Source organism: Mytilus californianus, unplaced genomic scaffold (assembly GCF_021869535.1).
Source record: "Mytilus californianus isolate M0D057914Y unplaced genomic scaffold, xbMytCali1.0.p SCAF_5, whole genome shotgun sequence".
In the NCBI taxonomy this organism is placed as follows: Eukaryota; Metazoa; Mollusca; class Bivalvia; order Mytilida; family Mytilidae; genus Mytilus; species Mytilus californianus.
Window position 1 is genome coordinate 106734459 of NW_026262701.1, and position 72089 is coordinate 106806547.

The 72089-nt window shown below is 33.0% G+C and overlaps 1 protein-coding gene across 1 annotated transcript; it reads right to left on the reverse strand.

Moving 5' to 3' along the window:
* Positions 1-3083: 3083 nt before the first annotated feature.
* LOC127702855 (integumentary mucin C.1-like) lies at positions 3084-48342 on the reverse strand. The gene is made up of 2 exons (XM_052207159.1): positions 48288-48342; positions 3084-3927 (listed from the first exon to the last, which is right to left on the reverse strand). Exons 1-2 carry the CDS (start codon positions 48340-48342, stop codon positions 3137-3139), a joined length of 846 nt encoding a protein of 281 aa, XP_052063119.1. The 3' UTR covers positions 3084-3136.
* Positions 48343-72089: the final 23747 nt, after the last annotated feature.

The window sequence follows — 72089 nt, forward strand, 5'->3', positions numbered from 1 at the left end:
CCTGACTTCAACTTCGTTACATGGATAAGTTTTCAAAGTTAGTGGAAAAGAAAATAAATGATATAGTGTATCAATTCATGACACAAAATCACTACAAGCACATGAAACCAAACAGAGAAAAAGGAACCGGTTAGTGCGTTCATTGCTGTTCTTCATTGGTCCAAGTTAAGTTTTCTTGATTAGTATAAAAAAGAAGATGTGGTATGATTGCCAATGAGACAACTCTCCACAAGAGACCAAATGACACAGAAATTAACAGCTATAGGTCACCGTACGGCCTTCATCAATGAGCAAAGCCCATACCGCATAGTCAGCTATAAAAGGTCCCGAAATCACAAATGTAAAACAATTCAAACGAGAAAACTATTAATGTACAAAAAAAAATGAACGAAAATCATACTAAGACAGTTCAAGGGAAAAACAAATAAATAACAAAACTTGATTAAACTTCAGTATGGCTCGAAACATAGTAAGTAAGTAAGTAAATTTTATTTAAAGTCGGCATATATGTACACAATAACATAGAAAACATGAGCTCTAGTGAGCTCTTTATCCGACTATAAGCTATACTGAGCTTTTGGCCATCAAAAAAGAATATGTGTATAAACAAATGGATTTGGAGAACATCATAGCTTTTCACTAGCTAAATTTGTGTTATAAATCATAACATGTATTACAGTGTATATATACTATATTTAAATATCTATTGCTGAAAACTATAAGTTGACCTATAGATTTTCTTTGCTTTTTACTTTCATTTTGGTTGCTGTCTTTACATACATCCCTAATCTTATTTATATATACATGTGGTACTGAGTAATTGCCTTGGTTTTCTACACATTCTGTCTTACCAGGACCTTCTATAGCTTACTACACGGTTTTGGGTTTTCTCATCGTTAAAGGTACCAGGGCCTTCTATAGCTTACTTCACGGTTTTGGGTTTTCTCATCGTTAAAGGTACCAGGGCCTTCTATAGCTTACTACACGGTTTGGGGTTTTCTCATCGTTAAAGGTACCAGTGCCTTCTATAGCTTACTACACGGTTATGGGTTTTCTCATCGTTAAAGGTAAGCGATGTACAGTTGACGTTTAATTGTATTTGTCCTTCTGGCTTTATGGATGATTGTCTCATTGGCAACTAAACCACATCTCATTTTTTTTTATATGTATTTAAGGTTATTTCTAATACAATGTTAGACTCTAGACTTAAAAAAATGATCCGGAAACATTTAACTATGACCTTGACCTTAAACATAGTATAGGACTCTTCATCTCATAATTTATATGTGACCCATTCCCGGAAAGGTTGTAATCTGATATAAAGTATTTGATTTAGCCGGATTCCAAGATGACTGACGTTCAATAATCATAAAAGTAATATATAAAGATACAAAAAATAATAATAATATGTAGGTTTATTGCATGAATATTGGTGAATATTGTCCGGAATAGATTTTGTTTTATATTCGGCACGAGTTTACGAGTGCAATATTATATTAGAAGGGATACTATTCACCAATATTCAAGCAATTTCCCTTTAATTGTATAGCAAAGCTTGAAAATATGTTTAAAACATATTTTTGTCACTGACGACGGCTATCATTTGAAGCCATATCTGCACCAAGTGCAGTAACATAAATTATTATATGACTATACAATTTCTCTTTTCTCATTGGCTAAAAGCATAGGGAATCTTCTTTGAAAAAACATCATATTCACCGCTGGAAAAATCATGAGAGGTTAATATAATTTGGAACATCTATGTGTACTAAATAGTTATTTTCCTAGGCAATGTCAATGAAGTAGGTTTATGACGTCATACAAATTCTCGTTTTACTTCTCCTTTTTGGTGCTAAAAAAATTTGTAAATTTTATTGTAAACTATTATTTTAACTTAATTTAAAGTTAGCACTGCCAAAGCAGATAATATATAGTTAGTATCAAAACATGGAGAAGTTAGATATCTTTCGTCAAGAGCAAATACTAAGAGCAGATGGATAAAAAGTCATATAATAAAACAATTGTTGACTTTTGATGTCAGTTGATACAATGATATCAACCCCAGAGATATGTCATTTACCCTCGGCGGCCGTTGGCCCTAGTGGATATCATATCTCTGGTGTTTATATATCATTGTATCAACCTCATCAAAAGTCAATAATTGTAAAATATTGCGCAACAACTTTTCGTTACGCTCTGTGGGATATTTTACGTTGCTATACAATAATAGAATAATTATGATGAATTACAGAAACAAATAGTTATATCGTGGAATTTCTATATTTATGATATAATACATCAATGGTTTTAATGATAGACAAACCCTAAAATTCTCAAAATATTTTTGTATAATGATAACAAAGAACCCGCAAAAAAAACAAAAATAAAAAATGTGAAATGTATTGCCAAAATGTATCAACCAAATAATGATAAACAAATTCCTAATTACTGATTACCTTGCTATAGACAGCGTTTTGGTGGTTCTGGAGAAGAGGAACCTTAAGGGATCCTGTACTGGAAATCAACTATAAGTAACTATAAGTTAGTTAGTAACCTGCAGTACTGGTCATGTTATGTCTAATTAAATGTCAAAACGAAGACAAGCTCATATGGCCCGAGAACAGTTATTTCGTAGTGCTTTTTTTAGACAATGAATTCAAATTAAAAAAAATCGCACCTGCTCTATCTCAAAAAGATTTTTACAGTGTATTGTACTACTTTTGGGACAAATAATATTAAAGTTATAGAAAAGTCTACCAGCTCTAACTCAAAATATGGACAATTCTATGTTAACGGGGTCTATAATTCAGTTTGACAGCTTCAGACATACTATTTTTTTACCTTTTTTAACTGGACCGAATCACTACTTTAGATAAAAATTCAGCACCCAATTTTTTTTAACGTGTAATTTCATCCCTTACTTAATAGTTCATGCATAAAATATAAAGAAATACATTTGGAAAGTGTATGAAAAAAAATTGCAAGTTATACACTGTCCACACAAGGGACTATATTTGTAAAATCAAAGGACAATAATTGCGTCCTCGGACTATATACGATCCTAGGTTCTAAAAATTGTCGCCTTAGAAATTATCATCATATATTTATATGTACAATTATATTAGCGCTGTATTAATTAATTTTCTTCAATGCTTTTATTTTTCTTCCTTTTTGCAATTAATTGTTCTATGCTTCTAAAAATTACGTTTGAATCCATAATAATTATAAAACCAGCAATTACAACTAAAATAACAATACCTAAAGACCCTACCGCTTTAGCCGATGGTCTACTATCAACCGCACTTATTAACTTTCGCTTTGCCAATGACGTTGCTTTTGGATCTATTTTTATTTCTGAAATAATTTTTTCTATTTTCTCTTTGAGTTCTGCATCTGTCAGAACAAGATATCCCCCACTGTTACACGGACAATAACATGTATTGTTTGAATTAGAGGGTGAACTGGTAGACTCTGAAATAGAGTTTCCTGATGTTGACCCTAATTTTGTGGTTGTTGTAGCACTGTCTATAGTTGTTGGAACAGCTGTTGTGATTGTTTCCGTGGTTGTTGGAACAGCTGTTGTGATTGTTTCCGTGGTTGTTGGAACAGCTGTTGTAATTGTTTCCGTGGTTGTTGGAACAGCTGTTGTAATTGTTTCCGTGGTTGTTGGAACAGCTGTTGTAATTGTTTCCGTGGTTGTTGGAACAGCTGTTGTAATTGTTTCCGTGGTTGTTGGAACAGCTGTTGTAATTGTTTCCGTGGTTGTTGGAACAGTTGTAGTCATGGTTTCGGTGGTAGTGACAATTTCCGTTGTTGTTTCTTGTGTTGGATCAATACATTGTGTTCTGGGAATTGCTGCTGTGTGGTCCAAATCATGGCATGTCCAGTCTTGTGGAGGATCTGGACAATTTCCATTTGTTATGTCCGCTGTTTAAGTAATGTAAATAGTATTATTAATAATAAAAAAAATTAAAATAATTATTAAATCGATATCAATCCTCTGTTTTATGAGACTCCACAGACGGTGTCAGTCTTGGTGATTTTAATCTGCAAACAAATTATTTTATTCGACTGGTCAATAAATAATATTTTTAGGAGAGTCAGATATCAGCTTGGTTTATTTAATTTCAATACAGAAGTATACAAAAACGAACCTTTATCATTATTAAAGAATTGAATAATGAGAGTTGATATCAATCGATATTCAATTCTCGTGGTAGGTATAGTGTCCGGCTTGGATCGTGTTTTTTCGAGTATAAAATTGATGGGTTTTTTTTAGTGAATTTGATGCAATATATATACGGAAAGATGTGAAACCAAAACTTAATATATTTTCAATTTAGACTTGTTTATATTTTTTCGTTTGGGCTTGTATTATATTTGCCTTCGGGTTTATATGATCCGTTCATCCTATTTTGACTCTTTCAAAATTCAAGAGTCTATCCTAAATTGAGGTAAATTATATGGCCTTCCAAATACCTTTTCGATTCCTAACATCACTGAAGAGACATTAATTGTCGAAATCCGGATATGGTGTACAAAAACCTTTGCACCTTTTGTTTGCGGTATACCATCTTTTCCGCAAGTTTATTGTTTTCTGTTTAGTACTAAATTTATAATTGAGATCCATTTATTACATCGGTGATCCGTTTATTTGGCAATCGCCAATGGCAGTCAGCAGGGTTTAAGGACATCAGTTGTTCGACCTGCTAGTCAAATGCGTTTTGTTAAAATATACCTTTTCACTCATTTGATCTTTTGGAAAATGTTGTTTGTGCTTTATTTAGACCCCTCTACCAAGAAATTTGTTTTGCATGCACACGTATAAAAATTGCGGTTTTTATCCAACGCAATCATAGGATAGAACGTTGTTTTCAATTTAGACTTGTTTATATTTTTTCGTTTGGGCTTGTAATATATTTGCCTTCGGGTTTATATGATCCGTTCATCCTATTTTGACTCTTTCAAAATTCAAGAGTCTATCCTAAATTGAGGTAAATTATATGGCCTTCCAAATACCTTTTCGATTCCTAACATCACTGAAGAGACATTAATTGTCGAAATCCGGATATGGTGTACAAAAACCTTTGCACCTTTTGTTTGCGGTATACCATCTTTTCCGCAAGTTTATTGTTTTCTGTTTAGTACTAAATTTATAATTGAGATCCATTTATTACATCGGTGATCCGTTTATTTGGCAATCGCCAATGGCAGTCAGCAGGGTTTAAGGACATCAGTTGTTCGACCTGCTAGTCAAATGCGTTTTGTTAAAATAGACTTTTTCACTCATTTGATCTTTTGGAAAATGTTGTTTGTGCTTTATTTAGACCCCTCTACCAAGAAATTTGTTTTGCATGCACACGTATAAAAATTGCGGTTTTTATCCAACGCAATCATAGGATAGAACGTTGTTTTCAATTTAGACTTGTTTATATTTTTTCGTTTGGGCTTGTATTATATTTGCCTTCGGGTTTATATGATCCGTTCATCCTATTTTGACTCTTTCAAAATTCAAGAGTCTATCCTAAATTGAGGTAAATTATATGGCCTTCCAAATACCTTTTCGATTCCTAACATCACTGAAGAGACATTAATTGTCGAAATCCGGATATGGTGTACAAAAACCTTTGCACCTTTTGTTTGCGGTATACCATCTTTTCCGCAAGTTTATTGTTTTCTGTTTAGTACTAAATTTATAATTGAGATCCATTTATTACATCGGTGATCCGTTTATTTGGCAATCGCCAATGGCAGTCAGCAGGGTTTAAGGACATCAGTTGGTCGACCTGCTAGTCAAATGCGTTTTGTTAAAATATACTTTTTCACTCATTTGATCTTTTGGAAAATGTTGTTTGTGCTTTATTTAGACCCCTCTACCAAGAAATTTGTTTTGCATGCACACGTATAAAAATTGCGGTTTTTATCCAACGCAATCATAGGATAGAACGTTGTTTTCAATTTAGACTTGTTTATATTTTTTCGTTTGGGCTTGTATTATATTTGCCTTCGGGTTTATATGATCCGTTCATCCTATTTTGACTCTTTCAAAATTCAAGAGTCTATCCTAAATTGAGGTAAATTATATGGCCTTCCAAATACCTTTTCGATTCCTAACATCACTGAAGAGACATTAATTGTCGAAATCCGGATATGGTGTACAAAAACCTTTGCACCTTTTGTTTGCGGTATACCATCTTTTCCGCAAGTTTATTGTTTTCTGTTTAGTACTAAATTTATAATTGAGATCCATTTATTACATCGGTGATCCGTTTATTTGGCAATCGCCAATGGCAGTCAGCAGGGTTTAAGGACATCAGTTGTTCGACCTGCTAGTCAAATGCGTTTTGTTAAAATATACCTTTTCACTCATTTGATCTTTTGGAAAATGTTGTTTGTGCTTTATTTAGACCCCTCTACCAAGAAATTTGTTTTGCATGCACACGTATAAAAATTGCGGTTTTTATCCAACGCAATCATAGGATAGAACGTTGTTTTCAATTTAGACTTGTTTATATTTTTTCGTTTGGGCTTGTATTATATTTGCCTTCGGGTTTATATGATCCGTTCATCCTATTTTGACTCTTTCAAAATTCAAGAGTCTATCCTAAATTGAGGTAAATTATATGGCCTTCCAAATACCTTTTCGATTCCTAACATCACTGAAGAGACATTAATTGTCGAAATCCGGATATGGTGTACAAAAACCTTTGCACCTTTTGTTTGCGGTATACCATCTTTTCCGCAAGTTTATTGTTTTCTGTTTAGTACTAAATTTATAATTGAGATCCATTTATTACATCGGTGATCCGTTTATTTGGCAATCGCCAATGGCAGTCAGCAGGGTTTAAGGACATCAGTTGTTCGACCTGCTAGTCAAATGCGGTTTGTTAAAATATACTTTTTCACTCATTTGATCTTTTGGAAAATGTTGTTTGTGCTTTATTTAGACCCCTCTACCAAGAAATTTGTTTTGCATGCACACGTATAAAAATTGCGGTTTTTATCCAACGCAATCATAGGATAGAACGTTGTTTTCAATTTAGACTTGTTTATATTTTTTCGTTTGGGCTTGTATTATATTTGCCTTCGGGCTTATATGATCCGTTCATCCTATTTTGACTCTTTCAAAATTCAAGAGTCTATCCTAAATTGAGGTACATTATATGGCCTTCCAAATACCTTTTCGATTCCTAACATCACTGAAGAGACATTAATTGTCGAAATCCGGATATGGTGTACAAAAACCTTTGCACCTTTTGTTTGCGGTATACCATCTTTTCCGCAAGTTTATTGTTTTCTGTTTAGTACTAAATTTATAATTGAGATCCATTTATTACATCGGTGATCCGTTTATTTGGCAATCGCCAATGGCAGTCAGCAGGGTTTAAGGACATCAGTTGGTCGACCTGCTAGTCAAATGCGTTTTGTTAAAATATACTTTTTCACTCATTTGATCTTTTGGAAAATGTTGTTTGTGCTTTATTTAGACCCCTCTACCAAGAAATTTGTTTTGCATGCACACGTATAAAAATTGCGGTTTTTATCCAACGCAATCATAGGATAGAACGTTGTTTTCAATTTAGACTTGTTTATATTTTTTCGTTTGGACTTGTATTATATTTGCCTTCGGATTTATATGATCCGTTCATCCTATTTTGACTCTTTCAAAATTCAAGAGTCTATCCTAAATTGAGGTAAATTATATGGCCTTCCAAATACCTTTTCGATTCCTAACATCACTGAAGAGACATTAATTGTCGAAATCCGGATATGGTGTACAAAAACCTTTGCACCTTTTGTTTGCGGTATACCATCTTTTCCGCAAGTTTATTGTTTTCTGTTTAGTACTAAATTTATAATTGAGATCCATTTATTACATCGGTGATCCGTCTATTTGGCAATCGCCAATGGCAGTCAGCAGGGATTAAGGACATCAGTTGTTCGACCTGCTAGTCAAATGCGTTTTGTTAAAATAGACTTTTTCACTCATTTGATCTTTTGGAAAATGTTGTTTGTGCTTTATTTAGACCCCTCTACCAAGAAATTTGTTTTGCATGCACACGTATAAAAATTGCGGTTTTTATCCAACGCAATCATAGGATAGAACGTTGTTTTCAATTTAGACTTGTTTATATTTTTTCGTTTGGGCTTGTAATATATTTGCCTTCGGTTTTATATGATCCGTTCATCCTATTTTGACTCTTTCAAAATTCAAGAGTCTATCCTAAATTGAGGTAAATTATATGGCCTTCCAAATACCTTTTCGATTCCTAACATCACTGAAGAGACATTAATTGTCGAAATCCGGATATGGTGTACAAAAACCTTTGCACCTTTTGTTTGCGGTATACCATCTTTTCCGCAAGTTTATTGTTTTCTGTTTAGTACTAAATTTATAATTGAGATCCATTTATTACATCGGTGATCCGTTTATTTGGCAATCGCCAATGGCAGTCAGCAGGGTTTAAGGACATCAGTTGTTCGACCTGCTAGTCAAATGCGTTTTGTTAAAATAGACTTTTTCACTCATTTGATCTTTTGGAAAATGTTGTTTGTGCTTTATTTAGACCCCTCTACCAAGAAATTTTTTTGCATGCACACGTATTAAAATTGCGGTTTTTATCCAACGCAATCATAGGATAGAACGTTGTTTTCAATTTAGACTTGTTTATATTTTTTCGTTTGGGCTTGTATTATATTTGCCTTCGGGTTTATATGATCCGTTCATCCTATTTTGACTCTTTCAAAATTCAAGAGTCTATCCTAAATTGAGGTAAATTATATGGCCTTCCAAATACCTTTTCGATTCCTAACATCACTGAAGAGACATTAATTGTCGAAATCCGGATATGGTGTACAAAAACCTTTGCACCTTTTGTTTGCGGTATACCATCTTTTCCGCAAGTTTATTGTTTTCTGTTTAGTACTAAATTTATAATTGAGATCCATTTATTACATCGGTGATCCGTTTATTTGGCAATCGTTGTTCGACCTGCTAGTCAAATGCGTTTTGTTAAAATATACTTTTTCACTCATTTGATCTTTTGGAAAATGTTGTTTGTGCTTTATTTAGACCCCTCTACCAAGAAATTTGTTTTGCATGCACACGTATAAAAATTGCGGTTTTTAACCAACGCAATCATAGGATAGAACGTTGTTTTCAATTTAGACTTGTTTATATTTTTTAGTTTGGGCTTGTATTATATTTGCCTTCGGGTTTATATGATCCGTTCATCCTATTTTGACTCTTTCAAAATTCAAGAGTCTATCCTAAATTGAGGTAAATTATATGGCCTTCCAAATACCTTTTCGATTCCTAACATCACTGAAGAGACATTAATTGTCGAAATCCGGATATGGTGTACAAAAACCTTTGCACCTTTTGTTTGCGGTATACCATCTTTTCCGCAAGTTTATTGTTTTCTGTTTAGTACTAAATTTATAATTGAGATCCATTTATTACATCGGTGATCCGTTTATTTGGCAACCGCCAATGGCAGTCAGCAGGGTTTAAGGACATCAGTTGTTCGACCTGCTAGTCAAATGCGTTTTGTTAAAATATACTTTTTCACTCATTTGATCTTTTGGAAAATGTTGTTTGTGCTTTATTTAGACCCCTCTACCAAGAAATTTGTTTTGCATGCACACGTATAAAAATTGCGGTTTTTATCCAACGCAATCATAGGATAGAACGTTGTTTTCAATTTAGACTTGTTTATATTTTTTCGTTTAGGCTTGTATTATACTTGCCTTTGGGTTTATATGATCCGTTCATCCTATTTTGACTCTTTCAAAATTCAAGAGTCTATCCTAAATTGAGGTAAATTATATGGCCTTCCAAATACCTTTTCGATTCCTAACATCACTGAAGAGACATTAATTGTCGAAATCCGGATATGGTGTACAAAAACCTTTGCACCTTTTGTTTGCGGTATACCATCTTTTCCGCAAGTTTATTGTTTTCTGTTTAGTACTAAATTTATAATTGAGATCCATTTATTACATCGGTGATCCGTTTATTTGGCAATCGTTGTTCGACCTGCAAGTCAAATGCGTTTTGTTAAAATATACTTTTTCACTCATTTGATCTTTTGGAAAATGTTGTTTGTGCTTTATTTAGACCCCTCTACCAAGAAATTTGTTTTGCATGCACACGTATAAAAATTGCGGTTTTTATCCAACGCAATCATAGGATAGAACGTTGTTTTCAATTTAGACTTGTTTATATTTTTTAGTTTGGGCTTGTATTATATTTGCCTTCGGGTTTATATGATCCGTTCATCCTATTTTGACTCTTTCAAAATTCAAGAGTCTATCCTAAATTGAGGTAAATTATATGGCCTTCCAAATACCTTTTCGATTCCTAACATCACTGAAGAGACATTAATTGTCGAAATCCGGATATGGTGTACAAAAACCTTTGCACCTTTTGTTTGCGGTATACCATCTTTTCCGCAAGTTTATTGTTTTCTGTTTAGTACTAAATTTATAATTGAGATCCATTTATTACATCGGTGATCCGTTTATTTGGCAACCGCCAATGGCAGTCAGCAGGGTTTAAGGACATCAGTTGTTCGACCTGCTAGTCAAATGCGTTTTGTTAAAATATACTTTTTCACTCATTTGATCTTTTGGAAAATGTTGTTTGTGCTTTATTTAGACCCCTCTACCAAGAAATTTGTTTTGCATGCACACGTATAAAAATTGCGGTTTTTATCCAACGCAATCATAGGATAGAACGTTGTTTTCAATTTAGACTTGTTTATATTTTTTCGTTTAGGCTTGTATTATACTTGCCTTTGGGTTTATATGATCCGTTCATCCTATTTTGACTCTTTCAAAATTCAAGAGTCTATCCTAAATTGAGGTAAATTATATGGCCTTCCAAATACCTTTTCGATTCCTAACATCACTGAAGAGACATTAATTGTCGAAATCCGGATATGGTGTACAAAAACCTTTGCACCTTTTGTTTGCGGTATACCATCTTTTCCGCAAGTTTATTGTTTTCTGTTTAGTACTAAATTTATAATTGAGATCCATTTGTTACATCGGTGATCCGTTTATTTGGCAATCGCCAATGGCAGTCAGCAGGGTTTAAGGACATCAGTTGTTCGACCTGCTAGTCAAATGCGTTTTGTTAAAATATACGTTTTCACTCATTTGATCTTTTGGAAAATGTTGTTTGTGCTTTATTTAGACCCCTCTACCAAGAAATTTGTTTTGCATGCACACGTATAAAAATTGCGGTTTTTATCCAACGCAATCATAGGATAGAACGTTGTTTTCAATTTAGACTTGTTTATATTTTTTCGTTTGGGCTTGTATTATATTTGCCTTCGGGTTTATATGATCCGTTCATCCTATTTTGACTCTTTCAAAATTCAAGAGTCTATCCTAAATTGAGGTAAATTATATGGCCTTCCAAATACCTTTTCGATTCCTAACATCACTGAAGAGACATTAATTGTCGAAATCCGGATATGGTGTACAAAAACCTTTGCACCTTTTGTTTGCGGTATACCATCTTTTCCGCAAGTTTATTGTTTTCTGTTTAGTACTAAATTTATAATTGAGATCCATTTATTACATCGGTGATCCGTTTATTTGGCAATCGCCAATGGCAGTCAGCAGGGTTTAAGGACATCAGTTGTTCGACCTGCTAGTCAAATGCGTTTTGTTAAAATATACTTTGTCACTCATTTGATCTTTTGGAAAATGTTGTTTGTGCTTTATTTAGACCCCTCTACCAAGAAATTTGTTTTGCATGCACACGTATAAAAATTGCGGTTTTTATCCAACGCAATCATAGGATTGAACGTTGTTTTCAATTTAGACTTGTTTATATTTTTTCGTTTGGGCTTGTATTATATTTGCCTTCGGGTTTATATGATCCGTTCATCCTATTTTGACTCTTTCAAAATTCAAGAGTCTATCCTAAATTGAGGTAAATTATATGGCCTTCCAAATACCTTTTCGATTCCTAACATCACTGAAGAGACATTAATTGTCGAAATCCGGATATGGTGTACAAAAACCTTTGCACCTTTTGTTTGCGGTATACCATCTTTTCCGCAAGTTTATTGTTTTCTGTTTAGTACTAAATTTATAATTGAGATCCATTTATTACATCGGTGATCCGTTTATTTGGCAATCGCCAATGGCAGTCAGCAGGGTTTAAGGACATCAGTTGTTCGACCTGCTAGTCAAATGCGTTTTGTTAAAATATACTTTTTCACTCATTTGATCTTTTGGAAAATGTTGTTTGTGCTTTATTTAGACCCCTCTACCAAGAAATTTTTTTGCATGCACACGTATTAAAATTGCGGTTTTTATCCAACGCAATCATAGGATAGAACGTTGTTTTCAATTTAGACTTGTTTATATTTTTTCGTTTGGGCTTGTATTATATTTGCCTTCGGGTTTATATGATCCGTTCATCCTATTTTGACTCTTTCAAAATTCAAGAGTCTATCCTAAATTGAGGTAAATTATATGGCCTTCCAAATACCTTTTCGATTCCTAACATCACTGAAGAGACATTAATTGTCGAAATCCGGATATGGTGTACAAAAACCTTTGCACCTTTTGTTTGCGGTATACCATCTTTTCCGCAAGTTTATTGTTTTCTGTTTAGTACTAAATTTATAATTGAGATCCATTTATTACATCGGTGATCCGTTTATTTGGCAATAGTTGTTCGACCTGCTAGTCAAATGCGTTTTGTTAAAATATACTTTTTCACTCATTTGATCTTTTGGAAAATGTTGTTTGTGCTTTATTTAGACCCCTCTACCAAGAAATTTGTTTTGCATGCACACGTATAAAAATTGCGGTTTTTAACCAACGCAATCATAGGATAGAACGTTGTTTTCAATTTAGACTTGTTTATATTTTTTTAGTTTGGGCTTGTATTATATTTGCCTTCGGGTTTATATGATCCGTTCATCCTATTTTGACTCTTTCAAAATTCAAGAGTCTATCCTAAATTGAGGTAAATTATATGGCCTTCCAAATACCTTTTCGATTCCTAACATCACTGAAGAGACATTAATTGTCGAAATCCGGATATGGTGTACAAAAACCTTTGCACCTTTTGTTTGCGGTATACCATCTTTTCCGCAAGTTTATTGTTTTCTGTTTAGTACTAAATTTATAATTGAGATCCATTTATTACATCGGTGATCCGTTTATTTGGCAACCGCCAATGGCAGTCAGCAGGGTTTAAGGACATCAGTTGTTCGACCTGCTAGTCAAATGCGTTTTGTTAAAATAGACTTTTTCACTCATTTGATCTTTTGGAAAATGTTGTTTGTGCTTTATTTAGACCCCTCTACCAAGAAATTTGTTTTGCATGCACACGTATAAAAATTGCGGTTTTTATCCAACGCAATCATAGGATAGAACGTTGTTTTCAATTTAGACTTGTTTATATTTTTTCGTTTAGGCTTGTATTATACTTGCCTTTGGGTTTATATGATCCGTTCATCCTATTTTGACTCTTTCAAAATTCAAGAGTCTATCCTAAATTGAGGTAAATTATATGGCCTTCCAAATACCTTTTCGATTCCTAACATCACTGAAGAGACATTAATTGTCGAAATCCGGATATGGTGTACAAAAACCTTTGCACCTTTTGTTTGCGGTATACCATCTTTTCCGCAAGTTTATTGTTTTCTGTTTAGTACTAAATTTATAATTGAGATCCATTTGTTACATCGGTGATCCGTTTATTTGGCAATCGCCAATGGCAGTCAGCAGGGTTTAAGGACATCAGTTGTTCGACCTGCTAGTCAAATGCGTTTTGTTAAAATATACGTTTTCACTCATTTGATCTTTTGGAAAATGTTGTTTGTGCTTTATTTAGACCTCTCTACCAAGAAATTTGTTTTGCATGCACACGTATAAAAATTGCGGTTTTTATCCAACGCAATCATAGGATAGAACGTTGTTTTCAATTTAGACTTGTTTATATTTTTTCGTTTGGGCTTGTATTATATTTGCCTTCGGGTTTATATGATCCGTTCATCCTATTTTGACTCTTTCAAAATTCAAGAGTCTATCCTAAATTGAGGTAAATTATATGGCCTTCCAAATACCTTTTCGATTCCTAACATCACTGAAGAGACATTAATTGTCGAAATCCGGATATGGTGTACAAAAACCTTTGCACCTTTTGTTTGCGGTATACCATCTTTTCCGCAAGTTTATTGTTTTCTGTTTAGTACTAAATTTATAATTGAGATCCATTTATTACATCGGTGATCCGTTTATTTGGCAATCGCCAATGGCAGTCAGCAGGGTTTAAGGACATCAGTTGTTCGACCTGCTAGTCAAATGCGTTTTGTTAAAATATACTTTTTCACTCATTTGATCTTTTGGAAAATGTTGTTTGTGCTTTATTTAGACCCCTCTACCAAGAAATTTGTTTTGCATGCACACGTATAAAAATTGCGGTTTTTATCCAACGCAATCATAGGATAGAACGTTGTTTTCAATTTAGACTTGTTTATATTTTTTCGTTTGGGCTTGTATTATATTTGCCTTCGGGTTTATATGATCCGTTCATCCTATTTTGACTCTTTCAAAATTCAAGAGTCTATCCTAAATTGAGGTAAATTATATGGCCTTCCAAATACCTTTTCGATTCCTAACATCACTGAAGAGACATTAATTGTCGAAATCCGGATATGGTGTACAAAAACCTTTGCACCTTTTGTTTGCGGTATACCATCTTTTCCGCAAGTTTATTGTTTTCTGTTTAGTACTAAATTTATAATTGAGATCCATTTATTACATCGGTGATCCGTTTATTTGGCAATCGCTAATGGCAGTCAGCAGGGTTTAAGGACATCAGTTGTTCGACCTGCTAGTCAAATGCGTTTTGTTAAAATATACTTTTTCACTCATTTGATCTTTTGGAAAATGTTGTTTGTGCTTTATTTAGACCCCTCTACCAAGAAATTTGTTTTGCATGCACACGTATAAAAATTGCGGTTTTTATCCAACGCAATCATAGGATAGAACGTTGTTTTCAATTTAGACTTGTTTATATTTTTTCGTTTGGGCTTGTATTATATTTGCCTTCGGGTTTATATGATCCGTTCATCCTATTTTGACTCTTTCAAAATTCAAGAGTCTATCCTAAATTAAGGTAAATTATATGGCCTTCCAAATACCTTTTCGATTCCTAACATCACTGAAGAGACATTAATTGTCGAAATCCGGATATGGTGTACAAAAACCTTTGCACCTTTTGTTTGCGGTATACCATCTTTTCCGCAAGTTTATTGTTTTCTGTTTAGTACTAAATTTATAATTGAGATCCATTTATTACATCGGTGATCCGTTTATTTGGCAATCGCCAATGGCAGTCAGCAGGGTTTAAGGACATCAGTTGTTCGACCTGCTAGTCAAATGCGTTTTGTTAAAATATACTTTTTCACTCATTTGATCTTTTGGAAAATGTTGTTTGTGCTTTATTTAGACCCCTCTACCAAGAAATTTTTTTGCATGCACACGTATAAAAATTGCGGTTTTTATCCAACGCAATCATAGGATAGAACGTTGTTTTCAATTTAGACTTGTTTATATTTTTTCGTTTGGGCTTGTATTATATTTGCCTTCGGGTTTATATGATCCGTTCATCCTATTTTGACTCTTTCAAAATTCAAGAGTCTATCCTATATTGAGGTAAATTATATGGCCTTCCAAATACCTTTTCGATTCCTAACATCACTGAAGAGACATTAATTGTCGAAATCCGGATATGGTGTACAAAAACCTTTGCACCTTTTGTTTGCGGTATACCATCTTTTCCGCAAGTTTATTGTTTTCTGTTTAGTACTAAATTTATAATTGAGATCCATTTATTACATCTGTGATCCGTTTATTTGGCAATCGCCAATGGCAGTCAGCAGGGTTTAAGGACATCAGTTGTTCGACCTGCTAGTCAAATGCGTTTTGTTAAAATATACTTTTTCACTCATTTGATCTTTTGGAAAATGTTGTTTGTGCTTTATTTAGACCCCTCTACCAAGAAATTTTTTTGCATGCACACGTATTAAAATTGCGGTTTTTATCCAACGCAATCATAGGATAGAACGTTGTTTTCAATTTAGACTTGTTTATATTTTTTCGTTTGGGCTTGTATTACATTTGCCTTCGGGTTTATATGATCCGTTCATCCTATTTTGACTCTTTTAAAATTCAAGAGTCTATCCTAAATTGAGGTAAATTATATGGCCTTCCAAATACCTTTTCGATTCCTAACATCACTGAAGAGACATTAATTGTCGAAATCCGGATATGGTGTACAAAAACCTTTGCACCTTTTGTTTGCGGTATACCATCTTTTCCGCAAGTTTATTGTTTTCTGTTTAGTACTAAATTTATAATTGAGATCCATTTATTACATCGGTGATCCGTTTATTTGGCAATCGTTGTTCGACCTGCTAGTCAAATGCGTTTTGTTAAAATATACTTTTTCACTCATTTGATCTTTTGGAAAATGTTGTTTGTGCTTTATTTAGACCCCTCTACCAAGAAATTTGTTTTGCATGCACACGTATAAAAATTGCGGTTTTTATCCAACGCAATCATAGGATAGAACGTTGTTTTCAATTTAGACTTGTTTATATTTTTTCGTTTGGGCTTGTATTATATTTGCCTTCGGGTTTATATGATCCGTTCATCCTATTTTGACTCTTTCAAAATTCAAGAGTCTATCCTAAATTGAGGTAAATTATATGGCCTTCCAAATACCTTTTCGATTCCTAACATCACTGAAGAGACATTAATTGTCGAAATCCGGATATGGTGTACAAAAACCTTTGCACCTTTTGTTTGCGGTATACCATCTTTTCCGCAAGTTTATTGTTTTCTGTTTAGTACTAAATTTATAATTGAGATCCATTTGTTACATCGGTGATCCGTTTATTTGGCAATCGCCAATGGCAGTCAGCAGGGTTTAAGGACATCAGTTGTTCGACCTGCTAGTCAAATGCGTTTTGTTAAAATATACGTTTTCACTCATTTGATCTTTTGGAAAATGTTGTTTGTGCTTTATTTAGACCCCTCTACCAAGAAATTTGTTTTGCATGCACACGTATAAAAATTGCGGTTTTTATCCAACGCAATCATAGGATAGAACGTTGTTTTCAATTTAGACTTGTTTATATTTTTTCGTTTGGGCTTGTATTATATTTGCCTTCGGGTTTATATGATCCGTTCATCCTATTTTGACTCTTTCAAAATTCAAGAGTCTATCCTAAATTGAGGTAAATTATATGGCCTTCCAAATACCTTTTCGATTCCTAACATCACTGAAGAGACATTAATTGTCGAAATCCGGATATGGTGTACAAAAACCTTTGCACCTTTTGTTTGCGGTATACCATCTTTTCCGCAAGTTTATTGTTTTCTGTTTAGTACTAAATTTATAATTGAGATCCATTTATTACATCGGTGATCCGTTTATTTGGCAATCGCCAATGGCAGTCAGCAGGGTTTAAGGACATCAGTTGTTCGACCTGCTAGTCAAATGCGTTTTGTTAAAATATACTTTTTCACTCATTTGATCTTTTGGAAAATGTTGTTTGTGCTTTATTTAGACCCCTCTACCAAGAAATTTGTTTTGCATGCACACGTATAAAAATTGCGGTTTTTATCCAACGCAATCATAGGATAGAACGTTGTTTTCAATTTAGACTTGTTTATATTTTTTCGTTTGGGCTTGTATTATATTTGCCTTCGGGTTTATATGATCCGTTCATCCTATTTTGACTCTTTCAAAATTCAAGAGTCTATCCTAAATTGAGGTAAATTATATGGCCTTCCAAATACCTTTTCGATTCCTAACATCACTGAAGAGACATTAATTGTCGAAATCCGGATATGGTGTACAAAAACCTTTGCACCTTTTGTTTGCGGTATACCATCTTTTCCGCAAGTTTATTGTTTTCTGTTTAGTACTAAATTTATAATTGAGATCCATTTATTACATCGGTGATCCGTTTATTTGGCAATCGCTAATGGCAGTCAGCAGGGTTTAAGGACATCAGTTGTTCGACCTGCTAGTCAAATGCGTTTTGTTAAAATATACTTTTTCACTCATTTGATCTTTTGGAAAATGTTGTTTGTGCTTTATTTAGACCCCTCTACCAAGAAATTTGTTTTGCATGCACACGTATAAAAATTGCGGTTTTTATCCAACGCAATCATAGGATAGAACGTTGTTTTCAATTTAGACTTGTTTATATTTTTTCGTTTGGGCTTGTATTATATTTGCCTTCGGGTTTATATGATCCGTTCATCCTATTTTGACTCTTTCAAAATTCAAGAGTCTATCCTAAATTAAGGTAAATTATATGGCCTTCCAAATACCTTTTCGATTCCTAACATCACTGAAGAGACATTAATTGTCGAAATCCGGATATGGTGTACAAAAACCTTTGCACCTTTTGTTTGCGGTATACCATCTTTTCCGCAAGTTTATTGTTTTCTGTTTAGTACTAAATTTATAATTGAGATCCATTTATTACATCGGTGATCCGTTTATTTGGCAATCGCCAATGGCAGTCAGCAGGGTTTAAGGACAACAGTTGTTCGACCTGCTAGTCAAATGCGTTTTGTTAAAATATACTTTTTCACTCATTTGATCTTTTGGAAAATGTTGTTTGTGCTTTATTTAGACCCCTCTACCAAGAAATTTTTTTGCATGCACACGTATAAAAATTGCGGTTTTTATCCAACGCAATCATAGGATAGAACGTTGTTTTCAATTTAGACTTGTTTATATTTTTTCGTTTGGGCTTGTATTATATTTGCCTTCGGGTTTATATGATCCGTTCATCCTATTTTGACTCTTTCAAAATTCAAGAGTCTATCCTATATTGAGGTAAATTATATGGCCTTCCAAATACCTTTTCGATTCCTAACATCACTGAAGAGACATTAATTGTCGAAATCCGGATATGGTGTACAAAAACCTTTGCACCTTTTGTTTGCGGTATACCATCTTTTCCGCAAGTTTATTGTTTTCTGTTTAGTACTAAATTTATAATTGAGATCCATTTATTACATCTGTGATCCGTTTATTTGGCAATCGCCAATGGCAGTCAGCAGGGTTTAAGGACATCAGTTGTTCGACCTGCTAGTCAAATGCGTTTTGTTAAAATATACTTTTTCACTCATTTGATCTTTTGGAAAATGTTGTTTGTGCTTTATTTAGACCCCTCTACCAAGAAATTTTTTTGCATGCACACGTATTAAAATTGCGGTTTTTATCCAACGCAATCATAGGATAGAACGTTGTTTTCAATTTAGACTTGTTTATATTTTTTCGTTTGGGCTTGTATTACATTTGCCTTCGGGTTTATATGATCCGTTCATCCTATTTTGACTCTTTTAAAATTCAAGAGTCTATCCTAAATTGAGGTAAATTATATGGCCTTCCAAATACCTTTTCGATTCCTAACATCACTGAAGAGACATTAATTGTCGAAATCCGGATATGGTGTACAAAAACCTTTGCACCTTTTGTTTGCGGTATACCATCTTTTCCGCAAGTTTATTGTTTTCTGTTTAGTACTAAATTTATAATTGAGATCCATTTATTACATCGGTGATCCGTTTATTTGGCAATCGTTGTTCGACCTGCTAGTCAAATGCGTTTTGTTAAAATATACTTTTTCACTCATTTGATCTTTTGGAAAATGTTGTTTGTGCTTTATTTAGACCCCTCTACCAAGAAATTTGTTTTGCATGCACACGTATAAAAATTGCGGTTTTTATCCAACGCAATCATAGGATAGAACGTTGTTTTCAATTTAGACTTGTTTATATTTTTTCGTTTGGGCTTGTATTATATTTGCCTTCGGGTTTATATGATCCGTTCATCCTATTTTGACTCTTTCAAAATTCAAGAGTCTATCCTAAATTGAGGTAAATTATATGGCCTTCCAAATACCTTTTCGATTCCTAACATCACTGAAGAGACATTAATTGTCGAAATCCGGATATGGTGTACAAAAACCTTTGCACCTTTTGTTTGCGGTATACCATCTTTTCCGCAAGTTTATTGTTTTCTGTTTAGTACTAAATTTATAATTGAGATCCATTTGTTACATCGGTGATCCGTTTATTTGGCAATCGCCAATGGCAGTCAGCAGGGTTTAAGGACATCAGTTGTTCGACCTGCTAGTCAAATGCGTTTTGTTAAAATATACGTTTTCACTCATTTGATCTTTTGGAAAATGTTGTTTGTGCTTTATTTAGACCCCTCTACCAAGAAATTTGTTTTGCATGCACACGTATAAAAATTGCGGTTTTTATCCAACGCAATCATAGGATAGAACGTTGTTTTCAATTTAGACTTGTTTATATTTTTTCGTTTGGGCTTGTATTATATTTGCCTTCGGGTTTATATGATCCGTTCATCCTATTTTGACTCTTTCAAAATTCAAGAGTCTATCCTAAATTGAGGTAAATTATATGGCCTTCCAAATACCTTTTCGATTCCTAACATCACTGAAGAGACATTAATTGTCGAAATCCGGATATGGTGTACAAAAACCTTTGCACCTTTTGTTTGCGGTATACCATCTTTTCCGCAAGTTTATTGTTTTCTGTTTAGTACTAAATTTATAATTGAGATCCATTTATTACATCGGTGATCCGTTTATTTGGCAATCGCCAATGGCAGTCAGCAGGGTTTAAGGACATCAGTTGTTCGACCTGCTAGTCAAATGCGTTTTGTTAAAATATACTTTTTCACTCATTTGATCTTTTGGAAAATGTTGTTTGTGCTTTATTTAGACCCCTCTACCAAGAAATTTGTTTTGCATGCACACGTATAAAAATTGCGGTTTTTATCCAACGCAATCATAGGATAGAACGTTGTTTTCAATTTAGACTTGTTTATATTTTTTCGTTTGGGCTTGTATTATATTTGCCTTCGGGTTTATATGATCCGTTCATCCTATTTTGACTCTTTCAAAATTCAAGAGTCTATCCTAAATTGAGGTAAATTATATGGCCTTCCAAATACCTTTTCGATTCCTAACATCACTGAAGAGACATTAATTGTCGAAATCCGGATATGGTGTACAAAAACCTTTGCACCTTTTGTTTGCGGTATACCATCTTTTCCGCAAGTTTATTGTTTTCTGTTTAGTACTAAATTTATAATTGAGATCCATTTATTACATCGGTGATCCGTTTATTTGGCAATCGCCAATGGCAGTCAGCAGGGTTTAAGGACATCAGTTGTTCGACCTGCTAGTCAAATGCGTTTTGTTAAAATATACTTTTTCACTCATTTGATCTTTTGGAAAATGTTGTTTGTGCTTTATTTAGACCCCTCTACCAAGAAATTTGTTTTGCATGCACACGTATAAAAATTGCGGTTTTTATCCAACGCAATCATAGGATAGAACGTTGTTTTCAATTTAGACTTGTTTATATTTTTTCGTTTGGGCTTGTATTATATTTGCCTTCGGGTTTATATGATCCGTTCATCCTATTTTGACTCTTTCAAAATTCAAGAGTCTATCCTAAATTGAGGTAAATTATATGGCCTTCCAAATACCTTTTCGATTCCTAACATCACTGAAGAGACATTAATTGTCGAAATCCGGATATGGTGTACAAAAACCTTTGCACCTTTTGTTTGCGGTATACCATCTTTTCCGCAAGTTTATTGTTTTCTGTTTAGTACTAAATTTATAATTGAGATCCATTTATTACATCGGTGATCCGTTTATTTGGCAATCGCCAATGGCAGTCAGCAGGGTTTAAGGACATCAGTTGTTCGACCTGCTAGTCAAATGCGTTTTGTTAAAATATACTTTTTCACTCATTTGATCTTTTGGAAAATGTTGTTTGTGCTTTATTTAGACCCCTCTACCAAGAAATTTGTTTTGCATGCACACGTATAAAAATTGCGGTTTTTATCCAACGCAATCATAGGATAGAACGTTGTTTTCAATTTAGACTTGTTTATATTTTTTCGTTTGGGCTTGTATTATATTTGCCTTCGGGTTTATATGATCCGTTCATCCTATTTTGACTCTTTCAAAATTCAAGAGTCTATCCTAAATTAAGGTAAATTATATGGCCTTCCAAATACCTTTTCGATTCCTAACATCACTGAAGAGACATTAATTGTCGAAATCCGGATATGGTGTACAAAAACCTTTGCACCTTTTGTTTGCGGTATACCATCTTTTCCGCAAGTTTATTGTTTTCTGTTTAGTACTAAATTTATAATTGAGATCCATTTATTACATCGGTGATCCGTTTATTTGGCAATCGCCAATGGCAGTCAGCAGGGTTTAAGGACATCAGTTGTTCGACCTGCTAGTCAAATGCGTTTTGTTAAAATATACTTTGTCACTCATTTGATCTTTTGGAAAATGTTGTTTGTGCTTTATTTAGACCCCTCTACCAAGAAATTTTTTTGCATGCACACGTATAAAAATTGCGGTTTTTATCCAACGCAATCATAGGATAGAACGTTGTTTTCAATTTAGACTTGTTTATATTTTTTCGTTTGGGCTTGTATTATATTTGCCTTCGGGTTTATATGATCCGTTCATCCTATTTTGACTCTTTCAAAATTCAAGAGTCTATCCTATATTGAGGTAAATTATATGGCCTTCCAAATACCTTTTCGATTCCTAACATCACTGAAGAGACATTAATTGTCGAAATCCGGATATGGTGTACAAAAACCTTTGCACCTTTTGTTTGCGGTATACCATCTTTTCCGCAAGTTTATTGTTTTCTGTTTAGTACTAAATTTATAATTGAGATCCATTTATTACATCGGTGATCCGTTTATTTGGCAATCGCCAATGGCAGTCAGCAGGGTTTAAGGACATCAGTTGTTCGACCTGCTAGTCAAATGCGTTTTGTTAAAATATACTTTTTCACTCATTTGATCTTTTGGAAAATGTTGTTTGTGCTTTATTTAGACCCCTCTACCAAGAAATTTTTTTGCATGCACACGTATTAAAATTGCGGTTTTTATCCAACGCAATCATAGGATAGAACGTTGTTTTCAATTTAGACTTGTTTATATTTTTTCGTTTGGGCTTGTATTACATTTGCCTTCGGGTTTATATGATCCGTTCATCCTATTTTGACTCTTTCAAAATTCAAGAGTCTATCCTAAATTGAGGTAAATTATATGGCCTTCCAAATACCTTTTCGATTCCTAACATCACTGAAGAGACATTAATTGTCGAAATCCGGATATGGTGTACAAAAACCTTTGCACCTTTTGTTTGCGGTATACCATCTTTTCCGCAAGTTTATTGTTTTCTGTTTAGTACTAAATTTATAATTGAGATCCATTTATTACATCGGTGATCCGTTTATTTGGCAATCGCCAATGGCAGTCAGCAGGGTTTAAGGACATCAGTTGTTCGACCTGCTAGTCAAATGCGTTTTGTTAAAATATACTTTTTCACTCATTTGATCTTTTGGAAAATGTTGTTTGTGCTTTATTTAGACCCCTCTACCAAGAAATTTGTTTTGCATGCACACGTATAAAAATTGCGGTTTTTATCCAACGCAATCATAGGATAGAACGTTGTTTTCAATTTAGACTTGTTTATATTTTTTCGTTTGGGCTTGTATTATATTTGCCTTCGGGTTTATATGATCCGTTCATCCTATTTTGACTCTTTCAAAATTCAAGAGTCTATCCTAAATTGAGGTAAATTATATGGCCTTCCAAATACCTTTTCGATTCCTAACATCACTGAAGAGACATTAATTGTCGAAATCCGGATATGGTGTACAAAAACCTTTGCACCTTTTGTTTGCGGTATACCATCTTTTCCGCAAGTTTATTGTTTTCTGTTTAGTACTAAATTTATAATTGAGATCCATTTATTACATCGGTGATCCGTTTATTTGGCAATCGCTAATGGCAGTCAGCAGGGTTTAAGGACATCAGTTGTTCGACCTGCTAGTCAAATGCGTTTTGTTAAAATATACTTTTTCACTCATTTGATCTTTTGGAAAATGTTGTTTGTGCTTTATTTAGACCCCTCTACCAAGAAATTTGTTTTGCATGCACACGTATAAAAATTGCGGTTTTTATCCAACGCAATCATAGGATAGAACGTTGTTTTCAATTTAGACTTGTTTATATTTTTTCGTTTGGGCTTGTATTATATTTGCCTTCGGGTTTATATGATCCGTTCATCCTATTTTGACTCTTTCAAAATTCAAGAGTCTATCCTAAATTAAGGTAAATTATATGGCCTTCCAAATACCTTTTCGATTCCTAACATCACTGAAGAGACATTAATTGTCGAAATCCGGATATGGTGTACAAAAACCTTTGCACCTTTTGTTTGCGGTATACCATCTTTTCCGCAAGTTTATTGTTTTCTGTTTAGTACTAAATTTATAATTGAGATCCATTTATTACATCGGTGATCCGTTTATTTGGCAATCGCCAATGGCAGTCAGCAGGGTTTAAGGACAACAGTTGTTCGACCTGCTAGTCAAATGCGTTTTGTTAAAATATACTTTTTCACTCATTTGATCTTTTGGAAAATGTTGTTTGTGCTTTATTTAGACCCCTCTACCAAGAAATTTTTTTGCATGCACACGTATAAAAATTGCGGTTTTTATCCAACGCAATCATAGGATAGAACGTTGTTTTCAATTTAGACTTGTTTATATTTTTTCGTTTGGGCTTGTATTATATTTGCCTTCGGGTTTATATGATCCGTTCATCCTATTTTGACTCTTTCAAAATTCAAGAGTCTATCCTATATTGAGGTAAATTATATGGCCTTCCAAATACCTTTTCGATTCCTAACATCACTGAAGAGACATTAATTGTCGAAATCCGGATATGGTGTACAAAAACCTTTGCACCTTTTGTTTGCGGTATACCATCTTTTCCGCAAGTTTATTGTTTTCTGTTTAGTACTAAATTTATAATTGAGATCCATTTATTACATCTGTGATCCGTTTATTTGGCAATCGCCAATGGCAGTCAGCAGGGTTTAAGGACATCAGTTGTTCGACCTGCTAGTCAAATGCGTTTTGTTAAAATATACTTTTTCACTCATTTGATCTTTTGGAAAATGTTGTTTGTGCTTTATTTAGACCCCTCTACCAAGAAATTTTTTTGCATGCACACGTATTAAAATTGCGGTTTTTATCCAACGCAATCATAGGATAGAACGTTGTTTTCAATTTAGACTTGTTTATATTTTTTCGTTTGGGCTTGTATTACATTTGCCTTCGGGTTTATATGATCCGTTCATCCTATTTTGACTCTTTTAAAATTCAAGAGTCTATCCTAAATTGAGGTAAATTATATGGCCTTCCAAATACCTTTTCGATTCCTAACATCACTGAAGAGACATTAATTGTCGAAATCCGGATATGGTGTACAAAAACCTTTGCACCTTTTGTTTGCGGTATACCATCTTTTCCGCAAGTTTATTGTTTTCTGTTTAGTACTAAATTTATAATTGAGATCCATTTATTACATCGGTGATCCGTTTATTTGGCAATCGTTGTTCGACCTGCTAGTCAAATGCGTTTTGTTAAAATATACTTTTTCACTCATTTGATCTTTTGGAAAATGTTGTTTGTGCTTTATTTAGACCCCTCTACCAAGAAATTTGTTTTGCATGCACACGTATAAAAATTGCGGTTTTTATCCAACGCAATCATAGGATAGAACGTTGTTTTCAATTTAGACTTGTTTATATTTTTTCGTTTGGGCTTGTATTATATTTGCCTTCGGGTTTATATGATCCGTTCATCCTATTTTGACTCTTTCAAAATTCAAGAGTCTATCCTAAATTGAGGTAAATTATATGGCCTTCCAAATACCTTTTCGATTCCTAACATCACTGAAGAGACATTAATTGTCGAAATCCGGATATGGTGTACAAAAACCTTTGCACCTTTTGTTTGCGGTATACCATCTTTTCCGCAAGTTTATTGTTTTCTGTTTAGTACTAAATTTATAATTGAGATCCATTTGTTACATCGGTGATCCGTTTATTTGGCAATCGCCAATGGCAGTCAGCAGGGTTTAAGGACATCAGTTGTTCGACCTGCTAGTCAAATGCGTTTTGTTAAAATATACGTTTTCACTCATTTGATCTTTTGGAAAATGTTGTTTGTGCTTTATTTAGACCCCTCTACCAAGAAATTTGTTTTGCATGCACACGTATAAAAATTGCGGTTTTTATCCAACGCAATCATAGGATAGAACGTTGTTTTCAATTTAGACTTGTTTATATTTTTTCGTTTGGGCTTGTATTATATTTGCCTTCGGGTTTATATGATCCGTTCATCCTATTTTGACTCTTTCAAAATTCAAGAGTCTATCCTAAATTGAGGTAAATTATATGGCCTTCCAAATACCTTTTCGATTCCTAACATCACTGAAGAGACATTAATTGTCGAAATCCGGATATGGTGTACAAAAACCTTTGCACCTTTTGTTTGCGGTATACCATCTTTTCCGCAAGTTTATTGTTTTCTGTTTAGTACTAAATTTATAATTGAGATCCATTTATTACATCGGTGATCCGTTTATTTGGCAATCGCCAATGGCAGTCAGCAGGGTTTAAGGACATCAGTTGTTCGACCTGCTAGTCAAATGCGTTTTGTTAAAATATACTTTTTCACTCATTTGATCTTTTGGAAAATGTTGTTTGTGCTTTATTTAGACCCCTCTACCAAGAAATTTGTTTTGCATGCACACGTATAAAAATTGCGGTTTTTATCCAACGCAATCATAGGATAGAACGTTGTTTTCAATTTAGACTTGTTTATATTTTTTCGTTTGGGCTTGTATTATATTTGCCTTCGGGTTTATATGATCCGTTCATCCTATTTTGACTCTTTCAAAATTCAAGAGTCTATCCTAAATTGAGGTAAATTATATGGCCTTCCAAATACCTTTTCGATTCCTAACATCACTGAAGAGACATTAATTGTCGAAATCCGGATATGGTGTACAAAAACCTTTGCACCTTTTGTTTGCGGTATACCATCTTTTCCGCAAGTTTATTGTTTTCTGTTTAGTACTAAATTTATAATTGAGATCCATTTATTACATCGGTGATCCGTTTATTTGGCAATCGCCAATGGCAGTCAGCAGGGTTTAAGGACATCAGTTGTTCGACCTGCTAGTCAAATGCGTTTTGTTAAAATATACTTTTTCACTCATTTGATCTTTTGGAAAATGTTGTTTGTGCTTTATTTAGACCCCTCTACCAAGAAATTTGTTTTGCATGCACACGTATAAAAATTGCGGTTTTTATCCAACGCAATCATAGGATAGAACGTTGTTTTCAATTTAGACTTGTTTATATTTTTTCGTTTGGGCTTGTATTATATTTGCCTTCGGGTTTATATGATCCGTTCATCCTATTTTGACTCTTTCAAAATTCAAGAGTCTATCCTAAATTGAGGTAAATTATATGGCCTTCCAAATACCTTTTCGATTCCTAACATCACTGAAGAGACATTAATTGTCGAAATCCGGATATGGTGTACAAAAACCTTTGCACCTTTTGTTTGCGGTATACCATCTTTTCCGCAAGTTTATTGTTTTCTGTTTAGTACTAAATTTATAATTGAGATCCATTTATTACATCGGTGATCCGTTTATTTGGCAATCGCCAATGGCAGTCAGCAGGGTTTAAGGACATCAGTTGTTCGACCTGCTAGTCAAATGCGTTTTGTTAAAATATACTTTTTCACTCATTTGATCTTTTGGAAAATGTTGTTTGTGCTTTATTTAGACCCCTCTACCAAGAAATTTGTTTTGCATGCACACGTATAAAAATTGCGGTTTTTATCCAACGCAATCATAGGATAGAACGTTGTTTTCAATTTAGACTTGTTTATATTTTTTCGTTTGGGCTTGTATTATATTTGCCTTCGGGTTTATATGATCCGTTCATCCTATTTTGACTCTTTCAAAATTCAAGAGTCTATCCTAAATTAAGGTAAATTATATGGCCTTCCAAATACCTTTTCGATTCCTAACATCACTGAAGAGACATTAATTGTCGAAATCCGGATATGGTGTACAAAAACCTTTGCACCTTTTGTTTGCGGTATACCATCTTTTCCGCAAGTTTATTGTTTTCTGTTTAGTACTAAATTTATAATTGAGATCCATTTATTACATCGGTGATCCGTTTATTTGGCAATCGCCAATGGCAGTCAGCAGGGTTTAAGGACATCAGTTGTTCGACCTGCTAGTCAAATGCGTTTTGTTAAAATATACTTTGTCACTCATTTGATCTTTTGGAAAATGTTGTTTGTGCTTTATTTAGACCCCTCTACCAAGAAATTTTTTTGCATGCACACGTATAAAAATTGCGGTTTTTATCCAACGCAATCATAGGATAGAACGTTGTTTTCAATTTAGACTTGTTTATATTTTTTCGTTTGGGCTTGTATTATATTTGCCTTCGGGTTTATATGATCCGTTCATCCTATTTTGACTCTTTCAAAATTCAAGAGTCTATCCTAAATTAAGGTAAATTATATGGCCTTCCAAATACCTTTTCGATTCCTAACATCACTGAAGAGACATTAATTGTCGAAATCCGGATATGGTGTACAAAAACCTTTGCACCTTTTGTTTGCGGTATACCATCTTTTCCGCAAGTTTATTGTTTTCTGTTTAGTACTAAATTTATAATTGAGATCCATTTATTACATCGGTGATCCGTTTATTTGGCAATCGCCAATGGCAGTCAGCAGGGTTTAAGGACATCAGTTGTTCGACCTGCTAGTCAAATGCGTTTTGTTAAAATATACTTTGTCACTCATTTGATCTTTTGGAAAATGTTGTTTGTGCTTTATTTAGACCCCTCTACCAAGAAATTTTTTTGCATGCACACGTATAAAAATTGCGGTTTTTATCCAACGCAATCATAGGATAGAACGTTGTTTTCAATTTAGACTTGTTTATATTTTTTCGTTTGGGCTTGTATTACATTTGCCTTCGGGTTTATATGATCCGTTCATCCTATTTTGACTCTTTCAAAATTCAAGAGTCTATCCTAAATTGAGGTAAATTATATGGCCTTCCAAATACCTTTTCGATTCCTAACATCACTGAAGAGACATTAATTGTCGAAATCCGGATATGGTGTACAAAAACCTTTGCACCTTTTGTTTGCGGTATACCATCTTTTCCGCAAGTTTATTGTTTTCTGTTTAGTACTAAATTTATAATTGAGATCCATTTATTACATCGGTGATCCGTTTATTTGGCAATCGTTGTTCGACCTGCTAGTCAAATGCGTTTTGTTAAAATATACTTTTTCACTCATTTGATCTTTTGGAAAATGTTGTTTGTGCTTTATTTAGACCCCTCTACCAAGAAATTTGTTTTGCATGCACACGTATAAAAATTGCGGTTTTTATCCAACGCAATCATAGGATAGAACGTTGTTTTCAATTTAGACTTGTTTATATTTTTTCGTTTGGGCTTGTATTATATTTGCCTTCGGGTTTATATGATCCGTTCATCCTATTTTGACTCTTTCAAAATTCAAGAGTCTATCCTAAATTGAGGTAAATTATATGGCCTTCCAAATACCTTTTCGATTCCTAACATCACTGAAGAGACATTAATTGTCGAAATCCGGATATGGTGTACAAAAACCTTTGCACCTTTTGTTTGCGGTATACCATCTTTTCCGCAAGTTTATTGTTTTCTGTTTAGTACTAAATTTATAATTGAGATCCATTTATTACATCGGTGATCCGTTTATTTGGCAATCGCCAATGGCAGTCAGCAGGGTTTAAGGACATCAGTTGTTCGACCTGCTAGTCAAATGCGTTTTGTTAAAATATACTTTTTCACTCATTTGATCTTTTGGAAAATGTTGTTTGTGCTTTATTTAGACCCCTCTACCAAGAAATTTGTTTTGCATGCACACGTATAAAAATTGCGGTTTTTATCCAACGCAATCATAGGATAGAACGTTGTTTTCAATTTAGACTTGTTTATATTTTTTCGTTTAGGCTTGTATTATACTTGCCTTTGGGTTTATATGATCCGTTCATCCTATTTTGACTCTTTCAAAATTCAAGAGTCTATCCTAAATTGAGGTAAATTATATGGCCTTCCAAATACCTTTTCGATTCCTAACATCACTGAAGAGACATTAATTGTCGAAATCCGGATATGGTGTACAAAAACCTTTGCACCTTTTGTTTGCGGTATACCATCTTTTCCGCAAGTTTATTGTTTTCTGTTTAGTACTAAATTTATAATTGAGATCCATTTGTTACATCGGTGATCCGTTTATTTGGCAATCGCCAATGGCAGTCAGCAGGGTTTAAGGACATCAGTTGTTCGACCTGCTAGTCAAATGCGTTTTGTTAAAATATACGTTTTCACTCATTTGATCTTTTGGAAAATGTTGTTTGTGCTTTATTTAGACCCCTCTACCAAGAAATTTGTTTTGCATGCACACGTATAAAAATTGCGGTTTTTATCCAACGCAATCATAGGATAGAACGTTGTTTTCAATTTAGACTTGTTTATATTTTTTCGTTTGGGCTTGTATTATATTTGCCTTCGGGTTTATATGATCCGTTCATCCTATTTTGACTCTTTCAAAATTCAAGAGTCTATCCTAAATTGAGGTAAATTATATGGCCTTCCAAATACCTTTTCGATTCCTAACATCACTGAAGAGACATTAATTGTCGAAATCCGGATATGGTGTACAAAAACCTTTGCACCTTTTGTTTGCGGTATACCATCTTTTCTGCAAGTTTATTGTTTTCTGTTTAGTACTAAATTTATAATTGAGATCCATTTATTACATCAGTGATCCGTTTATTTGGCAATCGCCAATGGCAGTCAGCAGGGTTTAAGGACATCAGTTGTTCGACCTGCTAGTCAAATGCGTTTTGTTAAAATATACTTTTTCACTCATTTGATCTTTTGGAAAATGTTGTTTGTGCTTTATTTAGACCCCTCTACCAAGAAATTTGTTTTGCATGCACACGTATAAAAATAGCGGTTTTTATCCAACGCAATCATAGGATAGAACGTTGTTTTCATTTTAGACTTGTTTATATTTTTTCGTTTGGGCTTGTATTATATTTGCCTTCGGGTTTATATGATCCGTTCATCCTATTTTGACTCTTTCAAAATTCAAGAGTCTATCCTAAATTGAGGTAAATTATATGGCCTTCCAAATACCTTTTCGATTCCTAACATCACTGAAGAGACATTAATTGTCGAAATCCGGATATGGTGTACAAAAACCTTTGCACCTTTTGTTTGCGGTATACCATCTTTTCCGCAAGTTTATTGTTTTCTGTTTAGTACTAAATTTATAATTGAGATCCATTTATTACATCAGTGATCCGTTTATTTGGCAATCGCCGATGGCAGTCAGCAGGGTTTAAGGACATCAGTTGTTCGACCTGCTAGTCAAATGCGTTTTGTTAAAATATACTTTTTCACTCATTTGATCTTTTGGAAAATTCATTTGATATTTTGGAAAATGTTGTTTGTGCTTTATTTAGACCCCTCTACCAAGAAATTTGTTTTGCATGCACACGTATAAAAATTGCGGTTTTTATCCAACGCAATCATAGGATAGAACGTTGTTTTCAATTTAGATTTGTTTATATTTTTTCGTTTGGGCTTGTATTATATTTGCCTACGGGTTTATATGATCCGTTCATCCTATTTTGACTCTTTCAAAATTCAAGAGTCTATCCTAAATTGAGGTAAATTATATGGCCTTCCAAATACCTTTTCGATTCCTAACATCACTGAAGAGACATTAATTGTCGAAATCCGGATATGGTGTACAAAAACCTTTGCACCTTTTGTTTGCGGTATACCATCTTTTCCGCAAGTTTATTGTTTTCTGTTTAGTACTAAATTTATAATTGAGATCCATTTATTACATCGGTGATCCGTTTATTTAGCAATCGCCAATGGCAGTCAGCAGGGTTTAAGGACATCAGTTGTTCGACCTGCTAGTCAAATGCGTTTTGTTAAAATATACTTTTTCACTCATTTGATCTTTTGGAAAATGTTGTTTGTGCTTTATTTAGACCCCTCTACCAAGAAATTTGTTTTGCATGCACACGTATAAAAATTGCGGTTTTTATCCAACGCAATCATAGGATAGAACGTTGTTTTCAATTTAGATTTGTTTATATTTTTTCGTTTGGGTTTGTATTATATTTGCCTTCGGGTTTATATGATCCGTTCATCCTATTTTGACTCTTTCAAAATTCAAGAGTCTATCCTAAATTGAGGTAAATTATATGGCCTTCCAAATACCTTTTCGATTCCTAACATCACTGAAGAGACATTGATTGTCGAAATCCGAATATGGTGTACAAAAACCTTTGCACCTTTTGTTTGCGGTATACCATCTTTTCCGCAAGTTTATTGTTTTCTGTTTAGTACTAAATTTATAATTGAGATCCATTTATTACATCGGTGATCCGTTTATTTGGCAATCGCCAATGGCAGTCAGCAGGGTTTAAGGACATCATTTGTTCGACCTGCTAGTCAAATGCGTTTTGTTAAAATATACTTTTTTACTCATTTGATCTTTTGGAAAATGTTGTTTGTGCTTTATTTAGACCCTTCTACCAAGAAATTTGTTTTGCATGCACACGTATAAAAATTGCGGTTTTTATCCAACGCAATCATAGGATAGAACGTTGTTTTCAATTTAGACTTGTTTATATTTTTTCGTTTGGGCTTGTATTATATTTGCCTTCGGGTTTATATGATCCGTTCATCCTATTTGACTCTTTCAAAATTCAAGAGTCTATCCTAAATTGAGGTAAATTATATGGCCTTCCAAATACCTTTTCGATTCCTAACATCACTGAAGAGACATTAATTGTCGAAATCCGGATATGGTGTACAAAAACCTTTGCACCTTTTGTTTGCGGTATACCATCTTTTCCGCAAGTTTATTGTTTTCTGTTTAGTACTAAATTTATAATTGAGATCCATTTATTACATCGGTGATCCGTTTATTTGGCAATCGCCAATGGCAGTCAGCAGGGTTTAAGGACATCAGTTGTTCGACCTGCTAGTCAAATGCGTTTTGTTAAAATATACTTTTTCACTCATTTGATCTTTTGGAAAATGTTGTTTGTGCTTTATTTAGACCCCTCTACCAAGAAATTTGTTTTGCATGCACACGTATAAAAATTGCGGTTTTTATCCAACGCAATCATAGGATAGAACGTTGTTTTCAATTTAGACTTGTTTATATTTTTTCGTTTGGGCTTGTATTATATTTGCCTTCGGGTTTATATGATCCGTTCATCCTATTTTGACTCTTTCAAAATTCAAGAGTCTATCCTAAATTGAGGTAAATTATATGGCCTTCCAAATACCTTTTCGATTCCTAACATCACTGAAGAGACATTAATTGTCGAAATCCGGATATGGTGTACAAAAACCTTTGCACCTTTTGTTTGCGGTATACCATCTTTTCCGCAAGTTTATTGTTTTCTGTTTAGTACTAAATTTATAATTGAGATCCATTTATTACATCGGTGATCCGTTTATTTGGCAATCGCTAATGGCAGTCAGCAGGGTTTAAGGACATCATTTGTTCGACCTGCTAGTCAAATGCGTTTTGTTAAAATATACTTTTTCACTCATTTGATCTTTTGGAAAATGTTGTTTGTGCTTTATTTAGACCCTTCTACCAAGAAATTTGTTTTGCATGCACACGTATAAAAATTGCGGTTTTTATCCAACGCAATCATAGGATAGAACGTTGTTTTCAATTTAGACTTGTTTATATTTTTTCGTTTGGGCTTGTATTATATTTGCCTTCGGGTTTATATGATCCGTTCATCCTATTTTGACTCTTTCAAAATTCAAGAGTCTATCCTAAATTGAGGTAAATTATATGGCCTTCCAAATACCTTTTCGATTCCTAACATCACTGAAGAGACATTAATTGTCGAAATCCGGATATGGTGTACAAAAACCTTTGCACCTTTTGTTTGCGGTATACCATCTTTTCCGCAAGTTTATTGTTTTCTGTTTAGTACTAAATTTATAATTGAGATCCATTTATTACATCAGTGATCCGTTTATTTGGCAATCGCCAATGGCAGTCAGCAGGGTTTAAGGACATCAGTTGTTCGACCTGCTAGTCAAATGCGTTTTGTTAAAATATACTTTTTCACTCATTTGATCTTTTGGAAAATTCATTTGATATTTTGGAAAATGTTGTTTGTGCTTTATTTAGACCCCTCTACCAAGAAATTTGTTTTGCATGCACACGTATAAAAATTGCGGTTTTTATCCAACGCAATCATAGGATAGAACGTTGTTTTCAATTTAGACTTGTTTATATTTTTTCGTTTGGGCTTGTATTATATTTGCCTTCGGGTTTATATGATCCGTTCATCCTATTTTGACTCTTTCAAAATTCAAGAGTCTATCCTAAATTGAGGTAAATTATATGGCCTTCCAAATACCTTTTCGATTCCTAACATCACTGAAGAGACATTAATTGTCGAAATCCGGATATGGTGTACAAAAACCTTTGCACCTTTTGTTTGCGGTATACCATCTTTTCCGCAAGTTTATTGTTTTCTGTTTAGTACTAAATTTATAATTGAGATCCATTTATTACATCGGTGATCCGTTTATTTGGCAATTGCTAATGGCAGTCAGCAGGGTTTAAGGACATCATTTGTTCGACCTGCTAGTCAAATGCGTTTTGTTAAAATATACTTTTTCACTCATTTGATCTTTTGGAAAATGTTGTTTGTGCTTTATTTAGACCCTTCTACCAAGAAATTTGTTTTGCATGCACACGTATAAAAATTGCGGTTTTTATCCAACGCAATCATAGGATAGAACGTTGTTTTCAATTTAGACTTGTTTATATTTTTTCGTTTGGGCTTGTATTATATTTGCCTTCGGGTTTATATGATCCGTTCATCCTATTTTGACTCTTTCAAAATTCAAGAGTCTATCCTAAATTGAGGTAAATTATATGGCCTTCCAAATACCTTTTCGATTCCTAACATCACTGAAGAGACATTAATTGTCGAAATCCGGATATGGTGTACAAAAACCTTTGCACCTTTTGTTTGCGGTATACCATCTTTTCCGCAAGTTTATTGTTTTCTGTTTAGTACTAAATTTATAATTGAGATCCATTTATTACATCGGTGATCCGTTTATTTGGCAATCGCCAATGGCAGTCAGCAGGGTTTAAGGACATCAGTTGTTCGACCTGCTAGTCAAATGCGTTTTGTTAAAATATACTTTTTCACTCATTTGATCTTTTGGAAAATGTTGTTTGTGCTTTATTTAGACCCCTCTACCAAGAAATTTGTTTTGCATGCACACGTATAAAAATTGCGGTTTTTATCCAACGCAATCATAGGATAGAACGTTGTTTTCAATTTAGACTTGTTTATATTTTTTCGTTTGGGCTTGTATTATATTTGCCTTCGGGTTTATATGATCCGTTCATCCTATTTTGACTCTTTCAAAATTCAAGAGTCTATCCTAAATTGAGGTAAATTATATGGCCTTCCAAATACCTTTTCGATTCCTAACATCACTGAAGAGACATTAATTGTCGAAATCCGGATATGGTGTACAAAAACCTTTGCACCTTTTGTTTGCGGTATACCATCTTTTCCGCAAGTTTATTGTTTTCTGTTTAGTACTAAATTTATAATTGAGATCCATTTATTACATCGGTGATCCGTTTATTTGGCAATCGCCAATGGCAGTCAGCAGGGTTTAAGGACATCAGTTGTTCGACCTGCTAGTCAAATGCGTTTTGTTAAAATATACTTTTTCACTCATTTGATCTTTTGGAAAATGTTGTTTGTGCTTTATTTAGACCCCTCTACCAAGAAATTTGTTTTGCGTGCACACGTATAAAAATTGCGGTTTTTATCCAACGCAATCATAGGATAGAACGTTGTTTTCAATTTAGACTTGTTTATATTTTTTCGTTTAGGCTTGTATTATATTCGCCTTCGGGTTTATATGATCCGTTCATCCTATTTTGACTCTTTCAAAATTCAAGAGTCTATCCTAAATTGAGGTAAATTATATGGCCTTCCAAATACCTTTTCGATTCCTAACATCACTGAAGAGACATTAATTGTCGAAATCCGGATATGGTGTACAAAAACCTTTGCACCTTTTGTTTGCGGTATACCATCTTTTCCGCAAGTTTATTGTTTTCTGTTTAGTACTAAATTTATAATTGAGATCCATTTATTACATCGGTGATCCGTTTATTTGGCAATCGCCAATGGCAGTCAGCAGGGTTTAAGGACATCAGTTGTTCGACCTGCTAGTCAAATGCGTTTTGTTAAAATATACTTTTTCACTCATTTGATCTTTTGGAAAATGTTGTTTGTGCTTTATTTAGACCCCTCTACCAAGAAATTTGTTTTGCATGCACACGTATAAAAATTGCGGTTTTTATCCAACGCAATCATAGGATAGAACGTTGTTTTCAATTTAGACTCGTACATATATATATATATAAACAAGTCTAAATTGAAAACAACGTTCAAACCTATGATTGCGTTGGATAAAAATCGCAATTTTTATACGTATGCAGGCAAAACAAATTTCTTAGTAGAGGGGTCTAAATACAGAACAAACAACATTTTCCAAAAGACCAAAAAAGTGAAAAAGTATATTCTAACAAAACGCATTTGACTAGCAGGTCGAACAACTGATGTTCTTAAACCCTGCTGACTGCCATTGGCGATTGCCAAATAAACGGATCACCAGATGTAACAAAATTGATCTTATAATAATTTATTACCAAACAGAAAACAATAAACTTGCGAAAAAGATGGTATACCGCAAACATGAGGTGCAAAAATTTGTACACCATATCCGGATTTCGACAATTAATGTCTCTTCAGTGTTGTTATGAATTGAAGTGGTATTTGGAAGGCCATATAATTTACCTCAATTTAGGATAGACTCTTGAATTTTGAAAGAGTCGAAATAGGATGAACGGATCATATAAACCCGAAGGCAAATATAATACAAGCCCAAACGAAAAAATATAAACAAGTCTAAATTGAAAACAACGTTCAAACCTATGATTGCGTTGGATAAAAACCGCAATTTTTATACGTATGCATGCAAAACAAATTTCTTGGTAGAGGGGTCTAAATAAAGCAAAACAACATTTTCCAAAAGAACCGAAAAGTGAAAAAGTATATTCTAACAAAACGCATTTGACTAGCAGGTCGAACAACTGATGTTCTTAAACCCTGCTGACTGCCATTGGCGATTGCCAAATAAACGGATCACCAGATGTAACAAAATGGATCTTATAATAATTTATTACCAAACAGAAAACAATAAACTTGCGGAAAAGATAGTATACCGCAAACATGAGGTGCAAAACTTTGTACAACATATCCGGATTTCGACAATTAATGTCTCTTCAGTCATGTTAGGAATCGAAACGGTATTTGGAAGGCCATATAATTTACCTCAATTTATATATATATATATCAAAGGTATTTTATACATTCCTCGGATTTCAAATGTTTGGCTTTGAGCGTTCCTGATGAAGGTAAATCCAGAAAAGCGCTTCGGACGCATGAAATTATTAAACGTGTTGTTTTCAATTTTTTAATATATATGATGCAAATTTATTATTATAACACATTATTTGAAGATATACAGGTTGAATGCATTCTTAGAATTGTTTTATGATACTAAACCAGTAACGGGAGGGATTGTGATAGATTTTCATATGATAATAGTCACAGGTTTAATTGAGGTCTGGAGCTGGCATGTCAGTAACTGCTAGTAGTCCTTTGTTAATTTATGTTGATCCTTGTCATTTTGCTTAGTTTCTTCTGTTACCTATTCTAACATCGGACTTTTAAACTGAGTTTTACTGTACGTATTGTTGTGTGTTTGTTTATTCTACATTGGCTAGAGGTATAGGGAGGGCTGAGATCTCACAAAACATGTTTAACCCCGCCGCATTTTTGCGCCTGTCCCAAGTCAGGAACATCTGGCCTTTGTTAGACTTGTATGTTTTTTTTTTTTAATTTTGGTTCATTTATATGTTTCGGAGTTTAGTGTGACGTCCATTTCCCCTGAACCAGTATATATTTTTGTTAAGGGACCAACCAAAGCCCGCCTCCGGGTGCGGGATTTTCTCGCTGTGTTGAAGACCCATTGTAGCCTTGAGCTGTTTTCTGCTCTTTGGTCGAGTTGCTGTCTCTTTGACACATTCCCCGTTTCCATTCTCAATTTTATTTTATTCCAAAAATGTGAAATATAGCCATTTCATACGGCCATAGAAAATTTACACCCTTACATTTACAGACACTTTACAGAAATGCGTGTCTTTGAATAAATAAGGCAATTTTGTGATTTAATTAATTTTTATATTGTCCGGGTTGTTTCGAGAACAGTACGGATTTTTTTCGATTAAACAATATTTTTAGGTTAAAATATTATCTATTAATGCATTTACGTTACAAAAAATAATGTACCTTGAAAAAAAAAGAAGCACACACACAAAAATTACTCTCATAGCTTTGATACTGCTGTTTATACACACTCCAAAAGTTGTCGTTCATTTATAAACACTGTTTTGTCTATATATAAAGCGTGTATGTTAGTGATTTTTTTATATCATAGAAAATGCATACCAATTGTTTTCATTTAAAAGTTTTCTAGATGTTAAAAATTATTTATTTTACCTATCCATCAACGGAAGAGGAAAACACTGTTTACATATCATTATTGTGTAGGTGAATCAAATCTGGCATATGTAGTACTTGGTCCTGTTGTAACAACACACTATGATAGCTTGATTAAATCATTTATATATTTTTCAAAGTCATATATGACAATAGACGTCAATAGACATCACAAAAACTTCATCTTTTCATATGCTTGGACCAATACTAGCTTAAAGCAATCGAATACATGAAGGTGACTTTCTAGAATTGGATATCCGTGATGTGTCTATGAAAAAAGTAGATGTGAGTAAACGTCAATGAGACAGCAACCCAACGAAAAAATAACTAGAGGCATCTAGAGGACAACAGTCAACTGTCAACAATATCCACGTATTTAAGTCGTCCCAAGTCCATAAAAGTTGAGAATGAATTATGTAGAAGCAATTAAAGATCTTGAATTAACACACCCATGAAATTTTGATATTCAATCACTGCTACACTCATCAATTAATTCAACACGGCGGGTTTTACTAGTGAAGCAGGAATTATCGAACTGCTTACTCTTCTGGAGCACATGAGTTGCATGTACCCCCGGTTTTTTGTAGGGTTCGTAATGCTAAGTCTTTAGTTTACTGCATGTTTTGTTATCATGGTTGTTTGTCGTTTCGACGTTTGTCGTTTTAGCCATGGTGTTGTCTGTAATAGGACTTATTATTTGTACTGCCCCTTGATGTCATTTTCTGTTTTTGCAATTGACAAAGTTTTGATTTATTAATAATTGGTACTATATTCGTTATTTTAATGGATTTCATTGAAGCTCATACGCTATTTGTTTTATTGTGTATTCTATATTTTTAATTACGTTTGTTGCAATCAAACTTGACTTTTGTGATAAATAACATATATGAAACATAAACACTGTAATTACAAGCCAAAACCAAATCAAGCATAACAATATTGATGAGTTTCTTGTCGTTAGTTCTAATGACCGTCATTGTTCCATAATACTGCAAGGTTATGGTAAAATGAACTCACGAACAATGATGGCATTACATTGAAAAAGGGTTGCAATATTGATGAACATTATAAATATATGTTTAGGGGATCTTAATGTAATGAAATAAATACAGTCAGTTTTAAAGGTCCAGAATGCATTATTTCATGATCATATGTTTTATAAAAAAACGAACAAGTTTTGAAAAAACATCGACTGTAGTACGTGAGAAAAGAAACAAGATGATGTAAAAAGCTTGATTTTGAATTAAAAAGAAGACAATTATGCGTAGTTTGTTTTCAAAACTTGAATATCATTTAAATAAGTTGGATAGTAGTGAATGAGTCTACACGGAGACCAAAATAACGTAGAAGGTTAGCAGCTAAAGGTCACCCTGCGGCTTTAAATAATGAACAAACCCCATACCGCATATAGTATGCTATAAAAGGCCCTAAATGACAAATGCAAATCAATTCATACGAGAAAACTGACGACCTGATTTATGTAAAAAAAAAAAAAAGAAAATTAAACACATATGATAAACGGCAACAACAACAACCACTGAATTACAGGCTCCTGACTTGGGACAGGCACACACAGAATGTGGCGGGATTAAACATGTTTGTGGGCACATCGAATTTCAGTGACAATTAAGTACACATCCGATTATTTTGGTATATTCCGTAAGTACGATCAATGACGAGGTTCCAAAAAATTTGATTGAACCCATGCAATGATCTCACATGTCGAATTAAATAACAGATACTTAACGATTTTGTGTAGCTATCACCATGCAAGTATTATATAATGTATTTTTCATACATTTTCTTTTAAAAGATGGATATTGTTCGCATGTCACTATCGCTGAGGTATATGCAAAATGATACACATTTTTACCCTGTCTGCCGTGAAAAGCTTGTATACATTTTAACCTTCGTCGCAAACGACGAAAGCAAGTCTAAACCGCGCTACTCCGTCCGTCCGAAAGACCTTTGTTAAAAAACTTTCGTGGCTTCTATGAAAGGGAATAATTTAATATTTGGTCTGCAGCTTGATAATATTTAGTTTTAGCGAGTAAGCAATTTTTACATCCGCTATACATCCATTTCCTGTTTGCCGATACTCTATTGTATAAAGAAAAGTTTCGTCAAAGTTCTCTTTGCTTCAATGAAAGAGAATGTCTAGTTATGCTCCAGTATACATGTTACCTCAATCAATTGCATGCAGCGACGCAGGCCTAGACCAGGTATTGGTATTCCGTGTAATTAAGCATAAACGTTATGTTCAGAAATGATATTTGCGAAGAAGACCATTCTTGAGAATTTTACTTTCTCTCAACTGGTATTTTTTGCGAATAACCCTTATGAACATGATATATACCGTAATGTTCAAAATACTTATGTTTTAGTTTTAAACAATTGTTCGAACTAAAAACTGATGTTTCTGTTTTAGACAGTCTCAGTTTCAATTTTAAATGAATAAAATGACACAGAAACCCAATAACGACACAAAAAAACACCCACTAAAGAAACACCTAGAAGTCATCGCACGGTCTGTAAAACAGTATATAAATAACACATAGCTGAGGGGGTGATAGAGCAGATTGTTACCCCGAGAAAACATTGTCAACTGAGGCGAAATCAAGGTTGACAATGTCTTTTCGAGGGGTAATAATCTGCTCTATCACCCTCTCAGATATGTATTATTTAATTTATTATACTGAATGTTCTGTTATTACTGTTTATTAAGTTTCAAATTCAAAGTAATAAACTATGTCGTCTTGTACATAACAATCATCCGTATTCATTAAAACTCACACTTGAGCAAAAGTCTCCGTAAAGGGTAATAGAGCATTTGCCATGGGATAGAGTAAATTGTCTCCCTCGTATTAACCAATCAAAATTTGGCATTTTGACATGAAGTATAATAAAGATCAATATTCTATAGAGAACAAAATATATAATGATTATCCCTCTTGGGTTATTATGTTTAATCGTTCAATGTTTCTCAAGGATAAACTTTATATTTTGTTGTCGGTTTCATTGTCATTTCTTTTGAGACGTTTTTAAGACCACTGTTTCTCCTTTCACTTTTGTGACGTTTTTAAGATCACTTTGTCTTTTTCACTTTTGTGACGTTTTTAAGACCACTGTTTGTCTTTTCACTTTTGTGACGTTTTTAAGACCACTACTTGTCTTTTCATTTTTGTGACGTTTTTAAGAACACTTTCTGTCTTTTCACTTTGTGACGTTTTTAAGACCATTATTTGTCCTTTCACTTATGAGACGTTTTTAAGACCACTATTTGTCTTTTCACTTTTGTGACGTTTTTAAGACCACTACTTGTCTTTTCACTTATGTGACGTTTTTAAGGCCATTGTTTGTCATTTTACTTATGTGACGTTTTTAAGACCACTGTCTGTTTTTTCACTTTTGTGACGTTTTTAAGACCACTGTTTGTCTTTTCACTTTTGTGACGTTTTTAAGACCAGTACTTGTCTTTTCATTTTTGTGACGTTTTTAAGAACACTTTCTGTCTTTTCACTTTTGTGACGTTTTTAAGACCACTATTTGTCTTTTCACTTTTGTGACGTTTTTAAGACCATTTTTTGTCTTTTCACTTGTGTGACGTTTTTTAGGCCATTGTTTGTCATTTTACTTATGTGACGTTTTTAAGACCACTGTTTGTTTTTTCACTTTTGTGACGTTTTTAAGACCACTGTTTGTCTTTTCACTTTTGTGACGTTTTTAAGACCAGTACTTGTCTTTTCATTTTTGTGACGTTTTTAAGAACACTTTCTGTCTTTTCACTTTTGTGACGTTTTTAAGACCACTATTTGTCTTTTCACTTTTGTGACGTTTTAAGACCATTTTTTGTCTTTTCACTTATGTGACGTTTTTTAGGCCATTGTTTGTCATTTTACTTATGTGACGTTTTTAAGACCACTATTTGTCTTTTTCACTTATGTGACGTTTTTAAGAACACTGTTTGTCTTTTCCTTCTTTTTTTCCATACTTGGTGTTGTCTCTCGTTCTTCGACTAAGCAGTAAGAATTTTTTTTATCCCACTCCCTTTCGTCCCTCTTATTTTCCGATAGTCTTTTCAGTTCTTGAATAACAATTGTTTGGGTTAGATTTTGTTTACAAACTTGTTCGTGATCTGGAGACATTTCTTTTTGTTTGGTATTCTTTCACTTTGGGGGGGGGGGGGGGGGGGGGGGGGGGGGGATGGGGGGAGGGGGTTCTTGTCCTTTTTACAATATGTTATATATACTTACAAAAAACTTCCAGTTCACAGAAGCTGAGCCAACTAAAATATATATCATCTTTTTGTATTTTAATATATCTTGCTGATGTGGGTGTGTTGCAGTACAACTGCAACTGTGTTACTAAGTTTGGTGGAGGACCCGGATAATAGAAACAAGTCGAGGGATTGATTATTTCTCCACCAGCTGTCACACTGTTCCCAACCATGATATATATCTCCCTAGCATAATCTGAAAAATATATCGATTGAGTCATATATCAGCCGCTTATATATAATTTTAATAATTAGTAAGTAAATCAATCATACGATTTCTCAGTTAATATTAATGTAAACTGTAGTTGTTTCTGTACTCATATTCAACATAAACACAAAGTATGATTGGAAATCGCGCGCAAAAAGACGTTGCCATATTTTTAAATAGATATAAGAAGATGTGGTATGAGTGCCATTGAGACAACTCTCCATCCAAGTCACAATTTGTAAAAGTAAACCATTATAGGTCAAAGTACGGCCTTCAACACTGACCCTTGGCTCACACCGAACAGCAAGCTATAAAGGGCCCCACAATGACTAGTGTAAAACCATTCAGACAGGAAAACCAACGGTCTAATCTATATAAAAACGAGAAACGAGAAACATTTATGAACCACATCAACAAACGACAACCACTGAAAATCAGGTTCCTGACTTAGGAATGTTCGAATATTTAAATGTCCAATATGGTATATTAATATGGAACGCCAAAACTGTCTTATTATGTTCATTTTCATTATTATGTGATGTGATTTTTCAATTATATTGTGTGTATTATATGATGTGCACTTGTCATTATATGATTTGCAGTTGTCATTATATGACGTGCAAATAGCCTTACATTGTGTCCACATTTCATTATATGATATGATCTCACCATTATATGATGTGACTTTGTCCTAATAGGATGTGCGTTTGACTTGATATGATGTGGAAACGACATTATGTGATGTGTTGTTGACATTATATTATATGCAAATGACGTTATATAATGTGTACATGTCTTTATATTATGTGCATACTGCTTTATATGATGTGTGTTTACCCTTATATTACTGTACAAAAATCTTTATATGATGTTCTTGACATTCTATTACTAGTATATGGTTCGTTTTACTTCATTGAATGATGTCAAAACGTCTTTATATGATGTGCTTTCGTCGTTGTTATGGTCAATAAACATGATTACGATTAGACAGAATACTGTCTACTTACCAATTACTATGAATATATAGGAGTCCTTTCTATTCCACAATAGAAAATGAAATAAAAGAAAGTGTATATACCTGGAGCACAGTGGAAAGAAAAGCAAAAAACAGGTCAGATTGGAGTAAACTTGTCCTTGCCCTATGTACCATCAGGCATAGCAAGGACTAAGTAAGTAAACAAACAAACAAACAAACAAACAAACAAACAAACATACATTTCATTGGTCTATCACGATCACCAGAATGAGCAGAGTAATAACAGTCACAATTTTCCATTATGCATTATGTAAAAATTGAAATACAAATACAATAAATAAAGGCCGTTAGTTTTCTCAATTGAATTGTTTCATATTTTCGTGTCGGGGCTTTTTATAGCCGACTATACGGTATGGGTTTTTCTCATTGTTGAAGGCCGTACATTTGCCTATAATTGCTTACATCCACTTCAATTTAACTTTGGTGGATAGTTGTCTCATTAGGAATCATACCACATCTCCTTATTTTTACAAAGTATAGCAGGATTACTTTTGATTTACTTGATTAACATCTAAGTAAATAAAATCAGAAATTTTTAATAGCAAATATTTACGATCCATTTACGATTCATTGTTCGTTACGTATCTCATGTTGGTTTCTTTTTTTAGATAACTTGTTTGATGGAGTACTCGCATAATTTGATATGCAGGGCTGAATTAAAGCCTTTGTGGCCCTACTCCTTTAATTCATAGCTTGTCGTTAGTTGTTGCCCACAATATTTGTTCTTTGTTTAATGTTTTGGCATACATCAGGCTATTTTTTTTTTTCTTTTGAATTGTTTTATATTATGTCATGCCGAGTCCTTTTATAGCTTAAGACACTGTATGGATTAAGTAAATACACTGTTGAAGGCCTTACGTTGGGCTGTAGTTGTTAACATCCTCGTCCAATGGTTTCTGGAAGATATTGGTATCATTGACAATCATACCACATCTCCTTATTTTCATATTTAAAATTATTTTGGTGTATTTTCGAACATGTGATCAATTGATGGATGGCTTTTTAACGTCCAGTGGCAAATCAACTGCATATTCAGGACGAGAAAATGATAATGTGAAATGAGTACAAACCCTGCTTTTTACTAGACCGACACGCCGAGTCGGATTTTAAACGTGCTAGTTCACAAGATACCAGTCCGAAGGAAGACCTTAGGTGGCCTGTTTCAAAGCAAAGTTTCTGTCCCTATCCAATTTATCCTCATTTTTCAGTGGCAGTCCAAATTTTCCAGACCTTCATCTCGGACGGCCTCTATTACGTTTATTGTTAATTGTTCTCGTCCTGAACATGCATGATATATTTGCTACTGGACATAAAGCAACCAACAATCAATCAATCTTTTTTTGGTTAATTGTGTCCTTTGACGAAGAATTTAACAATGTTTTATTTGCAATAATGTCAAAATATTTCATAGAATTACCTTTAAGCTTTTTATTGTCAATAATTTTGAAAAAGAGTGGGGTTCCAAGTCCTACACGTTTGAAAGCCATTTTCTCATATCAATAAGAAATGTGCTTGACGTTCCAATTAAATTTGTAATATCATATATATTTTAAATCACCCGAGGATCAAAATGGACATATCTGCGTGAATTGCTGTATATAAAAATATTTTCAAATATATTGCCTTCCCATGTTAAAATGAGAATGACGCATGACATGAAAGAATTATTTTCTAAGTGACAAAAAAGCAAGTGTGTTCAACACAAACTTGGATCCAGCACATTACGTTGTCCCCATTTTCTCAGCTCCTCGGCGTTTACTTAAAAAAAAAGAGTCATAACAAAAAAGCGCCCAAGCAGTCAGAAAACTCTATTGACGATGTTAACGGACGACGGAAGCCAAGTAATAAGTGAAACTTATTGTCGCTCTTTAGACCAAGTTAAAAAGCGATATTAAAATTACAATTTAAGCCAGGTAGCAGGAAGTGCAAACCGGCTTCTAGTATAGTGATGTCAGTGGGTAACTGGGCGGTAAAGTAAATGTATCTATTTTATGTAATCAACTCCTTTTAAAGTTTTCAACCAAAACCCTTAAAACTTTATAGAAAGATTGTACACATTCTGTAATTGGTCATTTTTCATCACAATATACAAACAGGTTACTTTTATCCTTGAAATTCCACAGAGAGATTGCACACATAGTGAGGTTGCCACAGAGAGATTGCACACATAGTGTGGAAACCTCACTATGTGTGCAATCTCTCTGTGGCAACCTCACTATGTGTGCAATCTCTCTGTGGAATTTCAAGGTTACTTTTATCCTTGAAATTCCACAGAGAGATTGCACACATAGTGAGGTTGCCACAGAGAGATTGCACACATAGTGAGGTTTCCACAGAGAGATTACACACATAGTGAAATTGCCACAGAGAAATTGCACACATAGTGAGGTTGCCACAGAGAGATTGCACACATAGTGAGATTGCACACATAGTGAGGTTGCCACAGAGAGATTGCACACATAGTGAGATTGCACACATAGTGAGGTTGCGCTCCTGCTGTAATAATTGATTATGCATTTGCTATGATAATTAGAAAAGTGTTTCAGGACATTTTTTCTGCTTTCTTATATGCGGATTTTTTTTATCAAAACTTTACACTTGAAAAAGACTAAAGGTTGACTGCGGAATAGAAATCCTGCACCTTTCCTGTTTGGCAGTAACACCCTTGCTAAATTAGTTTTCGTTTCACAAAATAAGGCGTCCATTTGAATGTGTTATAATATATACCTTGCAAAACCTATTTATTGTTTTAATTGTTACTTTATTCTCGTCCTAAATATGCACGAAATATGTGCCATTGAACATTAAACAAACAACGATCAATTACACTAAGAAAGAGCTTCCAAAGATTGAATCTATCGTCCGGACTCCAGGCTCCAGCACTGCAGAAAGGCGCATCTATTATTAAAAAAACAAAACCATCATTGATTGATTGAGTAAATTGATTGAAGGTGTTTCAAAGATTATTTTCAGCTAAGATTTCATTATCGTATGTTGACCATGACGGTGTTTTATATGAATTTAGAATTTTGAAATTTATAAGCTTAGATACCGAATTATAATATATATTAAGTTAATAATTGGCCAAAAGCAAGAAAACAAATCCCGTTTCGGTATATACACGTATAGTTATTGTTTTTTCATAATCCCCGTGTAGAACGCCACAAGTGGGATGGATGTATGCTGTGTATGACATACGATTGAAGAACTAGTAAATAAAAGTTTAGAATATATTTTAAAGAATATTTAGTGCATGCCAGATTCCAATTTTCACGGAATGTATACCAATCCCCCTTAATAAAAAGCAGATGTCTCTAGTGCTATGATAGCTCAATCACTTTTAAGTTTTATGGTCAAAGATTTTAGGAGTTTTAAAAGCAAGGTCGCTCGTTTTTGATCAGTTAAAAAAACTAAAATGTCTGATTTTTTTTAGGAAAGGTAAATATACAATTTTCTCATGAATTTAAATGTCAGTTACTTATGATTGGGACAAATAACATGAGCACATATCTTCTTTTCATCCCGTGGAACTTAATTTTTCTGTAAGATAATGTAATGTTGCTGATTTTAACAACATTTCAACAGGTTAAACCTCTACGATTTGACTTACGACTACCCGTTACCACTAATAAGTTTACGATCGAATCTACGACAAAATCTTTCTTACGATTTTTTATGAAACGGTGAAAATCTTACGATTAGACGTACGATCTAATGACGTACGACCGACGTAAGATCTAAGATTATAGTACGAATTTTTGTGAAACGATGTCCTTCAATGAGATAGTAGCTGAGAAATAGCCTCTTGTTTGAAAAACAACCAATAATCTATAAAACTTCTAAAAGTATCATCAGTAGGAAGCCCAAAATCACAAAACAGAAAAACAGAAATCCAGCCAAAATTATTTATCAAAGGGATTTAAATGTCATATTCCTGACTTTATCCATGTACTTTGATAATATGCAAATGTGTGTTTGGTTGGTGTGTTTATATAACTTACTTGGTTCAGTATCGTCTTCTCTCAAGGTGATGCGAATGTATTCTATATTGTACATGGCACCCAAATCGACCTGCCAAGAAGGATAATTAAATGTTCCATCCCAGTCTGTAAATATACACGATTGATGTAACAGATTTGAATCATATATTCCATCCACAGCATTGCAGGATGAAGTTAAGGTATGGTTGTAGTTTGGATGCAGTGAAGTTTGGGTTGTTGGTCTACACAAAGCAACATTACATAACTTGGCAGAAGCCAATTCTGTAAAATAATAAAGAAGAACGTGTAAGTACATTGTTTCAGTAATTTACATAGCACAGAATTATATAAAAAAGTAAAGGCAAATGTGTTTCAATTGTTTAACTGCTCGTGGCTGCAGACCCACATTTGTATACTTCCGCTTGTGATAGCTTATGTAAAATAATTAATAATATTTATGTTACAAATCAACGCTAAATGAAACCGTAAATAAACCTATGGATCAGCCAATGATTCCATAAAGAAATGTTTCGGAGGATTTGTTTGTAGGCTTGTCGTAAGTTTGCACAAACAATTATGTTCGCAGTCAAAGAGAGGCGAAAGATACCAAAGGGACATTCAAACTCATAAGTTGAAAATAAACTGACAACGCTATAGCTAAAAAAGAAAAAAAAGATCAACAGGTAAACAATAGTACATTAAACACAACATAGAAAACTAAAGACTGAGAAACACGAACCCCACCAAAAACTGGGAGTGATCTCAGGTGCTCCAGAAGAGTGAGCAGATCCTACTCCACATGTTGCACCCGTCGTGTTGCTCATGTAAGTACAAACCCGGTGATAAGTCTAAATTTCTAAGACTTTATTTCCAATAGAGGACCCATTAGTACAATAATTAGCACATTAAACATTTACAATATAGATAGTACAAATGAAAAACAGCTCAAATATGAAATATAACGAGCTAATAATATATGTGTTGAATCCTACTCATCACTGATGTAGATTAACACATATCATAGTTAACAAAACGAGGAGTCACTAAAGGCAGGTGCCTAAAGGACACTCAACAAAATGAACATAGCTACTTTACAATGAATTTATACACAAATGTTCGACAAATTTATTATTTAGTCCTATGGCTTATGCCCATGGACTAGAATACAAAAAAGTAACTGTTGTTATTCAAATGCGAAAGGGACGATGCGCGAATGACATTCTAATATGTAATGTTAACATTTAGTGCAACTCATTTGGATTCCGATGCAGCTCTAGCACAACTTGTCTCAATTATTTTGTGGGAGGACATCATCTATATATCGCAACGTGAAATTAAAGGATAATGCTAGCTTCTTTTCATTCTTCTAATAAGCTCCTATATGATATATGCCTCATGTGAATAACGGTAGAAGTCAACAAGAAGAGGAGCACATATACCAAATGGGTCTCAACTACAAAGGCAAGAGACTTGTAAGAATTACACAATAATGACTTACTGCCTACTGCCCCCCCCCCCCCCCCCCCCCAAAGCAAAAAAAAAAAACCTTTCTCGATTATGTTGATGGTGTTTGAGTAATGTTATACAAATATATTTGTTTCGTAAATACAAATTATTCATAGAAATAGACTTTTGTCAGCTACACAAATACCATAAGGCTTGGAAGGAAAAAAAAACCATTTGTGAATACTGTATAATCTGTTTGGATTTTTGTTTTGTAACTTATTATATATCATATTTCATTAAAAGTCAAGTTACATTTTGTAATGAAATTAACTAAGCTTTTTGCACAAAAAGTATTTTAAATGTATCCTGTGTTATAGTTTTAAATATTCAATCATATTTGAGCAATTCACCAAATACAAGAATATTATATCAAAAGGTATTACCAAAACCAAGAAAATTTTGCATAATTTTATGTATTTGAATTGCTGTATGTTTGAGACCGTACTTTTTCTGAATTTGGTGTGTAACTTCTAATTTGACAAAAGTTCTGTGTACACACAATTGACATTGATATATTTTGATTAATAATATTATAATTGGTGTTGTTCCTGCAAGTTTGCAAGAAATACGCACGAGGAAGGTTAATTTGCATAAATTGGTTGCTGCAGACACTCCTCTGCATAGTAAATTGTTTGAAGACTTGCAGCAAACATGCAGCAAACATGCAGCAAACATGCAGCAGATACATATTCTATTTCAAATTGTTCTACAATGTAAATCCTTTTTTTCAAGCGTGCTGCACTTAAAACTTTTACAGCATATATTCGCCGGAGGTTGATTATTTCAGTAAGGGTTTTCTCGTTTAGTTTTATTTTGAATGGATATGCCCTATATGAATAGGCTTGTATTTTTCTTCGCATCGGTTAACATGAGTTTTTCTTGAAGGGTAGCAGTTAGTCTGCTCTGTCATCCCCTCTGTATGAATAGGCTGGGATTTTCATCGCTTCGATTGACATGAGTTTTTCCTCAGGGGTAGCAATTAATCTGCTTAATCATCCCGTCATCTATGTGTAAATACTAAATTTTCTGTATTCATTGTCTTTTATCTTTATAATAACCCGGATGGTAGTTCGTATGAAATGTAATCGGTAATAAGGAAACGTATCTAAACCATAAAAATCATGTATATCTGATGTGAACCAATCAACAGAACTATATCAATATCTCGCTGTATTTAACAATTTCGTTTTACTGTTGTATCACAACAGCAAAACATTGACAAGAAATCTGAATTCCTACTAAGTTGTCGTGATGTCATTATGACATATTAGCAAGCCCAACAACACGTTCTTATAGATGATGCATATTGTTCTATATAAGTCTATCAACATACATTCGTATACACAGTCCTAAATCCATGCACAAGAAAGTGAAAATTTCATATCTTCTCTCAATTATAAAATGGTTAAAAAGGGCTATAAATCTGTCATTTCATACTGATAAGGCGACTGATAATATTAACAGATGTTTAAAACACAAAATTGTTAAACTTTAAAAGTTTTAGGAAAATGCACAGGCACATGTGGGGTTGACCCCCCCCCCCCCCCCCCCCCCCCCCCGCCCCTGTTTTTGCGTTTAATTCTTATTTTGGAAACATTCTTTGATGTTGTTTATCCTGACTTTCAAGATTTATTTGAAAACCTAATTATTTTTAAATATGGTTTTTAAAAATATTCTAATCTTGCAATTTATTGAAAAAATCAAATTTTGTAAAAAAAAATCAAAATCACATATAATGAAAAAAAAAGATATATTTCTTGATTGGTATTTTGTATTTCATTGTATCCCTTCTTGCAACAATTGTCACCTATAGATTGAGAAAGAAACCATGTGGTATCTGTGAACTAACATGATATAATTGATGTGACAGTTTAATTTGAAAATATGGTGTTTTCTAAGTGGTGCAGGAGATAAGTTCACTTTTTATTCAACATCATTTTGATGCAAATTCTTGGGCTTAGTTGTAAAACTGTATAACAATACAGCTTCTCAGATTTGATTATTTTGATTTATGCTTGAATTGGCTAAAACTGTCTCATTTGACCCTATCCTGAAATAAAATAAAATGCTTTTGCCGTTAGCCCAACTACCAAATATTGTCATGTAAATGCTTTTCCACATGTGTCAAAAAGTTAACATATTTAGCTCTGCGTGACGTTTTTGTTTTTCGGAGGCACTTGATAGCAAGTAATAAAATAGAATTTAATCTTTTCTGCATATCAGAAAACAATAATATTCAGTTTACGCCTTATTCGAAGCACAACGTCTCGCCGTCTTTTAACATTTTAACAGTGCTCTCTAAACCCGATTGCAATCTACAAACCAACTTATAAGTACCAAGATAACATGTTTATTGGATGATCCTATTTATCCTGTGCATTTATTGTGTATTGAACATTTAAAATGGCCACTAGAGTCAACAATGAAGACTGATTGTCTAAGATTGAAAATAAAATACACTACAGGTTTAAATGTAACATTGTTGGGAGACAAACGAAGAGTTCTCATACACATGTATTTATGGAACAATAGAGATATTTCATTTAGTTTTCCTAATTTTAGTATGAATTTAAACCTCATATTAAGTTACCAAGTTTCCTCTCTTAATTTCACACGCATTTTCGTAATTTTACTTTCTGTCATATCACCATAACTTGAATGATTGCATATTATATGAGGTATTATTAAATTTCTCTTCAAATGTTTTATTGTATTGTGCAATTTCAATTGTAGCTTGACGTTTACCGGTGCGGTGGACATAATTGCCTTTACATATGAATAACCTTTCTTTCACTTACAAAAACTTTCACAATTTATTGTGGAAAATCACCGATGTTTGAGCACCTCTACAAAACGATGTAAAATCACCACATATATCCCATGATACATTGTATATCATCCTAGGTACCCCATACATGCAAGTGACTACTGAATAAATCAACAAAATATATGTCAAAAATGTTATTGACCTACTTCTTCCAGATATTAGATGAGTGATGATTAAATCATTTTCTTTATAACTGATATGTGAGCAACCAATTTATATTTTTTTCACTTACTGTAGATAAAAAAAATATTTCTTGTATAAAAGTAAGAATTTCATATTGCATTTATTCTTCCTTCACAAATTACTAAAATTTCAAAACAAAAGGGTCTTGAAGTATTTTGAATAAGCAAAAAATCATCTTATGAATTATTTCTGAAAATTAAAATTATTGTAATGAATCAAAGAATGCTTTATTTTCGACATTTTACTTTTTACCACATGTTGATATCAGTTTACAAATCTGAAAATGGACGACATTGCAATATTCATCGTAGCCTTTTGTACGTGTCAATACCAAACTAAGTGCAGAATGCACATGTCCACAATCGATTCTTTGAAATAATGACGGATCCCTATTGAAATGATTCTCGCCACTATTTGTGCTACTCACAAGAACTATGATGCATGCATAGAATTCTTTTTAATTGTTCCATATGTTGTAATAGTGGGTGCTTTTATAGCTAACTGTACGGTATGGGTTTGGGTCATTGTTGAATGCCGAATGGTGACCGGTAATTGTTTTTACATCTTTGTTCTTTGATCAGTACGGATAGATGTCGCATTAGTTTCTTTATATCTATTTAACTGACAACGTTAACCACACAGAAGAATTTGCATAACATAGGACTATCGGATTTTATGCAAACAACAATCAACCAACTTAAAACTAATTCACAACCATTGGTAGAATGGATGGGAATGGAAAACAATGGCTTTCCAAAAATGAAACTTGACTTGACTAAGACTTGACATTAAATACGAACAAATCTAGTTTTGACTGAATGTGTTACTTATACAGATACAGATACACTTAACAGTCCGCTGTTCGTTACCTATAGATTCAAATGTCTAAAGGGAAGCATATAATGTAGTACAATAGACATGATGTTCTGGTTTCGTCTTGAGATCGTTTCTATAACAAACGGTCACCATTTATGTAAACTCTAATCCAACAAGAAGTTGACTGTGTCATTATTGTAAAGTGTTGATTGTGATCTGGATGAATTCGGCGGTTGAGACTACTATAGTTCGGTTTGATAACAGTAAACACAAGTTAATATCAGAGAGTGATTAACAACAATTTAGATGGTATTTTATCAGAATACAACAATGTTTTTTAATATCGATTCGTTTCTCATGAAGGTAATCGATCCCGGATATTTTCATAGTTAAAGCGATTACATCTTTTCTCTACTTTAATTTCGTTGTCTGTCTAAGTCTTGTGATAAATGGTTTTCGTGTAGCTTTAATGGGTGTAACAACAACAAAAAACTGACTGCCAATCTAGCATATTTTTTAAAATCTGGGAAACAGTAGAATGTACCCCTTAATAATTTGGCACAACTTTTTAGAACTGTTGGTGTTCAATGCTTTTCAACTTTGTTATTGATTTACCTTTGAAATGTTTTGTTTGTAGCACTAGAAATAAGTCTTATGTAGACGAAAGGCACATCTGGCGTCCTAATATAACTTATAAAGCTGTTATCTTTCATGACATTTTTAAACACTATTAATGGTCAAGGAAAAAAAGTATAATTTTTTGCAACATTGCATATTCAATTTTCAGTACCGGAGTTTCATAATTGATAAAAAAGAGCTTGTGAATTTTACATATTTAAAAAGATGAAACAATTAAAAAAAGGCAACCAAAAAGTCTCAGTTAGAGAATTACTTACAAAACGACGATTAATAAAAGGGGAGAAACAAAACCACAGACAATGCATTATAAAACACCAAACACAAACTTAATACTGAGCAACGCGAAACCAATAAAAAATAGGATCTCGCGATAACACTGTTTATGTTGCAATATCATTGGTAACACATGTTGTGTTAAAATTCACCAAGTGCTGAAAACAAGTTCATACCAGTGGTTTCAAATCTCTCTCACGATAACAAGTAAAGGCAACAGTAGTATACCGCTGTTCAAAAGTCATAAAACGATTGAGAAAAAACAAATCCGGGTTACAAACTAAAACCGAATGAAACACATCAACTATAAGGGGAAAACAACGGAACAAGTAACCGTTGTTATAAGCAACTCCAATGGAAATAAACTCATCATAAAATACCTGAATTAATGTTTTGTACGCCAGAAGCGCGTTTCGCCTACAAAAGACTCTTCCGTGACGCTTAAATAAAAAAAAGGTAAAAAGACCAAAAAAAGTACGAAGGTGAAGAGCATTGAGGACACAGTATTCCTAAAGGTTTTGCCAAGTACAGCTAAGGTTATCTATTCCTGGGATAGAAAATCCTAAGTATTTCTAGAAATTCAAAATTTTGTAAACATTTAATTTGTAATTAGAAGGCAATTAGTTTTCAAAATGTTGGTAAGGATTTTTCTTTTTGACTGTCGGACATCGTTTCAGAAACAGTGTTTGAATTGCAATTGTATAAAGTTGCATGTGAAAAAGCAAAGAACAAGATATGCGTTGTGAATATTGAATTCGAAAACAAACCTTTTCCTGTTAGGACTAGATCAATATGCGACGAAAAAATACGAATCACAGGTAATGCATAGACAATTAAGATTAGTAGATTAGATAACAAAGTGTTCTTCAATTTCAAAGCAAACTAACCCATTTCATCTGACTCAAAAGGGTAAAATCAAAATACTAAGATTAGTAATAACAACGTATTCTCATTTCATATTTAAAAAAAGCATACTGTACAATACATCAAAACTTTGGCAAAAGATAATTAATTTTAATCTTTTTAAATATATCGATTACATTCACTGTGAAAAATAATAATTCAACATATGAGAATATTAGACTGCAACGCGAACTGAATAATTGAATAATTGGTAAACAATATGAAACAAAATGTTGCAGAAGAAATATTTAAATACCTTGATACAGGAACCAAAATAGCCATGAGACTATCGGAACCAACGTTGACGGTGTCATCTGACCTGAAATGAAATTTTAATCTAATATTAATACATACAGTTATTCTAATGTACCTGAACTAAACATGGAACCATACTATAGTTGATATATAGAACCGTAGTAAATGATATTCTGACGTTTAGGATATTTGCTTTTCTCATGAATATATTTAAGGAATGACTATAATATTTTTTCTGTCTATGAAGAAATAACATCAAAAATGTGGTGCACACTGAATAACCCGCGTAGCGGGTTATTTTAAAGTGTGCACCACATTTTTTATGTTATTTCGAATAGACAGAAAAAATATTACAGTAATTTCTTATAATTTAATTCTAAATTCCATTTTAAACCGGAGTAAACCATGAAAAAACGTTGATGATGTCACGGTCACATGACAAGATTATGTCTATGAGCTGATAAACAAAACAACGTCAGCCAATCAGAAGACGCGTTACATCCGAAATTAAATTATTCGATATTGACAATTTCTCTTTGGATATACTGTTTGATGTAGGTTACAACTGACTGCACAGCACAAAAAGCAAAAAACCGTTTAGAGGTCAATATATGATTTTAAACAATAGACGTTTGTTAAGATTTAAAGAATACAATAAAGAATACTCTTGTTGAGAGTTGTCTCATTGCCAATTATACCACATCTTCTCATTTTTAAATATAAGTTATACAAGTTAATACTGGTTCTCTGTAACTATTTAAACTCTTACATAGGGAGTGTGGCACGCATGGTCATGGATTTTCTTCAAACTTCACACACTTACTAGTCTTGATGAAACAAACAAAAAATTAAAAAAATTTGGTTGCTAAGCATATCGGTTGCCATAGCAACCGATGACCAGTTTTACCTCTTCTGGATATCTATGATTTTAAGCTGAAAAAGGCTATTTTCAACATATTTTTTCATAAAAAATAATTTAGAAAAAGAATAAATCTTTATGATTTTATTAAATATATGCATTTTATAAATGTAATTTAATAACTGATATTTTCATATTCATTTTCAATCATAATCACATATACACCCATTTTTATGTGGTTTGCATTAGGTAAAAAATACCCTTTTGAGGTCATTTTTGAATGCTCACCATAATTTTTTGCGGGCACCTGAGTTTAAGTCAACCATGAATTCATAAAAACCATATTCTTATCTTAACAATAATGCGAAAAAGTAATGGGGAAGTATGTCTCATTATTTTGTTACCATGGATACAAAATGCTTAGTTTTCATTTTTACTGAAAAAAAAAATTTTTGAAAATTTTTGAAAAAAAATGTTTTAAAACCTTATTCTGCAGACAGAAAAAAATAAATAAATATACTATATGTAGAAATTATTGTAGTCATCAAAATTTTAAACATATTCATATATAACGGTATTATAGTTTTAACTGTGTTGCTATGAAAACAATTTCATGATGATACACAAGTTTAAAACAATTTTGAAAAAAATTTCAGTTAGTTTCTTAAATGTGCACAAAAGTAGAAATACTAAAACACTTATTGAGTTTCACTGTATACACACATGTGTATATATAAATTATTTTGCTAGTAAAGTATATCGATAATGGTGTTACCACTTGAAGGAAACAAACACAATTTCTCTTATCTGGATAAAAGTGCTGATTATGAAGAAATTTCAGTCTGTTTTCATGATCATGAAAAATATACAAGAAAAAAAATTACCCAATCTAGAAAAAATAAATAAAATCATTTAAAAAATATATATTCAATTGTGCAATATTTGTCATTGAATGTGTTGCCATGGAAACAAGCAGTCCATTTGCAAGAATACTGATAAGTGCTAATTTTTACAAATTCGTTTTAATGAACTTCGATACATATAGCAATGAATGTATACAATTTTGCTTAGATTGTGCAGGTTTTCTTGTATTTGAGAAATATTAATAATATTCCAGGCATTATTAGTAATAGTGTTGCCATAGAAACAACATATTATATTCATAAACTTGGAAACCACTTTAAAATAGAATAAATCTCTCATACAAAAACTCTCTTCTGTAAGATTTCAATTTAATGCAGTATCAAAGAATGATGGTTTTTACAGTCAGTCCATCAACTATTATTCAAATGCTGTAGTGAAGATTAAAGATCAAAGTGCCACTTGGTGTTGACAGTTTGGAATTATAGCTACTAGCTCCTAACTATTCATACATAATATTAAGAAGATACAGTCAGAAAATTGACAGTTAAAGAACATGAAGAAAGGCCAAGCTTAAAATTGTTTGTGTGAGGCTCAGAAATAAATACTTATCACAAAGGGCCCCTGGATCCGCCTATGGTAGCACTATCTTAACATTAGTAATAGGCATTGGATTATTGAAATTTGAGAAAATAACAAATTATCTTTATGGATTTTTACAAGGACGTATAATATACGTCCTTGATTTTTAGTAGCAAATTAAAAAATATTGACAATATGATAACTTTACACAGGGTAACTTTAAAAGAATTATATACATGTATATATAATTTTATTTTCACTGAAAGCCCATTACAGAAAGATGTTTCTCAAAATAAGTATATTGTCTTTCTTTTAACAAAATTTAGATTTTACTTTGAAACAGGACTCAATGTTTATAACAGATTATACATGTGACTTTTTGTCTGTGACTTTCTGTCCTACATTCTGCCCGTTATCATGACCAGGAAAAATGACTTTATACCTATTTATATGTAATAGGCTTTGCATGAAATTCATAGAAACATTTAGATTGAACCATTTATCTTATCAAATAAGAAAATACAAAATGCTTTTCAAGTATATTAGCAAACGATAAATGTATTGATTTTCCGGAACATTTAAAACTAAGACAAGGCTCTGGCATACTTCAAGTTAAGTCCGCGTATATGTTTACTTATATTTTATGTAAATATTTTAAACTACCGAGATATCGTGCATGCAGGGGCTCGGGCATACCTCAAGTAGTCCGCGAAATGTTTATTTGTTTTTTATGAAAATATTTAAAACTACCAAGATGCCCTGCACAAGGCTCGGGCATGCCTTAAGTAGTACGTGGAAATAATTATTTACTGTTATGAAAGTATTAAAAAACAAACTATATTGGATTAATCAACTTACATGTATTTATGGCCTATACTTCACACCTTTTGTGTGTTACTTTATATTTGTGATCAAAGGTGTCAAATTATAACCGGTAATATACAACATAATTTACAACACAGTTAAATACAATATACTACTCAATACCATAAAAAGTTTAAACCGAATTCGGTGCTCGTCATAGTACCCTAAACTGTTTTTCCCATTTTTTTTTAATTATTTGATAAAGACTTTACCATTCAATCTTAATGTTGTTTTTTTATAAATTTTAAGCAAATCCTATTAGATATAAATAAGTATAAGGTAGTACAACGATCAGGACACAGTCAACGTTGGTCAGGTCAAGTTTTTTACCCAAAAACATATATTTTTCCTGTTTTTTTTTTTAATAATATAAAATAACACAGAAATTTTCATCGGTTAGGTCATTGCTGTTGTTGGTCAAGTCATTGTCAACGTTAGAAAGGTCACGTTTTCCGAATTTTTCGGAAGTTTTAAATATTTTTTTCTATCTTTTATATATATTTATATATTAAATGATCAAATTTTATTATATTTTAAATTAAAAATAAATCCGTTAAGAAATAAAAAAAGTTATTAGCATTTTCATTTGGTCCTGTCATTGTCAGCGTTGGTCAGGTCACGTTTTATGACGATTAAAAAAGTTTTAAATATTTTCTCTTATATTAATGTATTAAATGGTCTAAATTTATAACAATTCAAATTTGACATAAATCCTTTGAGAAATAAAAAAGTTATTAACATTTTCGTTTTGGTCCAGTCATTAGTTTAACCCACCAAAGGGAGATAATTCGTATTGTTAGGAATATTGCACAATGATCATTTTTTAGAAATTAATTTCACATGTTTCTAGGTAGATTCCCCATAACTTTTTTTGATTTTTGATAAAAACAAGACTGTGTTTCTTTTTAATAGATGTAGCCGCATAATTTCATAACACTACACCAAATATAGTATTTTTCTCAAAAATCCCAACTTTCTCCGCTGTTACCATGGTAACCAACCAATATATATATCGGTTGGCATTATTTTTCTGACTAGGCTAATAGGATCTACATATCAGCCAATTTTCAGAAAGATCGGTGACTATGTGTGCCGAAAAAGTTTAAGTGGTTACAGAGAATGAGTATTAACTTGCGAAAAGTTTTACCAAAGATGTGCAAAACTCCAGAAAGGAAAACAGAAATAAACACAAAAGATATATACTACTGACTAGGTACTAAAATATTAATTTTTGCGAAGTTGAAGTAGTTTTTTTAGTACTCAACCTCTTTTTTTGGTCACCAAAAGTATATTTTGCATTAAGAAATTTAATGAATTATTTTTTAGCTCTTTTACATTTAACATTGAAAGACTTGTTTCTCTTTTTTTTTCTACAAAATTGAATTGCATACGACTCATTATTAATGACAGAAAGAATGACATTTTTAGAGAATTAAATATTATACTTAATAATGTCAAAAAGCAACTGACTTTTTTTTTTGATTTTTAATCCTTGTTTTCACTTTGGGATTTTAAGATTTCAATGAAGTTAGTCAAGCGTGCAGGAAAGTTTTTTTTAAACAATAAGCATGAGCAAGAAAAAAAAACCCCAATGATGATGGTACATCACGCTACGTTAAAGCATTACAGTTTCAGTACGCTTGACATTTACATGCTGTTTGTGTCCTGAAAGTAATATTACAGATAGAACAGATATGAAAATACAATGTTTAATGTAAGTTATAATTTAGCATGTAATTGCAGCAAAAAACCACATGTTATACACAAGAACAAAAAGCAGAATATTCGATGTATGCATTAACATTTCATGTAATTTTTCCAGTTGCTTGTTAGGGCAATTTTAATTATACTTAATGACATCCTGCTTTTTCGAAATCATTTTTTTTTGTAATTGCAAAGTTTATTTTCATATAAGGTTTTAATACTTCTGTTTGATTATATTATCAATAATAGTTTAATTTATAACATAACTACATTGGTTATATAAAAAATAAAGGAACGTATTATGATTGTTATGTTTACATCCTGGTATAATCAGCCTTATCCTTATAACTGAACAAATGATTATTTTCTTATTAATAAACACTGCAACTGCAAACTGAAATCTTATGTTGAAAACGACGGGCGTTATTATGTTTAATTAAAAGTCGTGAAAAGACCTGCGAAAAACCTATATGATATATGAATTTTCTAATGATAATTCCACGCAGCAGTATTCTATACAAGTTATGACTAAGATATTTGCATTAATGTTCGTTTAAATAAAAACGTCTTTAATTATAAAGTGTACAGAAAAAAAAATGCCATCAAAACCAAAAGTCGACGAAAAACAGCTTTGCGATATCCAAACAGAGTGCTTTAGTTCATTTGGGTATTTACCAATTGAAAATGGTTGAAGTACCAAAAAGACGCACAATACATACAATATATCAAGCTCTAAATCGCTTTAAGTTGAGAAGGTGGTTTTGAATAAATTTAACAGAGTTTTCTTTATCAAATATCTTCTTGGAGATTATCAACAAAAGGTAGAAAGACAATATCTGAACTCCTAAGAGAAAAAATCAATATGAAGCATTTAATAGATAAATGTTCAAGAACAAAGAAGGATATAAAAAAAGAACAACAGCAACAAAAAAACAAAACAAAAAAAAAAATACAAAACTACATGGTGTTCTCCACACTTAATGTTAACATACACTGCTCATCTCTTGAAAAATAGCTTCCAGATTTCAATGGAACCAACAGGTAATTTACTGTCATAGTCTTGACTTGGAATAGACACTTTCAAAATATTTGTCGTAAATAAAATTATTTCAGTCCTTATTTACTAGGAATTTTGGAATCAACGTTCACACAGTTGGACACGGTATTTATACATTCGAAATCTTTTGGTTTGGTGGATTCTAAAACTGGTAACTTTGTTTGAATATACATATGGGAATAAATAACTTATCGATGGACACTATTACCATGTTCGATTGTAACCGTTATAAATCCTCTTCTTTTTATTATAAAAGATATATATGTTTATACATGACACATGTTTTGAAACTGGAAAAGTATGATTAGATCATTTAATTTCCCATTTAACAAAATGTAATACCTGGTGTCTTTGATTAGTGTTAACAATAAAGTCATATATGCAAAGTGTCGGAAATTTTATTGGCTTCAACTGAGCTCATCAATATAATTGATTAATTCCTGAACTAATTTTAATGAATAACAGTTTGTGGCTCAGTATAATAACGATTATCTAAACTGTCTTAATGGAAAAAGTTAATCACACCAACAACTAACTTGACCATAATAAAGAAATTTCTTTTTGCTTCAAATTATTCTTCTGTAAGCCTTTGCATTTTGTCATTCCTTTTATAGCTGACAATACAATATTGTTTTTTTCACATTGTTGAAGATTATACGGTGACCGATAGTTGTTCAATTCCTCGTCCTTTGGTTTTTTGATGTCTAGTTGATTGTTTTCTCATTGACTATCATACCACGACTCCTTATATATATATATTTTATAATTCTAATTATACTTCTGAAGTCTGCACTAAGAATGTTTTATTAAATAGACAGAACATGGACAGCAAAAATTGTTTTATTCTGATATTTATGTTTCAATTTAATTAAATAAAAAATAGATTTTTATAATAATTTAAAACATTATACTAAAATCTGTAACAAAAGACACGATTACTCGTACCCTATTGTTTTTTTCTCTCTAGATGGTATTTTTGGTCCGGTCGTAAGATATTTTTATTTCAAAACTCAACTAAAACGGCATGCTCTTGCTTGTAGTGACTTTTCAAATTTTTAAGAACAAAATATGTTTACAACAGGAAAATTTTGAATGCAAATATTTCATTATCATGTATTACCACAAACCTTTACTATATTAATTCTGCCAAAGATACATACTTTTCGTTGGGTTAACATTAACATTTTCAACAGAATATCAACTCTTTTTTTTTATATTAATATTCTTTATACATTTTATCATTTATATATACTAGATAACAACTTCACTAATAATCTATTGATGTAAGTTGTTCATTCAGCGTATCTATATTTTCAAAACTTTTTTTCGAGAGAAAATGGCTAACCCTTTAATTCCCCAGTACCAGAGCTCACATTCTCTCCTAGTCTAACGTACGTGTTCGTATTGTTTAAATTGAATTTGCTGTGAATTGTTTTAGTGGACTTTTGTTTGTTTCTTCGTTGGGCTATGGTGTTCTTCGTCTTCCAATCTTAAAGTACTAATTAAAACTCCAATCTAAAAAAACATTTGATACGATGACGATAACTACATGTCAATGTGCATATTAAATGTAATTACAACCAAAAACGGTCAAAGGTATACTTGAAAAGAAGCACGAATAATAAGGAACTTTACTGCGTCAAATTGGCAGTTGTTTGATGATCTTCATATATGAATTTTCTGAATGAAAAGAACCAATTATGTTTCACTCTTACCATACAGTTTAAAATTTTACTTAACCACCGATATTTCAACATAGTACAACTATATTGTCTTTTGTTTTCCAAAATGAAATGAAACTGGAAACAACGATTATAGCAAGTTATTGTACCTAAGTTCAAATATCGAGACAGTCTGGTATAAAACAGATAAAAATTGGTCTGAAAATAAATTGGATTGTAGAAGCTAAAAATTTCTTGGGCTTGCTTCATTTGAAAAAAAGTTGATTGCATTTAAATGTAAAAGTAATGATCCAAAACATGCCACTTTACTTTATACAGAAAGAAAGGATGCATCTTCGCATCCCATTTGTATATTTGTCTAATACACAATAAAAAATTACCTACAAATTAATAAAATCCGGAACACTTCAAGTGTTTCTCCATTTATTTTACAATTGGATATAATTCCGATATAACGTAATTTACTTTTAGATAAATGTTTACACAAACATCCGGCTTAAAGTCCTGGAGTACCATGAACACTCGCTGATGAATGCAAGTTACCTGATATACGAATCCAACACAATTGCCCATCAATATATTATTTCCAGTTATTAGGTTTTTGTGTGTACTATATGCAAAATAAACTTTCAAAGCTAACAAATATAGTTAATTAAGTTAATTGTCAGGAATTGGTCACAAAAATGAAACGCTATATAAGCGCTTTTTGACAGTTGATGTTTTTTCAATGGGCTTTGATGCCAATTTATTTGAGAATCCGGAATTTATAACAAAAATCGTTGAAAAAATGCATAGGTCGAATACCGACAGTAGTACAGAATTAATGTACAGGCAGAATACCGATGTTCAGAACAAAATTAATGTACAGATACGAGATAAATGTAATCAAGGTATATTGATGTTCAGTTCAAAAATAGAGGTAAAGGTGGTACACTGATGTTGAGTGCAAGATTAATGTGAACCTAATAAGTATACCTGCACCCTAACCCGAAACAGTAGTGTAACATTACAACATAAAAAGACACACTATAAAATATCAATTGAAATGGCTTAACTCGATCAAAAAGACATATCAACAAAAACAAGTAATCATACACTGAACGAATAAATTTGATCTATATTAAGTATGATATGTGTATAAGCATCATAACGATGCTCAGTACTAGAGACATGAAAAGGTAGCACACCGATTTTCAGTACAAAATAAATGATCCGGTAGAATATCACTGTAAATAAAGAACGTATAATTGGAACATCAAGGAACACAACTCCTAGTAACGGAAGTATCTTTAATGTCATTTTCATTTGTTTTATAAGATGCAAGCATTCGATGAAACGTGGGTTATTGAGTGAAAGATTATAAATGTCTCTGAATGCAAAAATAAGAAACTGAAAAGATGTTTTGTTTATTAGAGAGTTTGCACGAAATTAAAGAAGCATCGCTTTTTGAAATGTTAATCTATCTTTCAAAATTAGGCTCTTTTCAAAACAATTTGCATTTGTTATCCGTATGATAATGAAAAATGAAAACAACACATGATAAATTTCATGCTAAGCTTTTAATCGAATTTGAAAAATAAAAATATTAGAAAAACAAATTTTGTGATTGAAGATTTTATTACGGTAGATTGGAAGTCTTCCGCCATCTGACATTTACGTAAAATAGCAGAAAACAATGGGTGTTCTAGATCATTTATGATAAATGTGAATTTTTAAGACAAGAATGCAATTTCATTTGTAAAATTATTCATATAAATGAAGAAATTACTGTGGATTCATTTATTTTCGAGGTACTATTTTTCGTGAATTCAGGAAAACTTGCATTTACGTGAATATTTGATTTCGTGATTTTGCCAAAGACTTCATACATTCCTATAGAAAATAGAACCCTGAAATCCACGAAAATTGGTATCTAACGAATAATAATAAATTCACAGTATGTTAAAAGTAAAATAACAAAAATACCGAACTCCAAGGAAAATATGTAATTCATCTCAATATTACAACTGCTTTACAAGACAGAATATGTTTCGTTTGATGTATTCTATTTTACTCAGCCATATAAGAGGACATTTACCTGTGTTGGTTTGTACATATATAACGGTTTCAAAATAGAATCTATGACAGACGTAATTACTGCAGCTTTCCAGTTGTCAACTTCCCATTTCTCAACAGTAACATACCATCTGCTCTGTTTCATGGCGCTTACATATCTCAGTTGATATTTTACACGCGTGCATGTTAATACTATACAGACTTAATTAGCAGGGGGTATGTTCCTTACACAAAATCTTTTCAAACAGATTAATGAGGAAGAACGACTGAAATCGACACTACGTAAGTTGTAAGGTCGCCATCATGAATTGATTGGCCGATACGATATGTAGAAGAGGGACGAAAGATACCAGAGGGACAGTCAAACTCATAGATCGAAAACAAACTGACAACGTCATGGCAAAAAAAAAAAGACAAACAGACAAATAATAGTACAGATGACACAACATAGAAAACTAAAGACTAAGCAACACGAACCCCACCAAAAACTGGGGGTGATCTCAGGTGCTCCGGAAGGGTAAGCAGATCCTGCTCCACATGTGGCACCCGTCGAGTTGCTTATGTTATTACAAATCCGGTAAATAGTCTAATTCGGTAAGTCACATTCGTGAAAAGGGAAGGGTATTGTAGTTACGACATAAGGAACATATCCGATATCATCTGTGAAACGGTTATTCCATAACGGTCAACCAACTCGTGATGGCGTCCGTAAAATTTACGAAGGGATGACTTCAACTTCACCATTTGGAACTCTTGGTTTAATAGCTTCCTTGTGAGCAGCAATCCTCTATCGAGGAAATCATGATAGGAAACACAAGCCCGGGAATATCGTATCAATTGGGAGATATATACTCCGTATGCAGGCGCTGTCTCAACTCACCATCGACATGTTTTCGTAGTCTTAGATGAGAAGATACCAAACTAATCGTTGAATCATTAATTTTAACGATTGTATCCTATTTCCCATTGTGATATTTTGAATGAGTTTGGATTGTCATGGCGAGTTATTCATGCATAGCAGGAGCCGCTTAGTCTGTCGACTAAATTCAGTAAGGTAGACTTATTCGATGAAATACGGACACCTAATTACAATTCAATTGTTCACTTAATCTGATTGGTTTACGAAAGACGAATTAGTTCAAAAACGTCCCTTGAAATTTACAATTATGCTACCGTCGTTTGGAATAGAACTCACTTTGAAGTCATCATAAATTGACTTCCAACTTTTTAAAAGTCAAATGAATGTCTATGAATATTTACAATTATTATGCTTGTAAACAAAACTGGTAAAAAGAGGAAAAAAAGCGGAAGCCATTTTTGTTCATTTACTGTAAATTTACTGTAAATTTACTGTTGAACTATTCGAGAAAATAAATTAAAATATGATATACGACCGTAAAATATTGTATAGAAAAAAGGAGATGTGGTACGATTGTCAATGAGACAACTATCCTCCAGAGTTCAAATGAATTGGATAAAGCAATTATAGGTCGTCGAGTGGCCTTCAACAATGAAACATCAATGCCGTATAGTCAGTTATAAGAGACCGTGAAAATGTGAAACAATTCAAACAATGAAAATAACGGCCTTATTTATGAAAATACAATTTGCGACCGAGAGACATGAACTAAAGAAACAACTGGATTACAGGCTCCTGACTTGGGACTGGCACATAAAGAATTAGGAGCTGTCAGACATGTTTGTGAGCTCCCAATCCTCCCCGAATCAGGGACAGTGGTGTAACAGCACAACATTGGAACTAACTGATAAAACAGTTGCAAATGACCTAACTCAATAGATAGGTGAAAAAGCAGAACTAACATAAAAACAATAGACACAAAGCACTGATATAAGAGTATTCGCAGTTACTGAAAGCTAGTTCAAAGTCAATTGCAACTTATTGATAAATCATGATCTCCCAGACTTAAATATCAATCAGTACACATTCTTCGTATTTAGTGAAAATACTCATAGACAGTCTGAGGAACACCTGATATTATGCAATGCAAAAATAAAAGTACACAGTATCGACAGGATGTAGGATCATGAGTACGTATAAGTGTACATATATAGCAATATTTAGACTCCTCCACAAAGAAATTTGGTTTGCATGCACACGTATAAAATTGCGGTTTTTATCCAACGCAATCATAGGTTTGAACGTTGTTTTCAAGTTAGACTTGTTAATATATAGCAATATATATTAAGTCCTGTTTTAATTTTCAAAATAAAAAAATTATATAGTTTAAACAAATATTGAAAGATTTAACTGCTGAATTTAATTGATAGAAATAAGTTTATTCAAAGGGTCCATGAGTTTACATGAGTCGTATCTAATTTTACGTGCTCTATAAATAACATCACCGTAAAAAAAGGATGTGATATTCCTTTTTATCAAGAATTCTTCATGTAAATTCAAACTTGCTAACCAAAATCTTTGTGCCTTTATAGAAGTTAATGGAAATGTTTAGGTGCATTGTTTTAGTCAGGGTTAAGGTGAAAACTTACGGTGAAAATTCGGTTGTCATTTTTTTTCTGACTTTGTATATTTATTTTGTATCATTTACATGCCTTTGTTAGTCCCCAAGGGTATCATTAGCCAAGTAGCCAGTACGTCGGTACTGCCATAAAAATGCGGATTATTGATTATTTAAATTTGATGTACAGTTATGAAATTTCGCAACCATTTTAAAGCAAGGAATATATGCATTGTTTTTTGTCCAGTTTTGGCTTGACTTTTGGTCCTTCATCATTTTATCAGATCTTCCAAGTTTGTATTATGTTTTTGATCTGCAAATATATTGGCCTCCAGCATCACTGAACATACACTAATTATTTAAATGAATGATGAATCTGTAAAGCTTTAAAAGAGGGGCGAAAGATACCAGAGGGACATTCAAACTGATAAATCGAAAATAAAGTGACAACGCCTCCGTGTACATTAACGCCAAACATTTGTCATTTTAAAATGAAAAATAGATTTTGCAAAATGCTCTGCAACTTTTGAAGTTAATTGGTTTGAAAAATGTAACAAAAATCTATTGAAGTCACTTTTGAAAAACCATTTTCTCTATGAGATTTGAAATTTGTTATTTTCATGAGATTATATTTTTGATTTCACGAAGATATTGAAACAAAAAACAATAAGTTTGTGTTAAAAATGATTTTATTTTGTCAAAAGTTTAAATATATTAAAACATTTGTATTTGCTTGTTTTAGAAAACAAAACATATTTCAATCTCATTCTTAAAAGCAAATATTGAAATTGCTGACCTTTAGCATTTTTCAATTTCACTTACAATATTGAAAAATTAAAAATGCTCTAACGTGGAGCATTTTTCAATTTGGCTTACAATATTGAAAAATGAAAACTGCTCTAACGTGGAGCATTTTTCAATTTGACTTCAAATATTGAAAAATGAAAAATGCTCCAACGTGGAGCATTTTTCAATTTGACGTTTGATATTGAAAAATGAAAATTGCTCCAATATAGAGCATTTTTCATTTTTCATTTTACTGTGCAATATTCAAATTTGAAAAATGTTGCCATCTGCTTCATTATTTAAATGTCTAATAATGAGAACGAAATGTAATTTGTTTCAATATAAGTGTTTTAAATGTTTAAATTGTTGACACTATTTATTAAATGTTTTACTATTTCCGTTTTCCTTTTTTCTTGTTTTAAGCGCAATATATTGAAAATCTTTTTATGGTGTGTATGTGTGAACTATGTGTGGTATCAACTAATTCCGAACAAGAATGGAACACTGACAAGTACGATAATGACCACAAAAAAATCATTCTTTCTTGTTATCTATATATCTAGCTGTCTTTGTAGCTACATGTATATATCTATCTTTCGATCTATCAATCTGTAATTCATTGTATCTATCTATCTGTCTATCTATCTGACTTTTGTTTATCTTTGTCTTTTCTTTCTTTGAATTGTCGGGGTTGAAATCTTTAATTAAGTTCTCTCGAAGTGAAGAAGTCACTTGTTTACATGTACATGTTGAAAGAATGTTTTAGACCATCATTGTTTGATTCAACAAATGATACTTGACGGAAGAACACACCAAGACATTTCTCAACACTTGACTTCTTTAAGTCAGAATCAAGCATGCATCAGCGCGAACAATAAGCCGTTTTTGTTCTGAAAATGGAATTACTAGGCGATGCGGAGTAGACGAAGGAGGATTAAACCATATCGTGACTGAATGTGTCAAACATGTAAAGAAGGGAAAATATTAGAATATTAGATATTGTCCATGTCAGTTTCTGTGCATGTTCAAGGAGGAGGGTTCGCGGGTGGAGTGGGGGTGAGGAGGGTTGGGTGTAGATGTTATATTATTCTGATCACTGCGCTAGTATTTGTTTTCAAATTTGTATATTTGTATACGAATATTTTCTGCATTGTACAGCATTTCCTAATTTTGATTCTGTTTAATACAAACTTGTTATTATCAAGCTTATAATATTCACAATTCTCTGTCGCAGAATATCAAATAAGCATCATCTTATAAAAGAAAATATGAATTTAACTTACATGCATGTATGTGTGGTAAATGTATAATATTTCGAAGGATGAATGACTTCTTATAGCAAAGAATATAATATTATCATAATTATGTGAATAGTATTTCAACAAACATAATACAGTTCCCATGAAGTTCTGTTTTATGTACATTCTATTATCTTTTATTTAATATGATTTTACATCTTTAATATGTGAAAGCAAAACGAGTATTATAGGACAAATATGTCGACACAAAAAATGGGTCTCAGTCAGTGACGATCTTCTTTTGAAATAAAAAAAAAAAGTAAAAAAAAAACCAGATCGACACAGATCGACACAAACGTATTCCAAACCATATACATCATGTACATGGAACATATACTAGTAGTTACATTTAAAACATGATGTGCGCATAGTGTGTGTTAATTTCAGGTTGGACCCACATACGGTCGGAAAATGATGACAGGCCATTTATCAAGCAAAGGAATCAACGTGTCTGAGGCTAGAGTTGGAAAAGCATTAGCGACAGTTAATCCTCGCTACCATCATTTACGACAGCAGGTATAGAAAATAATTCATATTACAATTATATGCTGGGTTTGACTTAAGTTTGTGGTGATTCAAAACTCGTGTTCCTTCTTCTCAGATGGTTAAGTGATGAAACCCCGGCGTTCATAACACTATCCAAATCACACAATATTTTTAAGATATAACATGTAAACCTAATTTCAGATTTATTAATTTGTTTTATTTTACTTCCTCATTATTCCTTTTAAATTGAAATTGAATGCTTCCTTTCATAGTTTTATTAGGACATTCATCTACATGTAGGTCACCAACGGAAATACATAGTGTTTCAACTTCTGCAATGATGACAGCGTATTATGCACATGGTCGACGCTTTCACAAAGCCAAGAAGTAATGGACGACATCAAAAGTTCAATGTAGGATAAAAAACTTAATTCACATAGTTTTTTCACTGACACCCCCCACCCCCCCCCCCCCCCGTTCTTAACTTAATTTGGAAAAAATTGATTGTAAAATATGGATATATGTAAAATCGATTTGGATAAACAAAACTCGCAGCAATTTTACACCCCCCCCCCCCCTCTCCCACCTCAAACTATTTGATTTAAGTTTTTCATCCTACATTGATCTTTTGATGTCGTCCCTAAAACATGAATGCAGGATATGGATAAACGCTGACAATTTTAATTCTGCTTTGGTACAGTTACCACGTTGCTAGTCAAAAGAAAGGTCAATAAAAACTTAATATTTAATAGATAAATCTTTTGTCATTGTACAAGTTTTTTGTGTGTGTGTGAAAATCGTCTTCTAGTTAGTTATGTCGATTTCTTCTTATATATCATTATTTTTTATCTTGGTATCGTTCTTTACTACTCCCAAATGGCATGATAGGGACTTGAACCCTACAAACATTCTAAAACAGTAACTTTCTTATTCTGTACCTGCCTACTAGTATCCTAAGCTATTAATTTGTATGAATGTATTACAGTTGTGGTCCTTATTCAATTTGCTGTCAGTCATAATTTTTTTTTTCATCGTTTTATAATAATTTTGACCGTGTTTTTTTCTTTTTCTTTTATTGTTTCGATTTTTGGTTTTGTTCGTGCTAATTTCCTATAATAATGATAGGGGGGGGGGGGGGGTGTAGGAGGGGTCCTGATCCCGAAATCCCGGGCTTAAAAACATGAAATCGCGAGGTCCCGAATTTAAAGAAATTTAAATCCCGACATCCCGGAATTCGAAAAAGGAATTCCCGGATCCCGAAAGGATCAATCCCGAAATCCCGAGCTTAAAAACACCCCATCCCGACGTCCCGCGTCCCGAAAAAGGTCCTGCCCGCCTCAATGATGATAACAAACTAAAATTTATAATTAGTTTATTTCGCTTCCTCTACCTAGTATTTGTTTAGCAACCAACAATCAATCAATCCAGGGACGTTAAATCCGAAGTCTCGTGTAAAGAGAGTGCCACGTTCTTTGCACGTTAAGAACCCTTGCAACAACTCTTTGAGGGGTCCGTAGGTGACCTGTTGCAAGGCTAAATTTCTGTCCCTATCCAATATACCCTCATTTCCCGTGGCAGACTAAATTTCTCCGACCTTAATCCCGGAAGCCCCTATTACAGAACCTACCTATTGTATTTATTGTTAACTTGTTCTCGTCCTGAATATGCATGAAATATTTGCCTCTGGACGTTAAGCAACCAACAATCAAT

Coding starts and splice junctions, on each gene's coding strand:
- LOC127702855 (XM_052207159.1), bottom strand. CDS start 48,342: ATGTACAATATAGAATACATTCGCATCACCTTGAGAGAAGACGATACT. Junction 3,928..48,287: donor AGAAGACGATACTGAACCAA/GTAAGTTATATA, acceptor TTACTTAAACAG/CGGACATAACAAATGGAAAT.